Consider the following 72,089-nt stretch of genomic DNA (forward strand, 5'->3'; position numbering starts at 1 on the left):
TGGGGTATTTTTTCTACCTTGGGTGACCTAAGGAGAGAGAGGGATCATCAATCTGAGCTATGGTTCCTGCATCGAAAGGATTCAAATAACTTACCAGAATATGTACAGAGGCATCTTCTTTATCTCTCTATATGGGAAGAATTACGGTCAAGGACTTACCTTTTCTTTCTGAACTCATTCTTTTCTTCCCCAGTACTGTGCATTGGATCAATTAGAACAACAAATGTGCTTCATCTTTTGTAGGTTCTGGGATTGCTATTCTATTTGAAAGAGGATGGAACGTTGGACATACGAGTGCCCTTCGAGCGATGGAGGAACCGCCTACACATCCCCACCTTAATAGCTCAATTGCAAAAGGAAGAAAAAGAAATCAATCTGACTAACCTCTCTCTCAGCAACATATCAGCTTTCTAGCATGCATATTTGAGAGTTACATTGCAGGAGAAAAGATCAGCTATACTTTTGTTGTTTGAATAAAAAACAATTAGCCACACTTGTTTGAATCCTTTTGTATCAACCCATAATTTAGCATCAGGATCCATGACAGGCGGGCCGTATCATGGTTGTTATTCTTTAAATATACCAATAGCAAAACAGAAACCTATCATGCATTCAATCTTTCATCTTTATATTCTATATCTGCTTGTTTCGAGTCCTTCTTTTACTTTATCCTTCCTTTCTTTTTAGTCAAGATGTGCTGTAAGGATCAAGAGTGTACCTTATGTGTTTTCAATTCTGCTTCGCTTTCATCAGCCTTATTATGGGTTTGCCTGGGCGCTTCCTTATATTAGATTCTCTATACTCCCCTCCCTTTCTGATTATTCTATTTAATGCAAGAGTAAGGATAGACGTCTTATTCTTCAGTGTTGAGATAGAATGACTGTAGACCCTCTTCTCTCTTTTAGTTAGCCTTACTTATTTATTCCAATTCCTAATCTATATCATAAAGCAAAGCCCTTTTTGCGCCGCAAGGCTATCTCCTACGTATCAAATTATCACTTCTAGGAGTAATATGCCAGTAACTATAGAGGACTTTATTCTTAAGAGGACTTTATTCTTATTCTAAATAGGCATAGGTCCGGTGCAAGTGTCCTTATATACATGTATATGTCGGTTAAACACTGCCCAAATACAGGTCAAAGCAAAGTAGGTTTACAGCTAAGAGTTCACTTTTCTCAAGCATCTAACTAAGCTCCAGCAATTGCTATTGGAAGCCTCTTGTTCTCCAGCTCATGCATCCAGTAAATGCCCTGCTCATGTCGTGGGTTCAAATCCTATTGGACGCAATCTTTTTTCTATCTATTCTTTAAATAACTATACTAAAAACTAATTTTTTTTTGCATGATTCAAATGAAAAATCTTTCTCAACGATTCCTCTTCTACTAACACGAGTTATACTAATAAGAGTAGACATGCTATATTTATGTTTGTTCCTGAAGGGAAAACCGTTCAAGCTGTTCCTGAATAGCTTCCTTCAAAAGGGTTTCTGCTTGCTCGGTGAATGTCTTACTAGAAGATAGAATTCTTGGAATTGAGGTTTAGTATCTTTTAGGTGTTTACGTAACTCATCTAGAAATTTCTTTACCTGTTCAATTTCTAACGAATCAAGATATCCTCTCGTTCTGGTATAAATAGTAGCTACCTGCTCTTCCACTGGGAGAGGGTTTGATTGGGATTGTTTAAGCAATTCCCGTAATCGTCGACCCCTTGCCAATTGATTCTGACTTGTTTTATCCAGAGCAGAGGCGAATTGTGCAAAGGCTTGTAATTCTGCGAATTGAGCTAGTTCCAATTTTGATTTGCCAGCTACTTGTTTCATGGCTTTAATTTGAGCTGCGGATCCCACTCTGGAAACTGAAATACCCACATTAATAGCAGGTCGAATTCCGGCATTGAATAGATCCGCGGATAAGAATATTTGTCCATCTGTAATTGAGATTACATTAGTAGGAATATAGGCGGAAACGTCTCCAGATTGAGTCTCCACTATTGGTAAAGCGGTCATACTCCCTTCGCCTAAAAGAGAATTTAATTTAGCGGCTCTTTCTAAAAGGCGTGAATGCAAATAAAAAACATCCCCTGGATAAGCTTCGCGGCCGGGAGGTCTTCTTAATAGAAGGGACATTTGGCGATAAGCTTGTGCCTGTTTGGAGAGATCATCATAAATTATTAAAGTATGCCGTTCGCGGTACATAAAATACTCAGCCAGGGCTGCTCCCGTATAAGGAGCGAGATATTGTAATGTAGCGGGTGAATCCGCCATTTCAGCTACTACAATAGTGTATTCCATGGCCCCCTCTTCGTGGAAAGTAGTTACTACTTGAGCCACGGAGGATGCTCTTTGACCGATAGCTACATAAACACATATTACATCTTGCCCTTTTTGATTGAGAATTGTATCTGTGGCTACTGCTGTTTTGCCAGTCTGTCTGTCCCCAATAATTAACTCTCGCTGACCGCGCCCTATGGGGATCATCGAATCGATAGCAATAAGCCCTGTTTGAAGGGGTTCATATACGGAACGCCTAGAAATTATACCCGGAGCAGGAGATTCAATTAAGCGAGATTCTGAAGCGACAATTTCGCCTCTCCCATCAATAGGTTTAGCGAGAGCATTTATAACACGACCCAAGTAAGCCTCGCTCACGGGTATCTGAGCAATTCTTCCTGTTGCTTTTACAAAACTTCCCTCTTGTATCATCAACCCATCGCCCATTAATACAATCCCAACATTTTTGGATTCCAAATTCAGAGCAATACCTCTCGTCCCTTCTGCAAATTCGACTAATTCACCTGACATTATTTCACCAAGACCTATAATACGAGCAATCCCATCCCCCACTTGCACTACGCGACCGATATTCTCAATCCCTACTTTCCTATTATATTGTTAGTTTGCGGAGAATTTTATTAATTTCGTCGACTCGAAGGGTTGCCCTTTGCAGGTATGTCAAGAGGTGTCTTTGGGTCAGGTGGTAGAAGAGCAAGAAAGAGTCAGGTATGTATTTCAGGAGTGATCCGATTGTTCTCCGTAGGAAAGAGAAAGCTGGTTAGAAACCCTGAACTACAGATGCAAGGGGAAAGAAGGCAGATGGGGAGGATAGGAAAATCGTACCCACCTTTTCTTTTAATGGAAGGTGATGCTTGTCGAAGAGAACAAACAGTAAGTCGAACCTACTGTGATAAATGAAATCCCTAGCCCCGCAGGGCAGGACCATATTTTGTAGTAGTAGTTTTTCTCATTGGTAAAGCTAGATAGGTTAGAGGATGTGAGCTAGTAGCAGCAAGTTAAGTAAGGGATAAGATTGGTCCCTCTGTGTTCAGAAAGATACCTTTCTGATCGTGACTTCGGTTACGCACAAGAAGATGGGAGCTATTGGCAAAGGTAACCACCATCACTAGGCAACCAACATATGCTTTTCCAAAGCCAGAACTAGGATAGCGAGCTAGAAAGGAGAAGTGAACTGGTTGAGAGGAAGAATCAAGTAGAACCGCTAGAAGCTCTTGTTGCCTTATTTGAATATGGACCAATCAACAACCTTTTCTTTGAAAAAAGAGGAATCATGTTTCCGACCTTGCCACCGGACTATTTGATGGAGCAGGGAGCCTGTAACAACTAGAATAGACAAGAAGGCTTGCCAAGAATAGACGAAGGCCCTTAGCCGAGGAGCAAGAAAATGGATGTGCAAACAGAGAACCTCTTAAGGTCTCTTACAGAGAAGATTCTTGCCTGGGAAGAGAGGATCAGAACTCACACTCGATCCCTACTCTTTCCTCGTACTTCACAGGTTTTCGAGGCCGAGGGTGAACTGGACTTGCATTCACTTGCTGGGAAAAAGAGAGTGGATCAGGCTACGACTGAGGCTGAGGATAGGTCACAGGACGGATGAGGTAAAGTATTCCAAAACGGAGGATTCCAACCCGAGGAAGTAGGTCAACCACCTTGAATATGGTTTCGTGGAAGTAGTTAGGGGATAAGCCCAAGGAGGATAGGCCTATGGGATTTCCACAATGAGTCCTAGTACCAGGTAGGTTAAGGCGTAATAAGTCAAAGAGGTCTTAGCGGAACTCGATAGGCCAAAAAGGAGGGACTCATCAAAGGAAGTTGCCGACTTGGGTAGGTAAGCAAGAAAGTAGACTCCTTCATCGGCCAGGGTACTCCTGAAATCTATCTCAGAAGGGAAAAGAGGAGTTATGGTATAGAGAATTCTGACCTAAATGGATGCATTGATTAGGGTCTTTGTCCCTAAGAAATGCATCCTTACGAATACAAGAGTGGTTTTTTTGGTATAGCAGGACTTGAACCTGCGACCATTAGGTTAAAAGCCCAATGCTCTACCAACTGAGCTATACACCCGATTTTACAAGAAGGCTTGGTGCGGAAAAGAAAAGAGGGTGGCCTGACCCCTTTTCTTCTTATCATATCACAAGGGCGCGGCTTTGTATGGGGCTCGTACTGCGGAGCAAGTCTGGGAGTCCTTTCCACTCATTGAGGATTCTATCTAAAAAAGGTCAACGGGGGAGACTACAGTAGCTCAAACTCAGACTATCTACGAAAAAGCTAAAACTCCCTTGTCTTCAACTATGAACTTACATCTATTGATAACACGGGTCAATCGCATCCCTAGTTCTAACTGACCTAGCAAGGACCAACTTTATAAATTGATTCGATTTAACGAGAGGCTCAGAGATGGTATACGTAGAATAGGGGAAAGTAAAGACAAACTTCGGTCAATTTACGTTTTCAAAACTACAGCTATCTTGCCTAGAGTCCTAGAGCTTAACGGAACTCTTATTTACTATAAGAGCCCACCACTTTATAAGTGCTTTCCTCTCTCTTTCTTTCGAACCATAAACTCCGAAGCGGTTTCACTTTACCATACTGGAGAAGGGCTTCACTCGCGCCTTGGGGACAGAACTAGAGTACAAAACTAGCTTCCGCTGTACATATTGTTTTTGGGTAATAATACTATCATTGAGAAAGAATAGATAACGACTATCAGGCATATGACTGATTTCTATATGGGTGTAGGCTCATACTCTCATTTTATCCTTGCTCGCTGTTCCCGACAGGAATACGTCACTTAAAATAAGCTATTGACGTCTTAGTTCTGACCTTGTCTCCTTTCTTTCTTTTGTTCACCGGTGCAAGGCAAGGGCGGAGCTCTCTTATGTTCATCTTCCACGCCTGTCTGCATCCCAAGCACTAAATGAGACCAATCCCGGAAAAAGGCTTTCTTGCATCTTTAGCTTCCCCACCCGGCCTCTATTCTAGATTCACCGTCTTCGGATGCATCAATTTATTATGCTTATGCCTAATCTTAATACTGGCTAGTTACTTCAATTACCTTACCCCACAGCCCCTCCTTTTAAGGAGGTTTCAGAGCACCCAGTCATAGCTCGTCACAAGAAAGGATTGATGGTCGAGTCCCCATGCATGAAGTCAGTGGATTCGAGTGAACTTACCATACTACAAATCGGCATACTTGAGGAAGCTTCTTACTAAACCAAAGAAAGGGCAGCTCCAGTTGTGTTGTCGATTCCCTTCTCCCGAGAGCTTTCACACTCTGGGATGGGAGTCCCTTCCAAGACTTGACCAAAAGCTTATCTCTTTCATCTCAATTTAACATTTTCCGAAATGCGGCTAGACCGAGGCAGAGCAAGAGTGCAGCTTCAATCGATCCCCGGCGACATCTTTTAGGCCAATGTTGGGCGTATCAACTATCTCACCTAGAGAGTGAGGAAAGAAAACAGTCTCGATAGCGGATAAAGCTCTTCCGGTTTAATAAGTTTCTCTTGGACCGTGCGTTCCGCCAACAGACGAGACGTGAGGAGAAATGGAGACTTCTCCCCATATCTGGTCTAATCCATACTTTTATTTAAAGTCTCTAGTGGGTGCGAGCGGCTCCCGCACCGGGTTGGGTCTGTAGTCTGTCATTTTGACCAAAAGATGAAGTTTGGTTAAGTCCTCCAAATGAGTCCATTTGCCTCGTTCACATAGGTCCTTTCCACGAGGGCCAAAGTGAACCCAAAGTCTTGTGTAGGCTTTTTTGTTTATATCCATGTGGCCAAAACAAGATATTTAGCAGGGATACAGACGACGCGATTCCTGCTTTCATAGTTTGATCAAGTAGCTGAAGTCGTGGCGCTGATCGTGTGGTTTGCCTCCTCTCTCGCGGCCGTGTGTTGGTCAGCGTGGTATGGAGTAGCGGTTCCTCGGTAGTCTGACTGTTTCGATGCAACATCTCTATCTTTCATCCCGGGTAGGCCTTTTCTAAAAAGTCTTGTGCTTAGGTGCCCGTTTTAGAGTAGTTCGTGCGTTGGGTAAGGTTTCCGTTCGAGACCATGAAAATGAGATATTTTATTAGATAGAGCCGATGAATCAAAAGAAAAGCAAGCCTCTTTTTCCTGTACGTACTGGTACTATATCCTTTCTTCTTCCTTCTGCATATGATAAAAACTTCATCTATTGGAGTGCCCGGTGAATATGTCTAGTTGAAGTTTCCTTCCATAGACATGCCTTTTTTCCTAGGTTTTTTTTAGCTAGGCCCGCTTTTTGTCACTAGTAAAGCATATTCTCTTTCCAGTTTAGATGTTTCATCCCCTATTTGTAGTTTCTTTCCATGTGGGTGCAGGAGTTCAAAGGCAGCTATCAAAGTGATGTGTGGGCAAAAAATGTGTTGCATGGCAAGTAGGAGATGAGCCGTCAGAGGATGACTTTTGATCTTTTCCAGCTTTGACTGAGTCGAAATGAAGAGTCCTCGTAAGTGAAACTAGAGGAAAGGAGAATGGATGGGGCGATGGATTTTCTAAGTTCATAGTCAATTGCTTAACACGTTGTTCTCGCCAAATAAGCATTATAGAAAAGCCTTACTTCGTTCTATATGGTTATGGGAGGTTTATAGTTCTGTCTGCTTCGAGCGCTTGTAAAGCGGACTGACCAGTTATAAGAAATGTATGTGCTTGTTGATAGGCTCTGACTGCAGTCATCGTTCTAAGATCCAGTCTTTTCTTCTTTAAAAATCAAATAAATGCCTTCCCTCAGCTCTAGGGTACAAGGAAAGAGCCACTCCTACTATTCTTTGTTTCGTTGGTAGAACCAACACAAACCTCATGTTTTCTAGCCAGGAGTAGAAACCTCAAGAGCACACGAGCAAATGTTAGCTTAACACACCAGTGCCAAAGGAATCTTCCCCTATTGGCCCATCTTTTTGATGGAATTCGTAACCTAGTAGGAAATGGAATTCCTGCCCCATTCGGAAAGCCGGATGTTCGCTGATGAGAAAGTCAAGAAGACCCCCAAGTGTATGTTCTTTATCTCTTTGTCAAGACCAAATGGTGATGCAACCAAGGAAAAGAGCGCGTTACAACTTCTTTCAAAGACTTTCCGATGTAGTCGTGTAGCTATTGCTTCTGTTCCAGGAAAGCATACGGATGTTTCTTACTTCTATGTTCTGATTGAGCTAAATCCTGGGTTGTTATGGATCAATGCTAAAGCCATCCTTGAGAACACAATCCCTAGCAATCAATTCTACTTAGTTCAGTTATTCAGCTTTCCAAAGGGACTCACCTACATTCTATCCGCAACATACTGGTATCCATATCTTTTGTTGGGAATATCCGATTCGTACTGGTAACTGAAGAATATCCGAAGCAGCCTTATCCGATCCAAGTCTTATCCATATCTGCTTCGTACCCGCTCCATTTTGCAAAAGTCAGCCCAATAAATATCTATCATGATTTGTGCAATTCAGCCTCAACGTCCATAGAATAAAAGTGAAATAAAAAGCGTCCACGGAGCACCTCAGTGGAGCAATGTTTCCTCAATGAAATCCAATTTGTGCTTGAGATGTGCAATAATGTATCAAGAACGCTTCAATCGGCTTCAGCTGGTTCTAACCATCGATAGGTGGATAACTTCCACCAGAGTGTTGCTGCAACTCACACCGAGGGACAGGGGGTGTCGGTTCAGACTTCCTATTGCCAAAGGTACAATAAAAAATGTGCAAAACTAGTCCCCAGATCATGTGGTTGATGGTGCATGTGGTAGCCCTGGGCAAGCTTGTTGTATAAAAAAGAATCTTGAGAAAGGTAACAACTGTTGTAAAGTAAATACGTTAGTTGGGTTGGTTTAGCTGGTTTATTGGGCTGAGTGGTAAAAGGCTATTCAATTTGGTCGGGTAAAGGATGGTTGACTCCCAACTGTCAAAGCGGTATGTCTTCACAAGAACGAAGGCCCCGAACTTGGGATTCCATGTGAGAGTAGCGACTTAAAAGATCGAGTTGTTGAAGCGAAATCTACGAACTAGTTTCTGAGCAGTCGTGAGTCAAGTGGAATAGGCCTAAAATGCGGATTAGGATGAAAGACATCTTGCTTCAAGACTTCCATAATATAAGTAATCTCATATGTTTGAACTGAGAGAGCTTCATTTTCCAATAGTGCCAGGACCTGTGTTCCATATCCATTATCTTTTCCTTGTCCTTCTTGTCGAATAGAAAGCAAATATATGTTCTACGATAAAGCGTATGTCCTATATTTATGCCTTTCATTCATCTTACCATACTTCTTATTTCCTTTGACTGTAACCTGAACCAGCCAGAGTTCAAATTCTGATCAGAAAAGTGAAACGTATCTTCCTTAGTGAAGTAGAGTGTTTCAAAAATTCCGTGCATCGCCGACTCTCACCAGTCCCGATGCAGGTAGAGTAGGACATGTGCGTTACCAAGCATGGCTTAAAAGGCTTTTCTTGGTGCGTTCACTACTCGAATCGGGTCCTTCCTCTATCGAATATCCCTAACTAGCTTTCCAAGCCAGAGGTGTTATTTCCAAGTTTCCTTGGGTAAGTGAAGAGATGAAGTCCTCTTCTTCACAGTGAAAGTAGCTCAAGAGGAAAGCAAGCAACTACACAGGATCACCAAAACGTTGTTTTTGTGCCTATGTTCACACTTCGTTCCTGCTCAACTGTGCTTTTTAGTTAAAACAAGCAAATTCGTTTGGTGTAGTTGAAATAACGGAATTGGAACTTGTTTGGTCAAGTAACAGGAAACTCAATCAAACTCATAATTGTGTCAATGGAATCTTTTCCTTTTTGTTTGAATATTCACTTAAGACCATTCCAAGGCTCCTTTTCGCCATGCATAAACTAAACCAACAACTAGGATAAGCACAAAAATGAAAGCTTCGATAAAAACGGATACACCCAATACGTTGAAACTCATTGCCCAAGGGTAGAGAAAGACAGTTTCCACATCAAAAACAACAAAAACTAGTGCTAACATGTAATAGCGTATTCGGAATTGTAACCAAGCCCCCCCATGGGTTCTATACCCGATTCATAACTAGAAAGCTTCTCTGGTCCTTCACTAACCGGAGCTAAAAGTCCTGAAATCCAAAATACCAAAATAGGAATAAGGCTTGCTATTATTAGAAATGTCCAAAAAATATCATATTCGTGAAGCAGAAACATAAATGTACTCCCATTAATGTGGAATAGGCGAAACTGAATTAGTCAATTCAAGTTGACATTGTCAATTTATCCAGAACTTCTCTCTTTTCCTCGGTGAAACAAGAATCTGTTTTGCTCAAACCAAAGGCAAGGAGCGCTTACTTTGGCCTTTGTTTCTTTTGTGATATGTCTTCCTTAAGGATTCATCCAATGTAATCCCCACTTCCCTTCTTTTTGATTTCCCTTCTATTTAGATATGATATAGACCTAATTCTTATATAAAGAAAACTCTTTCGCTTCACTTTGTCTCACTTTCTCTAGAATCTCTAGAAAAAAGAATTGCTCTACCCTTTATATTTAATGATAGTCAGAGACTATTAAATAAAAAAGAAAAAACTTACTACTAATTAGATTAGAACCTAATTAAAGTCGGATGATTAATATATACATCCTAATGAGGAGTAATACTAAAAAAAGAACTCTATTTCAGAATTCTGAAACAGAATATCCTGTTTTATTATTTACTCTTTCTTTTTTTTCTTTCGATTTTTTCTATTTTATTTAAAGTGGATCGATTTAGATAATGTATATTTAGATAATGTATATGATAGTAATATACTTAAAACAAAAATAGGAATCCGCAAAATGGAGAAAATCGTTGCAGTCATTATAGGAAAGTATAGGGAGACTTAGAGCATATCCTATTTGAAGGAGCATGAAATTCAAATCAGGTAAGGGATCCTTCCTTCTATTGATTTGATCAAAATTCTTTTTTCTTTTCCTGTCTCTCTGATTTTCGATGAATGAGCCTATGGTAATGCTTTTATCTCTATTCTATGGCGCAATCGACCGTCGAGTCTATAAACAAGTACTAAATAAGGAAAAGAAAACTATACTAAAGGAAACATAAGATATCCATCCTAAAATGGAAAAAGACGTATATATTAGGGCTATACGGATTCGAACCGTAGACCTTCTCGGTAAAACAGATCAAATGGATTATTATCGAAATGATTCGAACTGTTTCAAAGACCCAACATGCATTTTTCTGCATTGGGCTCTTTCATCAACTGATGTAAAGATCAGTTAATTCGCCATAGTTTTTCTTTAGGGAAAGATAATAAGATGGCTCCCTGTGCTCTGATTGATTATTTGTCTTATGATCTATCTAGGAACAATACCAAAGTGTTTCAAAGGAGGATTACCTTGACTTAGGTCTGCCTACGGCCTAAATTAAATCAACCTAAGTGAAATGGAGTCTCTATCGTTCCGCTGCAAGAGTTTACTATGAGACTTCATACACCTTAAAGTTCATAGAACGAAAAGAAGTTTTTTGGAGGCCCTTATCCTCATTACACCTAGCATTGAGTGGGCTGGATATTTACCTTATCAACTAGCAAATCAATAGGGGTTCTATTTGAGTAAGCACCTGAATTGGCACCTGAATCGGACTGAACTGGCTGTTTGTCATTGTCAGGCTACTGTTCTTCTATTCTTTCGAATCCATGAAGTAAGACATTGATTTTGCAACAAGGTCAATTATGTTCATTGCATAATAAGTTCCCTTGAAAAGCATTGGCGCACGTGTAAACGAGTTGCTCTACCGAACTGAGCTATAGCCCTTGTCAGAGATATCTTAACATATAGATAATTTCTTGTCAAGATGAATATTCTCTAATGCCAGAGGATATCCCTTTGATCCGTTTACTATATAACATAAACATACCAATAACGGAGCGGTATTGCTTATAAAAAGGATTCGATCTATAATAGATTCTTTGACAGGCTTTGGTCGAGCAACCGATAAAGAGACATTTCTTTCACGGCTACTGCCTACATAACTAGTCTTCCTCTTTTCCAGGAAGAAAGTCTCAGACCATATGTAGTTCTCGTTTCGGCCCCTTTTGTTAGACCAGTTCCTTTCGGTGCTGAGTTACTTACTGCCCCGAAACTGAAGTGGCTTCTTCACTCCAGCACAGAAGTATTCTGGAAAAAGGGGCGCATCCAGTAGGAAGTGGAAAGTGGTGGTTTCCACTTCCTGTTTTAGGTTCTTTTATTTTATAGTTTGAAGTTCTCCTTGAGTTTCTTTTATAGTAGGAAGTTCTCCAAAAGTATGAAAGGCTTGAGGGCTTTGTACCAACCATTCTAGTGTGGTTGGATTCTGCTCAACAGCCCAAGGACTTTCCGCACATCTTTTGTTCTTTCCACTGCTTGAAGTGATTGCGACAACTACGAAGAAACGACGAATCCCAACTACGGATATATAAGAACCGAAACTGCTCAGAGCATTCCATCTGGCGTAAGCATCTGGATAATCTGGAATGCGACGTGGCATACCCGAAAGCCCTAAGAAATGCATGGGAAAGAAGGTCAGATTAACCCCAAAAAAAGTGATCCAAAAATGTATTTGGCCTAAAGTTTCAGGATATGTCCGACCAAAGATTTTACCCACCCAGTAGTAAAATCCAGCAAATAAAGCAAAAACGGCTCCCATAGAAAGTACATAATGGAAATGTGCAACCACATAATAAGTATCATGTAGAGCAATGTCTAGCCCAGAGTTTGCTAGAACTATTCCAGTGAGCCCTCCTATGGTGAACAAAAAGATGAACCCTACAGCAAATAACATGGGTGTTTTGTATTGTATCGAACCTCCCCACATGGTAGCGATCCAACTAAAGATTTTGATTCCAGTGGGCACAGCTATGATGATGGTAGCTGCGGTGAAGTAGGCACGCGTATCAATGTCTAAGCCCACAGTAAACATATGATGAGCCCAAACTAGAAATCCAAGAACACCTATACTTATCATGGCATAAACCATGCCTAGATACCCGAAGACCGGTTTTCTTGAAAAGGTCGATATGATATGACTAATAATACCGAATCCAGGCAGAATGAGAATATACACCTCTGGATGACCGAAGAACCAAAAGAGATGCTGGTATAATATTGGGTCTCCCCCTCCTGCTGGATCAAAAAAGGTTGTATTAAAGTTTCAATCGGTTAATAACATTGTAATTGCCCCTGCCAGTACCGGAAGTGATAATAAAAGTAGGAATGCTGTCACTAAAACTGACCACACAAAAAGTGGTAATCTATGCATAGTCATTCCAGGTCCACGCATGTTGAAGATAGTAGTTATAAAATTGATAGAACCTAAAATTGATGAAACACCTGATAGATGAAGACTAAAAATTGCTAAATCAACTGCTCCTCCGGAATGGCTGGTAATACCACTTAAGGGCGGATAGATCATCCACCCAGTGCCGCTGCCCACTTCTACTAAGGCTGAGCTTAATAGGAGCAAGAGACTTGGTGGCAACAACCAGAATGATATATTATTTAATCGTGGAAATGCCATGTCAGGTGCACCTATCAGAATCGGAACAAACCAATTCCCAAATCCACCTATCATCGCTGGCATAACCATAAAAAAGATCATTAAAAAAGCGTGAGCCATTATTAAAACATTATAAAGTTGATGATTCCCACCAAGAATTTGATCGCCGGGTCGGGCTAATTCCATACGAATCAGTACGGAGAAGCATGTGCCCATCACTCCTGCAACGTCACCGAAGATGAAATATAGAGTACCGATATCCTTGTGGTTAGTGGAGAAGAGCCATCAGGCCAGATTTGTCATTTTTTTTTGCGTTTTGATTTCAAACCTTATCAGAGAGGGGCCACTAAGGCTGGATGGAAAGAGAGGAGTTAGAGAGGAAAAGCATTTTCCAGGAAAAGAACCGCTTTACAGCACCAAATAGGGGCACCCCTGCTTACCGCTTAATGTCAGACATCTTACTTTACCCGTTTGGTACACAAGACCGAGATCAAAAGGGCGTTAGCAAGAGCGAAGAGAGCCCCCCCCCCCCCTATAAACACTGGATCCATGTGAAAGCCACAGTGCAGCCTAACGGACTCCCCTCCCTATAGAGCATCAAGCTGAACGCTAACCTCTTGGGGCCTTACCAGCAGTAACGGGGTTACTATAGAAAAGTAGCTGGGTCGGTTCCACGAAAAGCGATAGGCACATGTACTCGCTGGGAAGGAGTCTCGTTAGAACTATGTATTTGCCGTATCAAAAGTGAAGTGCTAGAAACAAAAGCTGAGCATAACCCCGGTGCAGATGACAGAAGACGAAAGCAATTGATGGAAAGACGAATAACCTAAGTTGAAATAAATACACACCATGGCAGGAAACGACTGAGTTCAACAGGGAAAAGGTGACGAAAACGCGCTCTAGCCAAAAACGAGTTGCTTCGAAGGCTGGGCTCGGAAGCGTATCAACACGCCAAGCAGAAACGAGAACCCCGTGAACAACTATATATGAGATTAGTGGCCGTTATCATACGACCTTTAGCCAAGTAAACTCTTCTCTTTCCTATTCAATATGTATTGGGAGAAGCCAATCCCTTGGGTCATTTCGCTTTTCGTGCTGACCCAGAGGAGCATGCACGGGAGTCGACCGGACCAGAACCGCTTTCTTTCCGGCCGAAGTACCGCTTTAAGAATACAGTAGTGGAAGCCCTGTGAAGACTTCTTCTCGATCAAAACTCGTAGAGAAATCAGAACAGTTGAAGGAAGGGACACCCCTTATAATTGAATTCACTTTATTTTCTTCCGAAAAAATCCCGGGGTGAGAAATTGAGAATCAACTCTTATCTTGCCCGAAGGGTTTTTCCACCCACTTTCCCGGTTGACTGAGCAATAAGGAAACGTTTCACTGGACAGCACCTAGACCCGCAACTAGTAGCGAGCTTCCATTCGTATCTGGTGGTAGCCTGCGCGCAAGTCAAGCTTACAGAATTCCTGCCGGGGCGCCTTCTTTCTTATGCCAGCCAAGTAGCAATCTGAAACCAATCAATCTTCCTTACACTACGACAATTCACTTGAACTACCAACATCATGAGTGACCCAGGCCGGCCGTATATGCTGCCATTTCTCCTCATCCTTGTCTCTACTTGTTAATTGCTCGCAGCCCGTAGTGGGCCTTGAGTAGGATTTAAGTAGGATTTAAGCACGGGTTTCGTCTACTTTTCCTTATCCTTATGGGAATTTAAGAGAGAGATCACTCCACTGAGTAACCGAGAGAGAAGATTAAGGCAACTCGGCGATTGAAGAAAGTGACTACTTTAGCTCATAGCTAGATAGAACTAGTATGAAAAGATACCTAAAAAAGAGCCTTTCCCAAGCTAAATGCTATTTTCTCTTTTTTCTTTCTGCTAAAGGTATCAGTAGTTTTAGATCACAGGAGGCGAGCTAAAATACAACTATGCGATTCAGGATTCAGGCAAGTATGCCGTACCCTATTAAAAGTAGAGGAAACGAACCACCAATCCATTACGAAGCCAGCAAAGAAAACCAACGCTTAAGATGCTATTGGAGACTCGCATAGCTATTATTCGAAGCTTATTAATTTCTTTACTGCGTTCAAGGCATGACCGCGTGATAGGTGTCCTTTTCCCCCTACTCAAGAAGTAGAGTTACATGTGAGTTCCGATCGTGATATGACAAACAAATCTGACTTTTTCTTTCCCAAGCTGGCGCCTCTGGACCGATAGGAAGATCGATGACCCGCATCCTACAACTTCAAAGAAGTATTTGTATCACACCCGAGCAATGGACCGGGGAAGGAGTTTCATTCATTTACGGAGTTTGGAAGCGAGGACGATCCAGGATCGACTGCTATCTGAAGAAGTGGAGTGGAATGGATCTGATTACCCATTGGCGTCTGCATTGACGCTTCTGACTAGCCCTACTCTGTGTCTTTTGCGTTTCCTTATTCATGTACTCATGTCTATTTCTATTTGTATGATACTGATATTGCAATCGATCTATCCCTTGGTCCTGCCAATCGAATTGTTAAGTATGTTTTTCCCTTTCGAGAAATCAGTACCAAATGCCGAATTAGCGGCTGTACCAAATGGTCAATGCCTCTGGGGTCCCCCTTCTCTTCAGCTCTCTCCGGTTTCACCGATGTGTTGTGGCATGAAAGGCAGTGACGTCAGAAACCTATTTTCAAAGGTTACCAGACTTGGGGTTAGCTACACTCCCTTGGCCTTTCTTACCCTTCGTTCGGTCATTTAGCACGAACTTCACTGCCGGTACAGGAATGCTTTATATTTGGGTAATGAAGACAATGCACGCAGGGATCTTTTTAGCCAAATGATAGACCTCTATAAGGATCAAGTGGCTTCAGGAGCTCTAGTGAATTCCCAGCAAGTTATCCCGGATAAAAGAATCATTAACATTGGCTGGGCCATCTTTCCAAGTTGTCAAACTTAAGTTAGATGCTTACTCTTCGCCCTGTGCCTCTAGAGCTGCTGCCGGTGGTATAGTCAGAGATTGCCGTGGAGATCAAAGGATCTATGTATAACCTTGGTTCAAGGTCTGCCTTATGTGCTGAATTATGGGCAGGGACTGAAACAGCTTTGGGAGCTAGGCTACCAAGAAAAGAAGTGTTTCAACTTTCATACTTGAAATTTGGTTTGATTGCTGCAATGCAAGACAAACAATTGCTTTGGACCTTTCTTCCATTCTTTGTATTTCCTTATTAAGTCTTACATAGAAAAGGAAAGGGGTAGTGAGCGGTCTATAACAATAAAGCGTCGGAAAAGGGGGTGTGACCATGAAGAGGTTGGGCTGGTTTTAAGCTATTCTCTGAGCTTGGCTTTGTTCCCAATGCTATCAGCAGGAAATGAAGAGGGTGGCGGCGAGAGAAACCACTACATATACGAGTTGGTGGTATATGCTGGCGCTGGCGGCGGCCAAGGACTGGCGGTTCATCACCTCGACGTCAAGTCGGCGTTCCTGAACGGCGACCTGGAGGAGACTGTCTTCGTCAAGCAGGCTCCAGGCTTCACGGTGAAGGGAGCAGAGCACAAGGTGCTCCGGCTCCAGAAGGCACTCTACGGGCTGCGTTAGGCTCCAAGAGCGTGGAACGCCAAGCTCGACGCCACCATGGCGGAGCTTGGGTTCGCACGCTGCGCCACGGAGCACGCCCTGTACACGCGACGACGGGGGAAGGAAGAGCTCATCGTCGGCGTGTACGTCGATGACTTGATTGTCACGGGGGCGCGGGCGCGGGACATCGACGTGTTCAAGGAGGAAATGGCGGCCCGGTTCAAGATGAGTGACCTGGCGCGCTCTCCTACTACCTCGGCATTGAGGTGAAGCAGGGGAAGGAGGCAGTGACGCTGGGGCAGCGCGCCTACGCGCTGAAGCTGCTTGAGCGGGGCGGAATGGCGGACTGCAAGCCGATGGCGACACCAATGGAGGAGCGGATCAAGCTGTCCAAGGACAGCACGGCGGCGAAGGTGGACGCGACGCTCTACCCGGAGCATCGTCGGCGGGTTTGAGGTGGCTCACGCATACTCTGCCGGACATCGCGTTCGCGGTTGGGTATGGTGGAGCCGCTTCATGGAGGATCCGCGGGAGGACCATTGGACGGCGGTGAAGCGGGCTGCTGGGCTACATCAAGGGCTCCATCGATCAGGGGCTTGTCTTCCCAAGAACGGCGGGCTTGCAGCTGACGGCGTTCAGCGAGGCGCAAGCCCAAATCCAAAGATGGTGAGCCAGGGCTCACGGGCTTCAGTGATGCAGACATGGCCGGCGACGTTGATGGGCGGCGGAGCAACCTCTGGTGTGCTCGTCTTCCTCGGTTCGGCGCCAATCGCCTGGCAGTCGCTGAAGCAGAAGATGGTGGCGCTGTCGACCTGCGAAGCGGAATACGTTGCAAGCGGCCACTGCGGCGTGCCAAGTTGTGTGGCTGCGCCGGCTGCTGGGTGAGCTCACCGGCGTTGAGGCTCGCCCACCAGCGCTGATGGTGGACAACAAACCAGCCATCGCGCTGGCGAAGAACCCCGTCCTCCACGACAGGAGCAAGCACATCGACGTGAAGTTCCATTCCTCAGGGATTGCGTCGATGGAGGACAGCTTGTCATCGAGTTCGTCGAGACCGCCGGCAGCTCGCTGACATCCTCACCAAAGTCGCTTCGGACGCCTTAGGTTCATGGAGCTGAGGGGCATGATCGGCATGGTGGAAATCAAGGGTGGACAAGCCGGATTAGGGGAAGAATTGTAAGACATAATCTGCTGTCAACCCTCCTAATCTCTCCAGCAGTGGATTAAGGAGTGGCCGGTGGTCAGCGATGGCTTGTCCATGTCCTTGCCACTGTTGTAGTACGGCAATAGGCCATAGTTGGTAGAAGTACAATCAGCAAGTAGTGGGCTGATCTAAGGCATGTACTAGGAGTAGTTGAGGCTGTACTCAGCCATACCTCATGTACCATATAGTTGGTATGAGGCTTGTATAAATGTGTATGCATTTCAATAGAAAAAAGGCAGTTCATTTTGCCAACTTCAGGCTCTCAGCAGCTTCTCAGCCAACGCTGGAAGCAGAGAGGGGAAGTGGGGAGGCAGAGAGCTCAAGGCTCTTCTTCTACCTTGGGTCAGGGTGAGAGGGAGAGAGAAGGAGAGCAGGTTGCTCACCTGGTTCTTGATTGTAGGGGCCAACACCCCGATGATGAGAAGTATCCAAAAGAACCACGGCAAGTCTTGATTTCTGACAACTTATCAGGTCATTTGGAATGTAGAGTTGCATTGTTGCATGTTTCCTTACAATATATTCCCTGCAGGATTACCTCTTTTGAAGAGGGTGCTGTTCTATGCAACTTTCTTCCACTTCTACGCGAGTACTTGCCATCAACTGCAGAGGAAATTGAGGCGGATATAATTTCATTGGCACAATCAGAAGGTATTGAAGCTTCTTGCCTGCTTTCTTGCCTTGAGATGCTCTCAACAGTATTGGGAAGGTTCTTGGTGGTGCTTTCTTTATTAACTCTAACAGAAAGTGATTTCAAACTCTAGTAGTAGTATTAACACCCAAGTAGTAAAGTTTAGATCCGCCACTAGTTTGACAAGTCTAAATTTGCTGTTTGGCAGATTCTGAGTTTATGATATCTATACTGTCAAGGAGGTGGATGATACAAACATGGAGGCCACGTCAGCAGCTTCATATCCAAGGTGAATAACTAAATAGAAATCACATGTGTTTTATTCAATTCAGCTCATGTGAGAGTGTCTTCTTAATGAGTGGTCTTGTTACATAAGGTTACAAGTGGATGATGGAGGAAGGATGAATGCTACAAAGATTGTCCGTATGACACAGATGATTCAAATGGTAATCATAACCATCATTATGTTTCTCTAACTACTCAGTGAGATCTATAGCTACTTGGATTAGCTGAAGCTCTTTTCAACAACAACAACAACAATAAGCCTTTAAGTCCCAAACAAGTTGGGGGTAGGCTAGAGTTGAAACCCATCAGAAGCAATCAAGGTTCAGGCACGTGAATAACTGTTTTCCAAGCACTCCTATCTAAGGCTAAGTCTTTGGGTATATTCCATCCTTTCAAGTCTCCTTTTATTGCCTCTACCCAAGTCAACTTCGGTTTTCCTCTGCCTCTCTTCACGTTACTATCCTGACTTAGGATTCCGCTACGCACCGGTGCATCTAGAGGTCTCCGTTTCACATGTCTAAACCATCTCAACCGGTGTTGGACAAGCTTTTCTTCAATTGGCGCTACCCCTAATCTCTCATGTATATCATCGTTACGAACTCGATCCCTTCTTGTATGACCGCAAATCCAACGCAACATACGCATTTCCGCGACACTTAGCTGTTGAACATGTCGTCTTTTCGTAGGTCAACATTCTGCACCATACAACATAGCAGGTCTAATCGTCGTCCTATAAAACTTGCCTTTTAGCTTCTGTGGACTTTTGTCACATAGGACACCAGACGCTTGTCGCCACTTTATCCACTCTGCTTTGATTCTATGGCTAACATCTTCATCAATATCCCCGTCCCTCTGTAGCATTGATCCTAAATATCAAAAGGTATCCTTCCTAGGCACTACTTGACCTTCTAACTAACATCTTCCTCCTCCCGAGTAGCTGAAGCTCTTTTCATATTGAATATATGCAGCCGAAGACAATCCGCTTTTCGATTATCCTGATGAATTTTCCGAGGACGAGGATGATGGTAGCAACGACGAGGATCTTTTGGAGACGAGAAGGTTCTGACACCGACTACGAGAAGGAAGAAGTAGAGGTGGAAGAGGATGAGTAATGTTGAATGGAAGTTGTGATGAAATGTGCGGTTGTAGATGTAGGAGCTGTGAGCTCTGTAAGTAATGTTTGACGATCAGATAGGTTTAGAGCTGGCTGATGAATGTTTGTGTTGCTCATGCTGACTAAGAAGTGGGTTTGTCTCGACGTTGTGTACCAGTTATATTGCACAGCATGTGCATTACCCCGGAGGAAGAATTGAAAAAATATTTGGAAATGGCAGCTAGACACAAGCAAATCTTATGTGTTGTTGCTTTTGTTATATATGTACGTATATGGAGAGAAAATAATGTTTTCGTATCTGCAGCTGGCAGATTCTTGTAGGGTGTTTTTACCTAAAAATATCGATTTACATAAATTTATTTCGAAAGGGTTACCTTTTTTTATTTCGAAAGGACTACTTACATCCCTGGCGTAGGCCTGAGAAGCCGACAAGTTCCTTTATGATTTTTGTATAACGACTTCTAAATTTACAATTATTAATTAAAAAAAGGTATTATTTTAAAAAAATCCCCTTCCTGCCTCCGATGAAGAAGAGGGTTTACCGGGCCGGGTGCAGCAAGCGAGTTTAGTCACGGCACAAGGCCCATCAACTACTGGGCCACCGGCCCACTTCCCACCAGCATTCGGGCCCTAGTGATCGACGCCGGCGAAGGAAGAACAGTCAGAACAAGGAACGGAAAAATCAACAGAAACGGGTAAGAAAAACGGAAAAAATAGAGTGGCTCGGTCGGCGGCGGGTTCAGACTCTGCGACGCGGCCGCGGGAAGGAGAGGACTTGCCTCTACGCAATCCCGCTATCCTGGCGACGTCCACGACTCCGATTCTCCGGTAAATTGATATCATCTCTTGTTCTTATCGCTGTCCCCTTCACGTTCTGGTCGAGATTGTTCGATCCCATCTCCTGATGTGATTCGGTTCCACGATTGCCATCTCGCGTCAGTTGTTCGGCTGCTTCGGTTCGGGCAAGAATTCGCACCTTCCTTTATCCAGAGAAACCTATTAATCTTAGGCTTGGGCTTGGCAGTACGGGCTTATCCCTGGAGAGAGAGTTGGCTATTTGCAATGGCAAATGACCAATTATTTCATCCCTGGAGGGTTTTTTTTTTTTCTGTATATCTTGTAGCAAGAAAGAAAAAAGAAATTAGCTTCTGATGTCATGTAAGTCATCTGCTGGAAATGTCTATCCCTTTGGAGATTCGAGTCTGGAGATGCTTTGATGCCTATCCTTCTTGATGATAAGAGTAACCACCTTTTTGTTGCTTGTGCAGTTGTGCTTCCTTTGCTCTAAAAGGACCTCATGTCTCATGACTTGCTCTTCAGTTGTCTCTCTTTCTCAGTTCTATATACCATATCCAGATAGCCTTGCCTTCTAGCCTTATTTTCCTGCTACTTTACTTGTGGGGATTCATTCCTATATTGTCCTGTTACTTTACTTAAGGGATTCATTCCTAGTTCATTGCACATTGGTTATCCTGACAAATGGGAGCGTTGCTAGCAGACTCTCTTCTCTGGATAACCACACCAATCATGAGGGAATCGCCTCCAACACAGGGGGAGCCATCTACATCTTCTGCGGTGTGTGCACTTTCTGAATTTTACCTTTTTTTTTATCCTTTGCACTGAATTGTGATAACTTTGTTTGACTTGCATTAATTTGTATTTACTATATATCATAGTCATTTTCATGTCATGTTATGACGAACCAATCAACCATGACCCTCTTTTCTCAGTATACTCGACTATTGCATCACGTAGACATTAGTACATGGACTATGTCTACTAGTTGTCCTTGGCACCGCTGTCCTATGAATACCAAATTTTGGAAGTTGAATTTTTGAAGGCTTTGTTGGTATGATTGTTACAATACCGCGCACCACTTATATTAGTGATTTCTTTGATGCTTGAAACATGTACATAATCAGGTAACAAGAACAGCGTAACTAAATCTCATTGAATGATTTTGTATGTAAAGGTATAATATAGGCAAAAAAATTGTAGCTGTACTTTATAGTCTCTTTGGCTAATCTATTTATTATCTTTAACTGTTGTTTGATTAAACCAGGTTGATGATAGTAACTCAGCTGACAGGGTTGAAGATTCACAACTATTCCGCTCCGTGCCAACTTTAAACCAAGCTGCATCTTATCTTGCTCAGACAGCTTCATTCCTCACCCAGTGCCTCCCTGTACCTGGTTATGTGGGTTAGTTCGTTTAATTACTCTGGGAAAATAATTCCCTCATCTCAATTGTGTAAGAGATGTCAACTCTTATGATAATTCCATTTTAACTGCTAGGTCATGTTTACCATCTTAATGCAGGCCTATCTGAGGAGGACCAAGAATTATTAACACTGCCACTTGCATCAGCCTCAGGCAGGCTTTCTGTTCAGACTTCTTCAGTAGAGCCTGCTGGCACCAATTCATCCCTTGGTCAGGCAGATAGTGGTGGAAGCCCCTCTCAAGAAAACACAGGACAAATGGTGCCTTCACAAGTTTTTCAGAATGGAGCTTCACTGTTCCAAGGGTACAAGATTGCTCTGGCATCTTTATGTTTTTATCCTATCATGCAAATCCTACTAGAATTGGACACAGTGTCTCTCAGTGCAGCACCTTTCTTAAAATTTGATACACAGTGGGTCTATCTTTCCCCTACTAAAAAGTAAAACTGTATGTTGTGAGTTGAAATTGTATGCCATTCTGATGCAATTATATTTTTTTTATATCAAATTTGGATGCTAAATCAAACTATAGTGGATATCATAGCGTCCCCTAAGATGTCCCTGATATCTTGTGCAGCCTTGTTGAGCGTGCTCGGAAAACAGTCCGTGGTTCAGCAGATGATATTGGCTGGCTCCAGCGGGATCAAAGCTTACCTACAACTGAGGATGGGACAGCCAGATTCTTGGAGATTTTGGACTCTGTAAGGTCAGCTGAAGTACCAAACTCGAACTTGATGCTGATGATATCTAAACATGCTTTTAGTGATAGATTTAATATGAGCTCTATCTCATATGGACCATTTCATTTCTCTTCAGAAAAAATGAGCACAAGCTACCTGATTCAGTGGTTTACTTGCTGGTTCCAGGTTAGTCAGCTACCTCTCCTATTATGAGCTCTCAGTTTCCAACTTTTTATGATAACATTATATTTCTGGCTGTTTATAGGTCTGTTTAGTAACCATGGACCGCTTTACTTTGTCAAGACAAAGGCATATTTCTCCAAGATGGGTTTAGCTTGCCATATTGCCAAAATTCATAGTGAGGTAATTAACGTGAACTTTGCTCCTAATACTTAATTTCACAAAGCAGTACATTAAAAAAACACACTTTGCAGTCTTCAGTGAGTAAAAATGCACGAGAGATAAAGGAATACATAGAAGAAATATACTGGGGATCAAGGAAACGTGTGCTACTTCTTGGTCACAGCAAGGGCGGTGTTGATGCGGCTGCAGCCCTCTCCCTCTACTGGCCACAACTCAAAGACAAAGTCGCAGGTTTAGCATTAGCCCAAAGTCCATATGGAGGAAGCCCGGTTGCTTCAGATATCCTACGGGAGGGGCAGCTTGGTGACTACGTCAGGCTGCGTAAGATCATGGAGATCTTAGTATCCAAGGTTCTTAAGGTATTTGCCTTGATCATTCCAGCCACTGATAACCAGCTTGCCTATTGAATGACAGCGTTCTTGACTCTATTTGTTGCCTTGTCTTCAGGGTGATCTGCAGGCTCTAGAAGATCTGACTTACGAAAGGCGGAAAGAATTCCTGCGACAGCACCCGTTGCCTCAGGATGTTCCAATCGTTTCATTCCACACAGAGGCAAGCATCACTCCCAGTGTGCTCACAGCGCTCTCTCACGTTGCACACCTGGAGCTCCCGATTGCTGCCGACGGCAATTCCACCAGGATCCCAGTTGTAATGCCGCTTTCAGCCGCGATGGCAGCATGCTCGCAACTGCTGGTGGCAAGGTATGGCGAGAAGAGCGACGGTCTCGTGACGCGGAAGGACGCCGAGGTTCCTGGGTCAGTGGCAGTCCGGCCGGAGCGTAAGCTAGACCACGCGTGGATGGTGTATTGGTCGCTGAAAGAAGAGCCCGGGGATCAGGCGGACACGTCGCAGGTATGCGAAGCCCTGCTGACTCTGCTTGTCGAGGTTGCACAGAAGAGAAGGCATGAGATGGCCATGAAAGACGAGTGAAAGTAGCTGTTGGTAGTTTCTGAGTGCTGGCCGGAGATACTGAGACGAGATGCGTGTCCTCCCTGTAATCGTAGACCGGTTGCTGCCGGCTGTACAGAGTTGTTCTGCTCAAAGTGTTTTGGGACGTGTATTTGTCTGGTTGACAGAAGTTTGTGAATAATGATCTCTTGCATATATCATGTGAAGTTCTGAGTTGTTCCTGGAATGTGGCAGGATGTTTCCTTGGGTCAGATTGTAGATCTTTCTGAGCTTATTCTTTGAATAATATAGGTCAGATTGTTATATATCATACTGCAATAGCATGCAAAACTTTTGAACGGGAACAGTACAGGTACAGATAAATTTGTGCAGAAAGTATATTGCACGTATTGCTGAAAGTTCCTGTCCAGAGAGAGCGTGTATGGACGTATGGTGCTGCGCCTTTGTCTGAGATCTGGGCTCAGGTTGATCGATTTTGAGAGGGGATGAATCCGAATCCCTGATGTTTGTCTTCTGTTTGTTATTAATGACTAGGTGATTGTTCGCGCATTGCAACGAGAGCACACAAAAAGTCACTGAGGTGTTTGACAGTCGAACCAAAGCCGTGACCCCGTTTAAGAATTTTTTAAATAATATTTTTTAATGATTAATTGCAAATGTAGCATTTGTTATATAAAAAAAAAATTGTAGTTCAGCGGCCGACAAGTCCCTTCCACGTAGGGCCTTTCGGCCCTATCGTGCCGACGGATTCTCGGTTCCCAACAGGTATGCTGTATCTTAATTTTTTATATAACAGTAGCTAGATTTGCAATTAATTATTAAAAAATATCATTTATAAAAAAATTCTTGTTGTACCACGACAATGATAAAATGTATGACTGTGTATGAACTAACACACGAACCGAACTCCATCCCTTTCTTAAAGTTTGACTTGTAAATCTAGAATTATAATTTATTTTTATTTTATATGGAGGGGGGGGGGGGGGGGGGGGGGGGGGGGGGTGGGGGTACAAAATCGAACCGAACTCCAGCCCTTGCTTAAAAAGATTATTACACATTGGAGCTGCCCTAGTCAAACTATTTGTTGGGTTAGTCCTATCCACTAGGGAGAGGATTCAATTCAAGGCAGGCAGAGATGAAGAGACCGATTCGATTCCGCCTTAAGGCGGGCCCGAGATTATATTCCACATTCCACAGGAGGGGAGGAAGGGATACTACTGCCGTGATTGTATTCCATGGAGCCGCAGCCGGACAGCCGTCGGCGGCGAGCGCAGACCACCCGTAAGCCGCCGACTTCCCTTCCTCTGCTTTGCTTTTTCTTCTTGTTATAATCTGGTTGATGAAAACTTTTTCTCCACCCATCTGTACTAGTTCCGATGTGAATCTGTTTGCAGAAACAAAAATTGTGAGCATAGGAGATTCTCTTTGTTAAAATATTGCTACTACATACAGTAGTGCATCCAATTGAATTCGTTACTTTTCTTTTATACATGTATAAGTAAAGATTGGAGATGAGAGCCTGATACTGAACGCAGTGGCTGACGACGGCCTGCACTGTATTGCTCATTTGGCTTCCACCAGATTGACAAAACCAGAGGAGAGGCTACTATACCATGACCATGCACGCTCTGGGGAAAAGAAAAAAAGAAAAAAAAAAACCCCTGCATGCTCTGTTTTGACAAGCTGTTGTGTTACTGTTATTATCGAACAAAAGTTTGACAAGAGTACAAAAAGGATTCATCTTAGTGCATTGGTTGTTTTGCGCCGGGCAAATTTCTGAATTATTCATAACCATGTTTGCTGTGCTGCAGATGGGTTGGTTGCTTCATCACGAGATAATAAGAAGGGCTCACCCTGCCAGCAAGATGCTGATTCTCAGGGAGTTGAAATACAGATACCGAGCCTTCCAGAGGTACGCCATTGTTAATGATAGGCTTAGTGCTACTGAAATGTCAGTAAACCATGTGTCACAATGGCTCCCAAACCCTTGCGTTTTTCCAACTGTGCATAATTAGCTTTTAAGAACAGCTAGTGTTTTGCTCCTAAGCATGCTGAAACCTTCTTCTGGCCTCCAATGTGTAAAACCTGGAATTTCTTGGACTTGGAGCCTCTCAACCTACCATCAACAGATTTTAAATTCCTTAGAATCTACTCCATCCGTTCCGAACTACAAGACGTTTTGGCTTTTTTAGATAAAGCTATGTATCTATCTAGAAAAGCTAAAATGTCTTAGAATTTGGAATGGTGGGAGTATGATCTAATAAAATGATTGCCTTTCTTGACATGTCTCTGAAGGCAGCTTCATTTAGTACCGTTTCCTTGATGTGTACCATTACAGGCAATTACTTGTGATTTAGACCTGCATAGTGCATACCCTTGTAGGATAGCATTCTTTTATCTGTCCTGTTCAGTATATTATCCTATCACTTCAGTGACTAAGGTTTATATCATATCTCTTGCACTGCGGCTGACGAAGTTGATCGATACAACACAATTGCATGGTCCTCCTGTTGTTTTAAATTCAGATGCTCTATTTGTAGTTTGATGATACATACGCTGTCCATAATTCCATACATGCATGTTTGTTGTGTCCAATCTGCCCTGATTTTGAAGCATGTATGGACCTCACTGTCCATACATGCATGCATATTTTTGTAAGTAAAGAGGTATGAATAGATTTCGAAGTATCTAATCACCTCTGGCCGCTGATTTTGTTTTTTAAGCATCTACTGAAACCCCATTGTGCAACAATGCGCGTAGCACCTGGGTTACAGTGTCATAGTTTTCTTCAGTTCTTTTCCCCTCCATCTAGAGGAACCATTTGCATTTATGTTTCTAATGCTGAATTTTCTATTCCATGCTTTTGTAACATGCGTCCAGGACATCTGGTGTTATATACATTCCCTAATGCCAATGCGATCTGCTGCTCGAGCTGCCTGTGTGTCTCGAGCTTTTCTACGTTCCTGGAGATGCCATCCCAACCTTACTTTCAGTCCCAGGACGCTGAGATTGAATAAGAAGAGATATTTCTGTAGCAAAGTTGACCAGATTCTGAAAAGGCACTCAGGCATTGGTGTCAAGAAACTCAACATTCAGATGTGTGAAGGTTACAATGGTTATCTCGACAGTTGGCTCCAGGTTGCTGTTAAATCAGGAATCGAAGAACTTTCACTTTTAATGCCAATGATAGCAAAATACAGTTTCCCATGCTCGCTCTTATCTAATGGGAGTGGAGACTCAATCCGATACCTAAAATTTACTGGTTGCTCCTTCCGTCCCACATCTGAGCTTGGTTGTTTAAGCCTGACAAAACTGCATCTTTATCATTTCAGTTTTACTGGGGATGAGTTAGGGTGCCTTCTCTCCAATTCTTTTGCCTTGGAGGCAGGTGTTGGGAATCCGGTATTGTGATGGGATAGGTCGCTTGAAGATCCCTTGCACGCTGCAGCGCCTAAGGTACCTAGAGGTTTTAGGTTGTTGGAAGCTGGAAATGATAGAAAGCAAAGCTCCAAATATTTTCAGCTTTGACTACGAAGGATACCGCACTCAACTGTCACTCGGAGAAGCATTGCAAATGAAGGAGCTAAGTTTGTCCTTCTCTGGCGCAGTTCGTTACGTTTGTGTTGAACTTCCCTCCAGCATGCCAAACCTTAAAGCTGCCACTATATCTTCGAGAAGAGAGGTATACTCGTCTTGGCTGGACCAGCAATATTCATATTTTGATTCCATATATTTACAGCAGTCATATGCCTTGGAGTATAACTAGCCTGTTCATCTTTTTTGCAGATCATCAATAGACCATTGCTGCATAGCAAATATCTCCACCTCAAAAGCCTTATTATTTTACTTTTCGCTGCAACCTTTCCTCCGGCCTACGATTATTTCTCTCTTGTTTCCTTTTTTGATGGTTGCCCTTCCTTGGAAACTTTGGTCTTGGATGTAAGTTGCCGTTCATATTTCTATGGTAACAAGTAGCTAACACTGCAGAACCATGACTATAACTTTTTTTTTCCTTTTTCATCTTATCTGTTATAGGTATCCCAGTATGAAATGGAACACGTCTCCATATTCGCAGATCCCTCAGAGCTGAGGAAGATGCAAGGACAGCAGCACCACAAAATGAAGACAGTGAAGCTCCAAGGATTCTCGTCAGCAAAGAGTCTTGTTGAGCTAACATGCCATATTGTTGAGAGCATGACATCACTTGAATGCTTACATTGGAGACCCATCAGAGTTCTACTAAGTGCTTCGAGCCTGCTGATAAAACTAACAAGTGCGCCCCATTGCCCATTCATGTTCTCATGGAAGCTCAACGAGGGCTGTTGGCCATCAGGACGTACATTGAACCTAAAGTTCCCTGTACGGTAAAGCTAAGTGTTGTCGAGACTTGCCGACGATGCCATGCTGTTGAACTTTAGATGCTGGGTCTAAGTTTCTGCCCTTCATAATTATGGATAATATCCATTGTGTAGCTCTAGTACTTGAGCGCTTGTGCTGCAGTCTGTGTTTTACTGGGTTTATGAGTAGTGTTTGCGTTCGGATGTGCTGAAGAACCTCTTATTAGTTAATAATAACTTCGGTATGCCATTAGTTATTTTGAAACTGTTTGTGTGTCCACTGCATACATACATTTCTTCAATCAAGCTACCAAATATGCTTCTGACGTTGGTTATGTTTTGATTTATTTTAAAACATACTCTCTCCGTCCCTAAATATTTGTCACCACGATTTACGTACCGATAACTTTGACTTCATTTATAGAAAATATGTGTAACATTTCTATCTCCAAATAATTTTGTTAAAAAACTAGATTCAAATATCTATCAAATGATACTAATCGTGTATCATACATATTAATAATTTTTAATATATATTTAGTCAAAGTTGTTCCTTGGGAAACGAAATCGACAGGGACCAAGGGAGTAGTTTTTAATATACATTTAAATATACATGAGGCTAAAAGTAGAGCAGGGGCCTTTTGTCACACCCAATTTTAAGGATAAAATTGAATGCACAAAACTCGTGTGTGTCCAGGGATCAATCACACACACAAGCTGACAAATTACATAAAGTATCATCACGGTGTCCTTACATCAGATCCATAATATAACTTAGTCTTACATTACACAGCGGAATATAAAAAGGTAACTCTCTCGTGGGGCTTCATCACAAGGAAGGTCAACTGGTTGACCACAAGCCTAAAAATCCTCTGGGAATTCCTCATACCCGTTGTCATCTGTTACCCATCTGGGATTTTTATCCAAATAAAGAAAATAAACAAGCGTAAGTACATCCCGTACTTAACAAGTTAATATGGGGTTATGAAGCTCAAAAAGGTTGACTCTGGTTTACTGCAGTTAGCATTTTTAGTAAGTCAAGCTTTTATTCTCAGGTATTATCAAATTATGCTTAAGCTCCCGTTTAATCCCATATGAACAGATATCAGGGTCAAGTGTATCATATATTATTATAGAACAACTTAAATGATCAACAACAAGTAGCCAGTTATTCTGTGAGTTTTTCGGGCCGCTCGTGACCATGAGCACGGCTGTTATAACAGTTTATTACCCTCTGCAGAGGTGGTGCACATTCACCGCGAGTCGTGATTCACATATGCCCGGGTTAATTACTCCCATGTCACTGCTAAGGTGAGCGGGCAGGGTACACTATGAAGCTATTTCATAGGTTTCTCTAACAAGTTAGGGCCGCTAGGTTTCCTTGGCAGGCAGATGTAGGAACCCCCTTTCTTATGTCACATATCCATCGCGGCTATACTCATAGGAACAGAGGCAGCCCTATACCCAACGTGGCAAGCCCCATTTGCGCCAAAAAGGTAACCTCTAACTAGCTAGAAAAAGTCCTATTACTGAGCTAAAGTCAGAGCCATATGACTCTCCCGGTTGCACTGTCAGCCCCAGCTTTTGCCGACAGATAAGTCCTTATGGAGGGCCGGGAGCATCATGATCGGGGTGGCTATTTTGAAGACAAAAATAAAACTAAGGGGTTATATGTAAAATACATGCCATGTCAGCCAAAATTGCCACGCATGGGCATGCGGTGTACCTCTTAACAAATTGATGGGGGTCCAAAAATGTGTTTTTCAAGTTCATGTACTTATGCGACATAGGCTTAAGTTTGATTCGATGGCACCTAGTGTATTTAACTCTTGAATTTATTTTTACATAATAAACTTATTTGGAGATATAAATGATGATCATATTTCTACAAATCTAGTCATTTTTTTTTAGAAAAAAATTGATCGGCACGAATACCATAGCGATACTTGTAGTTGACCCGCTCGATGCAGCGAAGATAGGTCGCAGTGACGATCGGCACTGTCAATAGGAAGAAGGCGATGAAGCCGAGAAGAAGCGAGTAGTGGTGCCAAAAGACGACACTCCCCAAAAACGTGATTGCCGCCCTTCACCGTGTAGATGAACTCAGAGCACAGCGAGATTATGTGGTGGAACCGAGAGATTCTGTGACTGACGAGAGTCCTTGGTTTATATGTGTCACCGTGGAGAGGAAGGGTTTCGGGGGGAGAGCAAGAGGCAGCAGACAGAGGAGGACGGAGGCGGTAACAGGAGAGGATTGGCCATGGCTAATGGGGTGGGTGCGGGGCGGGCTAGGGGAGGGAGGAGCGTGAGGGGAAATGCGGTGGCGGACTGGAGGAGGGAGGAGGGGGGATGCAGTGACGGGCTGGAGGAGCTCATCGAGGGTTTGCCTAGGTCCAAGTCATTTGACACTATCCTTGTAGTCATCGACAAACTCACCAAATATGCCCATTTCTTATGTTTGGCTCATCCTTACACAGCCTTAACCGTAGCTCAAACCTTCCTTAACACAATATTTATAGGCTACACGGCCTGTGGTTCCATTATCATCTCACATAGGGATCGTATCTTTACCAGCGCCTTATGGTGGGAACTTTTCAAACTAACTGATACTACCCTGAATATGAGCTCTGCCTACCACCCACAAACTGATGGCCAAACAAAACGCCTCAACCAATGCCTAGAGACATACTTGCGATGCATGGTTCACGCTTGTCCCACTAAATGGGCACAATGGATTCCGGAAACCCAGATTTGGTATAACACCTCATATCACTCCTCTCACGGTCATACACCATTTGAGACACTCTACGGTCATCCACCTAAATATATCCCTCCAGACCGTACTTTGTTCCACACCTCCTGAGACAACAGATGAGATGGCTACGCCAACCCGGCATCCTTCTCCGTGACATTCGTCTTCTCCATTCAGGGGCCGCCGCCGTGCACCGACGACGGCCCCCATGGTCTCGCGTTCGTGCTCTACTCCTATTCCAGCGACGACAAAACCAATCTGGCAGAATGCTAGCCTTCTTCTCGACCCCTACTCGAATCGTTGTGGTGACAAGACAGCGGACCATCGCTTCCCCGTCGTGCTCAACACCGTCTGGAGGGACATCCCTGACCGCAGGCTTCTACACCTCTGACGACGACGGTGTGTTCCATATAGCTTCAGCTTCCCCAGTGGACAGCCGACGCAGTGGATGGACTTTGACAGCAGGCAAGCCATGGTCGCTGTCAGGGTAGCGCCTCGCTGCCCGGCGACCAAACCGGCCAGCCAGCATATTGTTTGACTTCTGGGTCTGCCCTTTCAGGATTTTATTGCAAGTTTTGGTCAACTTTCATGCTTTTCTGATGATTATTACTCGGGGACATCTAAGAGCTAGCTGCTTCCAATCAGTCTAGTTGTCGATGTTTTGTTTACCATTAAAGCTTTCTAAATGCTATCAACATGTTTTCTGTTCAGACTTGCCACTCTGCTTAGAGGATGATCTCTGCATTAGCATTTGACTAGACCCTTACCAATTGCAGTAACATGTCTCTGTCTTCCGCTTACTGAATTCAAATGATCAATTAGGACCTAATCATGGATGGTAGCATGCATGAGTAGCCAGGATCTTTTTACAACAATGGATGAGGGCGTTGCAGTCCCTAGATGAACCTCCACCGGACCTGCCACTCTGCTGAAAGACTCATATAACATGTACTGATTCACATTTGGTCTATGTCAAATTCATCAGGAAAAACTGAAATCTATTTCATAAATATTGAAACAAACTATTACTATACTATAGCCAGATACAGGACTTTTCTGCTTCCTCAACATCAACGGAGGGACTGGGTGCCTCACTGAACTGCAGTCGGAAGTCACAGCTGCCATCATAGTACATTGAAGCATCCAACTGTCTCAACGGGTCCATCCATCTGTCTACACTCTGGAGTAACAACAGTACATAGCCGACAAAATTGGTTTCTATTCTACCTCCAACAGAGTGGATAATATATACATAACGAGCAGATACTATGATCAAAGCCCAGGTTGCAGGTCACGTCTCAGAGTGTCAGTGACAGCCCAGAAGGATGAAGTCACAAATTTCAGGCAGGACTACCAAATCTGGAAGAGCATTGGTCTGGACCGCCGTTTTGGTTCCAATAGGAAAGTGTCTGTTCATCTGCTCTGGGATCCATCATCAATATAATGCAGTCACCGCGATTCTGAAAATGGCCATGAGGCTTTTTTTTATTAGCAATATGTTGCCCATGGCCTTCCACATCGAAATGTCACCGCGATTGGTGGGGAAAACCCAAGCATTCTATCATTCAGTTAAAAACACCAGTCTAGCAAAGTTGGGTAACCGGCCAGAGCTGCAGTGAAGTAAAGAAAGCTTGACCGGGCACCGGTCTCCGGCCGGCCCCATACATAATTCAATTGTGTGGATTTTTGTGGATACGACATACAGTATTAGCTTTCCATCATTATCCCTGCTTTAGTTTATAGCTATATGCTCACCAGGTCAAGCTTTATTTGCTTCCAGAGACTATCCATCGATATTGCGGAGAAGAGAACGAAGCAGCTTTGGTTTGCCTCTCCTGTCGAGCTGAATATGCATCGTCCTTGGTTGCTGCACCTGCAGTATCTCCTCATTCCAGTCCCCTACCCAAACCGAAGCAGTGCAAATTACTGTTGAGCCTCTATGAATTTTTAGGTATAGCATTAAGTTCTTGGCTGCAGCTTCAAGCTCAAAGGACAAACCGCAGCACTTAACTACTCCGCCTTATCTGTCAAGACTATCCAAGAACTCACGCAGCAAGTTCATGCTCGCCCACATAGCTTCAAGACAATACTGCCAATTGTTGCAATTTCCATACTTGTTTCTGCTGCTCTTGCTAAGGTCTACATGAAGAGGAGCAAGGAAAACTGAATTAGAATGGCAGAGAGAGTATGGGCCTCCGTCTTTCACATACAAAGATCTCTTGGCTGCCACCAATGGATTTAAGGATAAGATGCTTCTTGCCAAAGGAGGCTTTGGGGGTGTCTACAAAGGAGTGCTGCCCGTCTCCAAGCAGACAGTTGCTATTAAGTGGGTGTCGCCAGATTCAAAGCATGGAATGAAGGAGTTCATGGCTGAGATCTTCATCCTTAGTCATATTCGCCACCGCAATCTTGTGCAGCTGATTGGGTACTATCGCCATGAGCAACAACTCCTTTTGGTCTACGGCTACATGCCTAATGGAAGCCTTGATTGCTACTTACACACTCAAGATCACAACACCACCAATCTATGCTGGCTCAAAGTTTCCACATCATCAAAGGTATGGCATCTGGTCTTTTCTACCTCCATGAGGATTGGGAGCAGGTTGTTATCCACCGAGACATCAAAACCAGCAATGTCCTCCTTGATGGTGAGATGAATGCGAGGCTAGGTGATTTTGGACTCGCAAGGTCGCATGATCATGGAGCTGATGCTCACACCACACGTATTGCAGGCACATGGGGTTACATTGCCCCTGAGCTGGCCCGGCTTGGTAAGGCAACCAAAGCAACTGATGTATTTGCCCTTGGTGTGCTGATGATGGAGGTCGCTTGTGGAAAACGACAAATCTGGGTGAACATCCATGATCCATGGAAAGCCCCTTGCACTGGGCGACTGGGTGCTTGAGGGTGGCGAAGTGGTTCCATTACCCATGCCGTCGATCCAAGACTAGATGATTATGTGGAGGAGAAGCTGAAGCTTGGCTTGCTCTGTTCACACCCCTCACCAAATGTGAGGCCTTGCATGCGCTTGTCATGCTGTACCTGCAAAGGGATGCACATCTCCCATCAGACTTGGAGCCCAATAGTTTGCTGCACATTGGTTCCGTCCAGGATGAAATGCACGATCAGCATATCATGTCATGTCCAGCAACTGTTATAACCGATCTTTCAAAAGGGAGGTGACACTGCTGTGCCAGTGGGTGATAATCATCTCCCATTCCTTTACTCTTCTTAATATAATGATACACAGCTCTCCTGCATGTTCGATAAAAATGATGTGCTGCTCTTTGGTGAAGTTTCAATTTCCCGACCAAGAGAGAACACAGGGTCAAGCCGACGCCGCCCTTCCTCACCTGCCAGAATGGAATGAATATCTCCTTCGTCTAGTCGAGAAGGGAAAAAGCCCAGCGGGGAACTGGACCGTGACTCTTCTAAACCATTACATGACGGAGAAGTCCATTCTCGTCATGATCGATCCACGTCCTACCATAGTGCCCGGAGAACCAGGCTTGCTTAGCTTACCAAGCTAGCTTACTAAGCTAAGCGCGAAGGAATTTTTCTAAGATGGCAGAGCTAGCCAGAAGGTAGCCTAGCTTGCTTCTAGAAGATTCTATAGTGATCCACAGGAATCGGTCTCGGGTGACGCCTCCCTAGTCGTCGAAAGATTTCATCCCTCGGTCGTTAAGGAGCAAGAGGATGCGCGTTAGCGCAACGGCTTTCGCGCTTGTTGCTCAATCCGTTGCTTGTTTGGTTCGAGGTTGAGCTCACCCGCCGCCCTACGTCAGTAGTCTTCCTTACTTCTATTCCCTTTTTTTGCTCTAAGGTAAGGTCCTTCAAGAACAGCATTGCGGTCGCAACGGGGCTCTGGGTGAATATTGTCCGCTCGTATGAGCCGGGCTGTGAATATTTATAGGTCGGGGTCTTTACTGAAAAACCACAATACTACACTACAACAATTTTAAGAAATCCACAAGTGACTATAATTTGAATTCACTAGTCATGTTGAGTTGAGGCTTATTTCAATATAACAAATCTGCCAATCCCGATATTCCCACATTTCATTCTGGTCCAGTGTCCATTCCTGAATGAAAGAAATGAGCTTTTTTGCCCCTTCACTCACTTCTGAATGACTCCTTTAGCACTCCCTTTTTTATATAAAAAAATAGATACAGTTTACCTTTACCATACCTTCCAACCAAGCAAGAGTGTTTTTTGCAAGCTTTTTATAGCCACTCTTCCTAGGGCAGGGCAGCAAGTCTCTTATCCATATTGAAAGCATAAGTTTGAAAGTTTTGATAACAGGTTCTATGAAAAGCTAGCAATCCTGTGAGTTTTCCAAAAGTGAGGCTAACAATAGCTATTAAGTCTACTCTTATGGAGATGATTGAGTGGAAGTTGGATAAGGATTGGAGTCGGATAGGGTGGGAGTAGGTCCAGCCGAGAGGGCCATAGGAGTGGTCCGGACGAGCTTACTCTTAGCCATTGGAAGTAGTTGCTGATGGAAAAGTAAGAGTTGCTTAGGTTTAGTGTTAACTATTATGTTTTACTCTAAGTTGAAATTCAATCTTTAGAAATCAAAACTAGAGGGTTAGTACTTGGATCGAACTCTCGGCTTTGGGGTATTTTTTCTACCTTGGGTGACCTAAGGAGAGAGAGGGATCATCAATCTGAGCTATGGTTCCTGCATCGAAAGGATTCAAATAACTTACCAGAATATGTACAGAGGCATCTTCTTTATCTCTCTATATGGGAAGAATTACGGTCAAGGACTTACCTTTTCTTTCTGAACTCATTCTTTTCTTCCCCAGTACTGTGCATTGGATCAATTAGAACAACAAATGTGCTTCATCTTTTGTAGGTTCTGGGATTGCTATTCTATTTGAAAGAGGATGGAACGTTGGACATACGAGTGCCCTTCGAGCGATGGAGGAACCGCCTACACATCCCCACCTTAATAGCTCAATTGCAAAAGGAAGAAAAAGAAATCAATCTGACTAACCTCTCTCTCAGCAACATATCAGCTTTCTAGCATGCATATTTGAGAGTTACATTGCAGGAGAAAAGATCAGCTATACTTTTGTTGTTTGAATAAAAAACAATTAGCCACACTTGTTTGAATCCTTTTGTATCAACCCATAATTTAGCATTAGGATCCATGACAGGCGGGCCGTATCATGGTTGTTATTCTTTAAATATACCAATAGCAAAACAGAAACCTATCATGCATTCAATCTTTCATCTTTATATTCTATATCTGCTTGTTTCGAGTCCTTCTTTTACTTTATCCTTCCTTTCTTTTTAGTCAAGATGTGCTGTAAGGATCAAGAGTGTACCTTATGTGTTTTCAATTCTGCTTCGCTTTCATCAGCCTTATTATGGGTTTGCCTGGGCGCTTCCTTATATTATATTCTCTATACTCCCCTCCCTTTTTGATTATTCTATTTAATGCAAGAGTAAGGATAGACGTCTTATTCTTCAGTGTTGAGATAGAATGACTGTAGATCCTCTTCTCTCTTTTAGTTAGCCTTACTTATTTATTCCAATTCCTAATCTATATCATAAAGCAAAGCCCTTTTTGCGCCGCAAGGCTATCTCCTACGTATCAAATTATCACTTCTAGGAGTAATATGCCAGTAACTATAGAGGACTTTATTCTTAAGAGGACTTTATTCTTATTCTAAATAGGCATAGGTCCGGTGCAAGTGTCCTTATATACATGTATATGTCGGTTAAACACTGCCCAAATACAGGTCAAAGCAAAGTAGGTTTACAGCTAAGAGTTCACTTTTCTCAAGCATCTAACTAAGCTCCAGCAATTGCTATTGGAAGCCTCTTGTTCTCCAGCTCATGCATCCAGTAAATGCCCTGCTCATGTCGTGGGTTCAAATCCTATTGGACGCAATCTTTTTTCTATCTATTCTTTAAATAACTATACTAAAAACTAATTTTTTTTGCATGATTCAAATGAAAAATCTTTCTCAACGATTCCTCTTCTACTAACACGAGTTATACTAATAAGAGTAGACATGCTATATTTATGTTTGTTCCTGAAGGGAAAACCGTTCAAGCTGTTCCTGAATAGCTTCCTTCAAAAGGGTTTCTGCTTGCTCGGTGAATGTCTTACTAGAAGATAGAATTCTTGGAATTGAGGTTTAGTATCTTTTAGGTGTTTACGTAACTCATCTAGAAATTTCTTTACCTGTTCAATTTCTAACGAATCAAGATATCCTCTCGTTCTGGTATAAATAGTAGCTACCTGCTCTTCCACTGGGAGAGGGTTTGATTGGGATTGTTTAAGCAATTCCCGTAATCGTCGACCCCTTGCCAATTGATTCTGACTTGTTTTATCCAGAGTAGAGGCGAATTGTGCAAAGGCTTGTAATTCTGCGAATTGAGCTAGTTCCAATTTTGATTTGCCAGCTACTTGTTTCATGGCTTTAATTTGAGCTGCGGATCCCACTCTAGAAACTGAAATACCCACATTAATAGCAGGTCGAATTCCGACATTGAATAGATCCGCGGATAAGAATATTTGTCCATCTGTAATTGAGATTACATTAGTAGGAATATAGGCGGAAACGTCTCCAGGTTGAGTCTCCACTATTGGTAAAGCGGTCATACTCCCTTCGCCTAAAAGAGAATTTAATTTAGCGGCTCTTTCTAAAAGGCGTGAATGCAAATAAAAAACATCCATTGGATAAGCTTCACGGCCGGGAGGTCTTCTTAATAGAAGGGACATTTGGCGATAAGCTTGTGCCTGTTTGGAGAGATCATCATAAATTATTAAAGTATGTCGTTCGCGGTACATAAAATACTCAGCCAGGGCTGCTCCCGTATAAGGAGCGAGATATTGTAATGTAGCGGGTGAATCCGCCATTTCAGCTACTACAATAGTGTATTCCATGGCCCCCTCTTCGTGGAAAGTAGTTACTACTTGAGCCACGGAGGATGCTCTTTGACCGATAGCTACATAAACACATATTACATCTTGCCCTTTTTTATTGAGAATTGTATCTGTGGCTACTGCTATTTTGCCAGTCTGTCTGTCCCCAATAATTAACTCTCGCTGACCGCGCCCTATGGGGATCATCGAATCGATAGCAATAAGCCCTGTTTGAAGGGGTTCATATATGGAACGCCTAGAAATTATACCCGGAACAGGAGATTCAATTAAGCGAGATTCTGAAGCGACAATTTCGCCTCTCCCATCAATAGGTTTAGCGAGAGCATTTATAACACGACCCAAGTAAGCCTCGCTCACGGGTATCTGAGCAATTCTTCCTGTTGCTTTTACAAAACTTCCCTCTTGTATCATCAACCCATCGCCCATTAATACAATCCCAACATTTTTGGATTCCAAATTCAGAGCAATACCTCTCATCTCTTCTGCAAATTCGACTAATTCACCTGACATTATTTCACCAAGACCTATAATACGAGCAATTCCATCCCCCACTTGCACTACGCGACCGATATTCTCAATCCCTACTTTCCTATTATATTGTTAGTTTGCGGAGAATTTTATTAATTTCGTCGACTCGAAGGGTTGCCCTTTGCAGGTATGTCAAGAGGTGTCTTTGGGTCAGGTGGTAGAAGAGCAAGAAAGAGTCAGGTATGTATTTCAGGAGTGATCCGATTGTTCTCCGTAGGAAAGAGAAAGCTGGTTAGAAACCCTGAACTACAGATGCAAGGGGAAAGAAGGCAGATGGGGAGGATAGGAAAATCGTACCCACCTTTTCTTTTAATGGAAGGTGATGCTTGTCGAAGAGAACAAACAGTAAGTCGAACCTACTGTGATAAATGAAATCCCTAGCCCCGCAGGGCAGGACCATATTTTGTAGTAGTAGTTTTTCTCATTGGTAAAGCTAGATAGGTTAGAGGATGTGAGCTAGTAGCAGCAAGTTAAGTAAGGGATAAGATTGGTCCCTCTGTGTTCAGAAAGATACCTTTCTGATCGTGACTTCGGTTACGCACAAGAAGATGGGAGCTATTGGCAAAGGTAACCACCATCACTAGGCAACCAACATATGCTTTTCCAAAGCCAGAACTAGGATAGCGAGCTAGAAAGGAGAAGTGAACTGGTTGAGAGGAAGAATCAAGTAGAACCGCTAGAAGCTCTTGTTGCCTTATTTGAATATGGACCAATCAACAACCTTTTCTTTGAAAAAAGAGGAATCATGTTTCCGACCTTGCCACCGGACTATTTGATGGAGCAGGGAGCCTGTAACAACTAGAATAGACAAGAAGGCTTGCCAAGAATAGACGAAGGCCCTTAGCCGAGGAGCAAGAAAATGGATGTGCAAACAGAGAACCTCTTAAGGTCTCTTACAGAGAAGATTCTTGCCTGGGAAGAGAGGATCAGAACTCACACTCGATCCCTACTCTTTCCTCGTACTTCACAGGTTTTCGAGGCCGAGGGTGAACTGGACTTGCATTCACTTGCTGGGAAAAAGAGAGTGGATCAGGCTACGACTGAGGCTGAGGATAGGTCACAGGACGGATGAGGTAAAGTATTCCAAAACGGAGGATTCCAACCCGAGGAAGTAGGTCAACCACCTTGAATATGGTTTCGTGGAAGTAGTTAGGGGATAAGCCCAAGGAGGATAGGCCTATGGGATTTCCACAATGAGTCCTAGTACCAGGTAGGTTAAGGCGTAATAAGTCAAAGAGGTCTTAGCGGAACTCGATAGGCCAAAAAGGAGGGACTCATCAAAGGAAGTTGCCGACTTGGGTAGGTAAGCAAGAAAGTAGACTCCTTCATCGGCCAGGGTACTCCTGAAATCTATCTCAGAAGGGAAAAGAGGAGTTATGGTATAGAGAATTCTGACCTAAATGGATGCATTGATTAGGGTCTTTGTCCCTAAGAAATGCATCCTTACGAATACAAGAGTGGTTTTTTTGGTATAGCAGGACTTGAACCTGCGACCATTAGGTTAAAAGCCCAATGCTCTACCAACTGAGCTATACACCCGATTTTACAAGAAGGCTTGGTGCGGAAAAGAAAAGAGGGTGGCCTGACCCCTTTTCTTCTTATCATATCACAAGGGCGCGGCTTTGTATGGGGCTCGTACTGCGGAGCAAGTCTGGGAGTCCTTTCCACTCATTGAGGATTCTATCTAAAAAAGGTCAACGGGGGAGACTACAGTAGCTCAAACTCAGACTATCTACGAAAAAGCTAAAACTCCCTTGTCTTCAACTATGAACTTACATCTATTGATAACACGGGTCAATCGCATCCCTAGTTCTAACTGACCTAGCAAGGACCAACTTTATAAATTGATTCGATTTAACGAGAGGCTCAGAGATGGTATACGTAGAATAGGGGAAAGTAAAGACAAACTTCGGTCAATTTACGTTTTCAAAACTACAGCTATCTTGCCTAGAGTCCTAGAGCTTAACGGAACTCTTATTTACTATAAGAGCCCACCACTTTATAAGTGCTTTCCTCTCTCTTTCTTTCGAACCATAAACTCCGAAGCGGTTTCACTTTACCATACTGGAGAAGGGCTTCACTCGCGCCTTGGGGACAGAACTAGAGTACAAAACTAGCTTCCGCTGTACATATTGTTTTTGGGTAATAATACTATCATTGAGAAAGAATAGATAACGACTATCAGGCATATGACTGATTTCTATATGGGTGTAGGCTCATACTCTCATTTTATCCTTGCTCGCTGTTCCCGACAGGAATACGTCACTTAAAATAAGCTATTGACGTCTTAGTTCTGACCTTGTCTCCTTTCTTTCTTTTGTTCACCGGTGCAAGGCAAGGGCGGAGCTCTCTTATGTTCATCTTCCACGCCTGTCTGCATCCCAAGCACTAAATGAGACCAATCCCGGAAAAAGGCTTTCTTGCATCTTTAGCTTCCCCACCCGGCCTCTATTCTAGATTCACCGTCTTCGGATGCATCAATTTATTATGCTTATGCCTAATCTTAATACTGGCTAGTTACTTCAATTACCTTACCCCACAGCCCCTCCTTTTAAGGAGGTTTCAGAGCACCCAGTCATAGCTCGTCACAAGAAAGGATTGATGGTCGAGTCCCCATGCATGAAGTCAGTGGATTCGAGTGAACTTACCATACTACAAATCGGCATACTTGAGGAAGCTTCTTACTAAACCAAAGAAAGGGCAGCTCCAGTTGTGTTGTCGATTCCCTTCTCCCGAGAGCTTTCACACTCTGGGATGGGAGTCCCTTCCAAGACTTGACCAAAAGCTTATCTCTTTCATCTCAATTTAACATTTTCCGAAATGCGGCTAGACCGAGGCAGAGCAAGAGTGCAGCTTCAATCGATCCCCGGCGACATCTTTTAGGCCAATGTTGGGCGTATCAACTATCTCACCTAGAGAGTGAGGAAAGAAAACAGTCTCGATAGCGGATAAAGCTCTTCCGGTTTAATAAGTTTCTCTTGGACCGTGCGTTCCGCCAACAGACGAGACGTGAGGAGAAATGGAGACTTCTCCCCATATCTGGTCTAATCCATACTTTTATTTAAAGTCTCTAGTGGGTGCGAGCGGCTCCCGCACCGGGTTGGGTCTGTAGTCTGTCATTTTGACCAAAAGATGAAGTTTGGTTAAGTCCTCCAAATGAGTCCATTTGCCTCGTTCACATAGGTCCTTTCCACGAGGGCCAAAGTGAACCCAAAGTCTTGTGTAGGCTTTTTTGTTTATATCCATGTGGCCAAAACAAGATATTTAGCAGGGATACAGACGACGCGATTCCTGCTTTCATAGTTTGATCAAGTAGCTGAAGTCGTGGCGCTGATCGTGTGGTTTGCCTCCTCTCTCGCGGCCGTGTGTTGGTCAGCGTGGTATGGAGTAGCGGTTCCTCGGTAGTCTGACTGTTTCGATGCAACATCTCTATCTTTCATCCCGGGTAGGCCTTTTCTAAAAAGTCTTGTGCTTAGGTGCCCGTTTTAGAGTAGTTCGTGCGTTGGGTAAGGTTTCCGTTCGAGACCATGAAAATGAGATATTTTATTAGATAGAGCCGATGAATCAAAAGAAAAGCAAGCCTCTTTTTCCTGTACGTACTGGTACTATATCCTTTCTTCTTCCTTCTGCATATGATAAAAACTTCATCTATTGGAGTGCCCGGTGAATATGTCTAGTTGAAGTTTCCTTCCATAGACATGCCTTTTTTCCTAGGTTTTTTTTAGCTAGGCCCGCTTTTTGTCACTAGTAAAGCATATTCTCTTTCCAGTTTAGATGTTTCATCCCCTATTTGTAGTTTCTTTCCATGTGGGTGCAGGAGTTCAAAGGCAGCTATCAAAGTGATGTGTGGGCAAAAAATGTGTTGCATGGCAAGTAGGAGATGAGCCGTCAGAGGATGACTTTTGATCTTTTCCAGCTTTGACTGAGTCGAAATGAAGAGTCCTCGTAAGTGAAACTAGAGGAAAGGAGAATGGATGGGGCGATGGATTTTCTAAGTTCATAGTCAATTGCTTAACACGTTGTTCTCGCCAAATAAGCATTATAGAAAAGCCTTACTTCGTTCTATATGGTTATGGGAGGTTTATAGTTCTGTCTGCTTCGAGCGCTTGTAAAGCGGACTGACCAGTTATAAGAAATGTATGTGCTTGTTGATAGGCTCTGACTGCAGTCATCGTTCTAAGATCCAGTCTTTTCTTCTTTAAAAATCAAATAAATGCCTTCCCTCAGCTCTGGGTACAAGGAAAGAGCCACTCCTACTATTCTTTGTTTCGTTGGTAGAACCAACACAAACCTCATGTTTTCTAGCCAGGAGTAGAAACCTCAAGAGCACACGAGCAAATGTTAGCTTAACACACCAGTGCCAAAGGAATCTTCCCCTATTGGCCCATCTTTTTGATGGAATTCGTAACCTAGTAGGAAATGGAATTCCTGCCCCATTCGGAAAGCCGGATGTTCGCTGATGAGAAAGTCAAAGAAGACCCCCAAGTGTATGTTCTTTATCTCTTTGTCAAGACCAAATGGTGATGCAACCAAGGAAAAGAGCGCGTTACAACTTCTTTCAAAGACTTTCCGATGTAGTCGTGTAGCTATTGCTTCTGTTCCAGGAAAGCATACGGATGTTTCTTACTTCTATGTTCTGATTGAGCTAAATCCTGGGTTGTTATGGATCAATGCTAAAGCCATCCTTGAGAACACAATCCCTAGCAATCAATTCTACTTAGTTCAGTTATTCAGCTTTCCAAAGGGACTCACCTACATTCTATCCGCAACATACTGGTATCCATATCTTTTGTTGGGAATATCCGATTCGTACTGGTAACTGAAGAATATCCGAAGCAGCCTTATCCGATCCAAGTCTTATCCATATCTGCTTCGTACCCGCTCCATTTTGCAAAAGTCAGCCCAATAAATATCTATCATGATTTGTGCAATTCAGCCTCAACGTCCATAGAATAAAAGTGAAATAAAAAGCGTCCACGGAGCACCTCAGTGGAGCAATGTTTCCTCAATGAAATCCAATTTGTGCTTGAGATGTGCAATAATGTATCAAGAACGCTTCAATCGGCTTCAGCTGGTTCTAACCATCGATAGGTGGATAACTTCCACCAGAGTGTTGCTGCAACTCACACCGAGGGACAGGGGGTGTCGGTTCAGACTTCCTATTGCCAAAGGTACAATAAAAAATGTGCAAAACTAGTCCCCAGATCATGTGGTTGATGGTGCATGTGGTAGCCCTGGGCAAGCTTGTTGTATAAAAAAGAATCTTGAGAAAGGTAACAACTGTTGTAAAGTAAATACGTTAGTTGGGTTGGTTTAGCTGGTTTATTGGGCTGAGTGGTAAAAGGCTATTCAATTTGGTCGGGTAAAGGATGGTTGACTCCCAACTGTCAAAGCGGTATGTCTTCACAAGAACGAAGGCCCCGAACTTGGGATTCCATGTGAGAGTAGCGACTTAAAAGATCGAGTTGTTGAAGCGAAATCTACGAACTAGTTTCTGAGCAGTCGTGAGTCAAGTGGAATAGGCCTAAAATGCGGATTAGGATGAAAGACATCTTGCTTCAAGACTTCCATAATATAAGTAATCTCATATGTTTGAACTGAGAGAGCTTCATTTTCCAATAGTGCCAGGACCTGTGTTCCATATCCATTATCTTTTCCTTGTCCTTCTTGTCGAATAGAAAGCAAATATATGTTCTACGATAAAGCGTATGTCCTATATTTATGCCTTTCATTCATCTTACCATACTTCTTATTTCCTTTGACTGTAACCTGAACCAGCCAGAGTTCAAATTCTGATCAGAAAAGTGAAACGTATCTTCCTTAGTGAAGTAGAGTGTTTCAAAAATTCCGTGCATCGCCGACTCTCACCAGTCCCGATGCAGGTAGAGTAGGACATGTGCGTTACCAAGCATGGCTTAAAAGGCTTTTCTTGGTGCGTTCACTACTCGAATCGGGTCCTTCCTCTATCGAATATCCCTAACTAGCTTTCCAAGCCAGAGGTGTTATTTCCAAGTTTCCTTGGGTAAGTGAAGAGATGAAGTCCTCTTCTTCACAGTGAAAGTAGCTCAAGAGGAAAGCAAGCAACTACACAGGATCACCAAAACGTTGTTTTTGTGCCTATGTTCACACTTCGTTCCTGCTCAACTGTGCTTTTTAGTTAAAACAAGCAAATTCGTTTGGTGTAGTTGAAATAACGGAATTGGAACTTGTTTGGTCAAGTAACAGAAACTCAATCAAACTCATAATTGTGTCAATGGAATCTTTTCCTTTTTGTTTGAATATTCACTTAAGACCATTCCAAGGCTCCTTTTCGCCATGCATAAACTAAACCAACAACTAGGATAAGCACAAAAATGAAAGCTTCGATAAAAACGGATACACCCAATACGTTGAAACTCATTGCCCAAGGGTAGAGAAAGACAGTTTCCACATAAAAAACAACAAAAACTAGTGCTAACATGTAATAGCGTATTCGGAATTGTAACCAAGCCCCCCCATGGGTTCTATACCCGATTCATAACTAGAAAGCTTCTCTGGTCCTTCACTAACCGGAGCTAAAAGTCCTGAAATCCAAAATACCAAAATAGGAATAAGGCTTGCTATTATTAGAAATGTCCAAAAAATATCATATTCGTGAAGCAGAAACATAAATGTACTCCCATTAATGTGGAATAGGCAAAACTGAATTAGTCAATTCAAGTTGACATTGTCAATTTATCCAGAACTTCTCTCTTTTCCTCGGTGAAACAAGAATCTGTTTTGCTCAAACCAAAGCAAGGAGCGCTTACTTTGGCCTTTGTTTCTTTTGTGATATGTCTTCCTTAAGGATTCATCCAATGTAATCCCCACTTCCCTTCTTTTTGATTTCCCTTCTATTTAGATATGATATAGACCTAATTCTTATATAAAGAAAACTCTTTCGCTTCACTTTGTCTCACTTTCTCTAGAATCTCTAGAAAAAAGAATTGCTCTACCCTTTATATTTAATGATAGTCAGAGACTATTAAATAAAAAAGAAAAAACTTACTACTAATTAGATTAGAACCTAATTAAAGTCGGATGATTAATATATACATCCTAATGAGGAGTAATACTAAAAAAAGAACTCTATTTCAGAATTCTGAAACAGAATATCCTGTTTTATTATTTACTCTTTTTTTTCTTTCGATTTTTTCTATTTTATTTAAAGTGGATCGATTTAGATAATGTATATAATGTATATTTAGATAATGTATATGATAGTAATATACTTAAAACAAAATAGGAATTCACAAAATGGAGAAAATCGTTGCAGTCATTATAGGAAAGTATAGGGAGACTTAGAGCATATCCTATTTGAAGGAGCATGAAATTCAAATCAGGTAAGGGATCCTTCCTTCTATTGATTTGATCAAAATTCTTTTTTCTTTTCCTGTCTCTCTGATTTTTGATGAATGAGCCTATGGTAATGCTTTTATCTCTATTCTATGGCGCAATCGACCGTCGAGTCTATAAACAAGTAGTAAATAAGGAAAAGAAAACTATACTAAAGGAAACATAAGATATCCATCCTAAAATGGAAAAAACGTATATATTAGGGCTATACGGATTCGAACCGTAGACCTTCTCGGTAAAACAGATCAAACGGATTATTATCGAAATGATTCGAACTGTTTCAAAGACCCAACATGCATTTTTCTGCATTGGGCTCTTTCATCAACTGATGTAAAGATCAGTTAATTCGCCATAGTTTTTCTTTAGGGAAAGATAATAAGATGGCTCCCTGTGCTCTGATTGATTATTTGTCTTATGATCTATCTAGGAACAATACCAAAGTGTTTCAAAGGAGGATTACCTTGACTCAGGTCTGCCTACGGCCTAAATTAAATCAACCTAAGTGAAATGGAGTCTCTATCGTTCCGCTGCAAGAGTTTACTATGAGACTTCATACACCTTAAAGTTCATAGAACGAAAAGAAGTTTTTGGAGGCCCTTATCCTCATTACGCCTAGCATTGAGTGGGCTGGATATTTACCTTATCAACTAGCAAATCAATAGGGGTTCTATTTGAGTAAGCACCTGAATTGGCACCTGAATCGGACTGAACCGGCTGTTTGTCATTGTCAGGCTACTGTTCTTCTATTCTTTCGAATCCATGAAGTAAGACATTGATTTTGCAACAAGGTCAATTATGTTCATTGCATAATAAGTTCCCTTGAAAAGCATTGGCACACGTGTAAACGAGTTGCTCTACCGAACTGAGCTATAGCCCTTGTCAGAGATATCTTAACATATAGATAATTTCTTGTCAAGATGAATATTCTCTAATGCCAGAGGATATCCCTTTGATCTGTTTACTATATAACATAAACATACCAATAACAGAGCGGTATTGCTTATAAAAAGGATTCGATCTATAATAGATTCTTTGACAGGCTTTGGTCGAGCAACCGATAAAGAGACATTTCTTTCACGGCTACTGCCTACATAACTAGTCTTCCTCTTTTCTAGGAAGAAAGTCTCAGACCATATGTAGTTCTCGTTTCGGACCCTTTTGTTAGACCAGTTCCTTTCGGTGCTGAGTTCCTTACTGCCCCGAAACTGAAGTGGCTTCTTCACTCCAGCACAGAAGTATTCTGGAAAAAGGGGCGCATCCAGTAGGAAGTGGAAAGTGGTGGTTTCCACTTCCTGTTTTAGGTTCTTTTATTTTATAGTTTGAAGTTCTCCTTGAGTTTCTTTTATAGTAGGAAGTTCTCCAAAAGTATGAAAGGATTGAGGGCTTTGTACCAACCATTCTAGTGTGGTTGGATTCTGCTCAATAGCCCAAGGACTTTCCGCACATCTTTTGTTCTTTCCACTGCTTGAAGTGATTGCGACAACTACAAAGAAACGACGAATCCCAACTACGGATATATAAGAACCGAAACTGCTCAGAGCATTCCATCCGGCATAAGCATCTGGATAATCTGGAATGCGACGTGGCATACCCGAAAGCCCTAAGAAATGCATGGGAAAGAAGGTCAGATTAACCCCGAAAAAAGTGATCCAAAAATGTATTTGGCCTAAAGTTTCAGGATATGTCCGACCAAAGATTTTACCCACCCAATAGTAAAATCCAGCAAATAAAGCAAAAACGGCTCCCATAGAAAGTACATAATGGAAATGTGCAACCACATAATAAGTATCATGTAGAGCAATGTCTAGCCCAGAGTTTGCTAGAACTATTCCAGTGAGCCCTCCTATGGTGAACAAAAAGATGAACCCTACAACAAATAACATGGGTGTTTTGTATTGTATCGAACCTCCCCACATGGTAGCGATCCAACTAAAGATTTTGATTCCAGTGGGCACAGCTATGATCATGGTAGCTGCGGTGAAGTAGGCACGCGTATCAACGTCTAAGCCCATAGTAAACATATGATGAGCCCAAACTAGAAATCTAAGAACACCTATACTTATCATGGCATAAACCATGCCTAGATACCCGAAGACCGGTTTTCTTGAAAAGGTCGATACGATATGACTAATAATACCGAATCTAGGCAGAATGAGAATATACACCTCTGGATGACCGAAGAACCAAAAGAGATGCTGGTATAATATTGGGTCTCCCCCTCCTACTGGATCAAAAAAGGTTGTATTAAAGTTTCGATCGGTTAATAACATTGTAATTGCCCCTGCCAGTACCGGAAGTGATAATAAAAGTAGGAATGCTGTCACTAAAACTGACCACACAAAAAGTGGTAATCTATGCATAGTCATTCCAGGTCCACGCATGTTGAAGCTAGTAGTTATAAAATTGATAGAACCTAAAATTGATGAAACACCTGATAGATGAAGACTAAAAATTGCTAAATCAACTGCTCCTCCAGAATGGCTGGTAATACCACTTAAGGGCGGATAGACCGTCCACCCAGTGCCGCTGCCCACTTCTACTAAGGTTGAGCTTAATAGGAGCAAGAGACTTGGTGGCAACAACCAGAATGATATATTATTTAATCGTGGAAATGCCATGTCAGGTGCACCTATCAGAATCAGAACAAACCAATTCCCAAATCCACCTATCATCGCCGGCATAACCATAAAAAAGATCATTAAAAAAGCGTGAGCCGTTATTAAAACATTATAAAGTTGATGATTCCCACCAAGAATTTGATCGCCGGGTCGGGCTAATTCCATACGAATCAGTACGGAGAAGCATGTGCCCATCACTCCTGCAACGGCACCAAAGATGAAATATAGAGTACCGATATCCTTGTGGTTAGTGGAGAAGAGCCATCAGACCAGATTTGTCATTTTTTTTTGCGTTTTGATTTCAAACCTTATCAGAGAGGGGCCACTAAGGCTGGATGGAAAGAGAGGAGTTAGAGAGGAAAAGCATTTTCCAGGAAAAGAACCACTTTACAGCACCAAATAGGGGCACCCCGCTTACCGCTTAATGTCAGACGTCTTACTTTACCCGTTTGGTACACAAGACCGAGATCAAAAGGGCGTTAGCAAGAGCGAAGAGAGCCCCCCCCCCCCCCCTATAAACACTGGATCCATGTGAAAGCCATAGTGCAGCCTAACGGACTCCCCTCCCTATAGAGCATCAGGCTGAACACTAACCTCTTGGGGCCTTACCAGCAGTAACGGGGTTACTATAGAAAAGTAGCTGGGTCGGTTCCACGAAAAGCGATAGGCACGTGTACTCGCTGGGAAGGAGTCTCATTAGAACTATGTATTTGCTGTATCAAAAGTGAAGTGCTAGAAACAAAAGCTGAGCATAACCCCAGTGCAGATGACAGAAGACGAAAGCAATTGATGGAAAGATGAATAACCTAAGTTGAAATAAATACACGCCACGGCAGGAAATGACTGAGTTCAACAGGGAAAAGGTGACGAAAACGCGCTCTAGCCAAAAAAGAGTTGCTTCGAAGGCTGGGCTCGGAAGCGTATCAACACGCCAAGCAGAAACGAGAACCCCGTGAACAACTATATATGAGATTAGTGGCCGTTATCATACGACCTTTAGCCAAGTAAACTCTTCTCTTTCCTATTCAATATGTATTGGGAGAAGCCAATCCCTTGGGTCATTTCGTTTTTCGTGCTGACCCAGAGGAGCATGCACGGGAGTCGACCAGACCAGAACCGCTTTCTTTCCGGCCGAAGTACCGCTTTAAGAATACAGTAGTGGAAGCCCTGTGAAGACTTCTTCTCGATCAAAACTCGTAGAGAAATCAGAACAGTTGAAGGAAGGGACACCCCTTATAATTGAATTCACTTTATTTTCTTCCGAAAAAATCCCGGGGTGAGAAATTGAGAATCAACTCTTATCTTGCCCAAAGGGTTTTTCCACCCACTTTCCCGGTTGACTGAGCAATAAGGAAACGTTTCACTGGACAGCACCTAGACCCGCAACTAGTAGCGAGCTTCCATTCGTATCTGGTGCTAGCCTACGCGCAAGTCAAGCTTACAGAATTCCTGCCGGGGCGCCTTCTTTCTTATGCCAGCCAAGTAGCAATCTGAAAACCAATCAATCTTCCTTACACTACGACAATTCACTTGAACTACCAACATCATGAGTGACCCAGGCCGGCCGTATATGCGCCATTTCTCCTCATCCTTGTCTCTACTTGTTAATTGCTCGCAGCCCGTAGTGGGCCTTGAGTAGGATTTAAGTAGGATTTAAGCACGGGTTTCGTCTACTTTTCCTTATCCTTATGGGAATTTAAGAGAGAGATCACTCCACTGAGTAACTGAGAGAGAAGATTAAGGCAACTCGGCGATTGAAGAAAGTGACTACTTTCGCTCATAGCTGGATAGAACTAGTACGAAAAGATACCTAAAAAAAGAGCCTTTCCCAAGCTAAATGCTATTTTCTCTTTTTTCTTTCTGCTAAAGGTATCAGTAGTTTTAGATCACAGGAGGCGAGCTAAAATACAACTATGTGATTCAGGATTCAGGCAAGTATGCCGTACCCTATTAAAAATAGAGGAAACGAACCACCAATCCATTACGATGCCAGCAAAGAAAACCAACGCTTAAGACGCTATTGGAGACTCGCGTAGCTATTATTCGAAGCTTATTAATATTTTTACTGCGTTCAAGGCATGACCGCGTGATAGGTGTCCTTTTCCCCCTACTCAAGAAGTAGAGTTACATGTGAGTTCCGATCGTGATATGACAAACAAATCTGACTTTTTCTTTCCCAAGCTGGCGCCTCTGGACCGATAGGAAGATCGATGACCCGCATCCTACAACTTCAAAGAAGTATTTGTATCACACCCGAGCAATGGACTGGGGAAGGAGTTTCATTCATTTACGGAGTTTGGAAGCGAGGACGATCCAGGATCGACTGCTATCTGAAGAAGTGGAGTGGAATGGATCTGATTACCCATTGGCGTCTGCATTGACGCTTCTGACTAGCCCTACTCTGTGTCTTTTGAGTTTCCTTATTCATGTACTCATGTCTATTTCTATTTGTATGATACTGATATTGCAATCGATCTATCCCTTGGTCCTGCCAATCGAATTGTTAAGTATGTTTTTCCCTTTCGAGAAATCAGTAATGCCGAATTAGCGGCTGTACCAAATGGTCAATGCCTCTGGGGTTCCCCTTCTCTTCAGCTCTCTCCGGTTTCACCGATGTGTTGTGGCATGAAAGGCAGTGACGTCAGAAACCTATTTTCAAAGGTTACCAGACTTGGGGTTAGCTACACTCCCTTGGCCTTTCTTACCCTTCGTTCGGTCATTTAGCACGAACTTCACTGCCGGTACAGGAATGCTTTATATTTGGGTAATGAAGACAATGCACGCAGGGATCTTTTTAGCCAAATGATAGACCTCTATAAGGATCAAGTGGCTTCAGGAGCTCTAGTGAATTCCCAGCAAGTTATCCCGGATAAAAGAATCATTAACATTGGCTGGGCCATCTTTCCAAGTTGTCAAACTTAAGTTAGATGCTTACTCTTCGCCCTGTGCCTCTAGAGCTGCTGCCGGTGGTATAGTCAGAGATTGCCGTGGAGATCAAAGGATCTATGTATAACCTTGGTTCAAGGTCTGCCTTATGTGCTGAATTATGGGCAGGGACTGAAACAGCTTTTGGGAGCTAGGCTACCAAGAAAAGAAGTGTTTCAACTTTCATACTTGAAATTTGGTTTGATTGCTGCAATGCAAGACAAACAATTGCTTTGGACCTTTCTTCCATTCTTTGTATTTCCTTATTAAGTCTTACATAGAAAAGGAAAGGGGTAGTGAGCGGTCTATAACAATAAAGCGTCGGAAAAGGGGGTGTGACCATGAAGAGGTTGGGCTGGTTTTAAGCTATTCTCTGAGCTTGGCTTTGTTCCCAATGCTATCAGCAGGAAATGAAGAGGGTGGCGGCGAGAGAAACCACTACATATACGAGTTGGTGGTATACAACTAGAAAATCCGAAAGATAGTACTTGCTCTTCCCTCCCTCGCTCAAGCGTTAGTCGTAGAAAGATATTCGCTCTAGCTCATGATACATGTTTTATACGCGTAAAAGCACCCCCGGAGGGAGTAAACAAACATAGCGTACTAGTCCTTCCCAAAGCTTTAATTGAAATGGCGCAAGGGATAGGGGATTCAAATTCGTATTGGTTTGCTCGAGGAAGGTATAATTGCAGGAATGAGGATTCGTCTTCCTAGTTCAAAGGCCGGGTGGACATTCCCGGTCTAGGGGTTGCCGTTGAAAACCTTACTATGTACCGGGTGCATAAAAAAGAATATTATTGATTCTCAAATGGTTAACCTGTGATAGTGGATCCCCGAGCGGCAGAAGAATAACAAGGGGTTATGGTGCTCGCTTCTTTCCTCCTTCACTGCCTTGGTGACATGAAACAGCCTCACTCACATACCTTCATTTCAGCCATCCATCCCTGACTTGCATCTGTATCTATTGTCCATCTCTCTGGAATGTTCACTTCCAATAAGGCACGCACTGGTGATCTAATTCATAAACTAGCTTCACTAAGACTAAGTCGATATTCTATATCCCATTCATTGTCTTCTTCTCAACCTCTCTGACTACCGGAAAATAAGCACTGCTAGTCCCGTAGAAGCTGTTAATGGCATAGACCTTGCAACAAGAGTAAGCACTGCCAGATTGATCGGACTTTGCCAGGCCTGGAGTTGCGGTTGCCAGCAAGCAAGCCATTATCCCGAGACAATAGCAGTACCCAAGATGCTGTAGTAGTGGAAGAAAGCTTCGAAAACGAACTTACACATTGAAATGACTATGGGTGCCGAGTTCCTATCTTCAAGCGTTGAATGAATGAACTGCTTACTTACCAGCAAAGGAAGTTTTTTCCAATAGGCATTATGTGCAAGTATAAAGAATATTCCTGAGAGTATCCATTTCTGACGAAGTAGGTCTATTCGCACTACTACCAGAAGCTTGACCTAGTAGCACTTGAAACAAAGCATGCCTTTCTCTTTCCGCTTTGTGACTCTCACTTCATTTCTGAGGCAGCTTGGAATTTAACCTATCCCTACTAACAAGCGATACTGAGCTAGCGAAGGCTGCCAGTGAGTTATGAAAGAAATAACGTAGATAGAAAAAGAACATGTGCCAGGCAAGGAAAGTGAAAGCATTGAAATGTGTAAGCGTTAACATTGGTGGGGTAGTAGTGTAAAGCTTATCCTCCGTTCCAGTCCACGAGAAAAGCCCATTCTTATGAAAAACGTTCTAGAGTTTTGATTTCCGACTCACTCGATGATTGACTGAACAAAAGCAATAGGCAAGGTACTTTACTAGTCTGCATTTCTATGTGTTGTGAAAGATCTCGCTCTTCTGCGAAGTCTAACTCATCCAAAGTGGAAGGAGCCTCTGTCGGTGTCCGTCCCTCTCAAAGAAGGCGTGTTCCTTAGGTTGTAAGCACATCCCTCACGTCTTTTTCTTTCGTTTTTTACTATGCTCACAAGGGCAGTGGTGAATTTGAGTGAGGTACCAAGTAACTTGAATAGCTCTCTCCAGAATTTACTTGTGCAAATCTTATCTCTATCAGTGACTATGCTCTCGGGCAGCCCGTGTAGCTTATGGATATTGTCTAGGAACACCTTGGCAACTTGCATTGGGGTGCTGTGTAGGGGTGGCTTAACGGAATGAAGTGGGCATATTTAGTCAGTCTATCTACTATTACCATTACCACACTCTTTCCTTCTGATCTCGGTAATCCTTCTATAAAGTCCATTGTAATGTGGCTCCAAATGCTTACTGGCAGGGGTAAAGGTTGAAGCAAACCTGGATATTTCACATTTTCACCTTTGTTGATTTGACAGACTTCGCAATGCTTGACCCATTTGTACACATCTTGTTTCATCCCAGAACAAACTTCTTTTTAGTCGTTGGTACGTAGCCAAAATGCCAGAATGTCCCCCAGCTCCCATGCACTTCCCGGACAATTTGACCCCTAAGTTCATTTCCAATTCCCACATACAGTCTAGTTCCTTTCATGAGTAGTCCATCTTTTTTCTTGCCATTCAGTCGGCTTGTCCCTTCACTTTCTCAAGCTCCTCTTTATTTCACTTTCAAGGCCATTTCGTAGCTATTTATAACCTCCTGAACCCACTCGGGCACCACTATGCTTATGGCCGCGCATGTATCCACTTCTTTAGGCCTAACCTTTCTCGATAAAGAATCTGCCACTTTGGTCAAACGATCTACAATTACCCAAATCGAGTCATGTCCCTTCTGAGTGCGGGGAAGGAACTAGAGCTGAAAGTACTAAAGCTTCAAACTCCTTGCTAACAGCCCTACCGATAAAAGGAATAATGTTTCAAGGTCTCACAGGTCCTGCTTAAGCGAAAATGTAGTTGTGGAAGTAGTCTTGCCCACTTTGCCTTACGCTCATAGAGATCTATAAGTATCCCTCTTGTCTAAGTAGGTAAGTACGCTCTGCCCAGTACTTTGGCATTAAATCCTGAGTCCTTTGACCTTCTTTCTTGAATGTTCTAGAAGAAGGGAATCCCAAAGTTAGAATTGAATGCCATGCCCTAAAGAAAGAAAGTGAATTCCAATCTACGTGAATCACGAAAGAAGCAAAGCCGTAACTCGCTTCCGCCGGCAAGTAGGCATGAAAAGTAAACAATTGTGACCCCTCTTGCATCTCCTCCTTCAAAAGCCTACCCTCGATCAATGGTATTGGAATTTTAGCCCAGACAAAGCTTTTCTCCTCAGGAATTTCATTAATGAATTTTATTATCTTGATAGACCGATGAGCTATAATGTCTCTAGGTTAGGGGGGCCCGCCTGGATCTATGATCGTCAATATTGGGGTGCTATCATAAGGTGGTTAGATCTCAACCAAGTAAAGGGCGCCCCTGAGGACGTAGACTTAAACTAGGGGGGCTAAGATTGTCTACTGAGAAGCTCTGGAATGATAGAGAAGGCAAAGGATGCTAGTACTGGACGAGTAGTAAGAAAAAATAGTTCCTGCTGTCCAACTACCTGATTCTTTAAAGTAGCACTGGTAAATGCGTAGATAGCCGGGTTTGCGTAGATAACTGTCCAACTAGTCTATTCGAGAAAGTCAATAGCAACGGAGACATACTACTAGCATAGGTCGCGGGAAGGAAACCCGGGGGAGGAGGATGAGATAGCTTGGTGGGTTTGTTTGTAACAACTAGCAATTCTCATTCGGTTTCAAAAGTAGAGCTATAAGACTGGGTAAGCAATAGGAAAGAAATGTAGTTGTAGTATAGTACTGTACAACTAGCACAGGAAAACTATTCGAATCGCTTGTAACAGCAAGCCCGGAGCTAGCCTAAAAGAATTCCATATCTGAGCGTTCTAGTCATTCCTGCGAAACTAGAAGCTACTACTCGTTCCAAGGGTGGAGGATAAGTATCCGTCTTGTTCTTACGCCGACGATGTCTGGTTTATATTTCATAATAGAAGGGGTGGATTGGATAGTTTATATCATGGAGAAATGTGCCTATCTCTCGATCAAATAGTAATCGGATTGTAAGAAAGAAGTTATGGTAGTTTTGACTTAGGGGCCTACTGCCTATTAAGAACCTGGAGTGAACCTTATTTATTTTTCAGAGGGGGGGGGGGAGAAATGACTCTTGTGAATTGTAGAAGCAATAGCATGTACAAAGCTAGGTTGATCTACAAAGATAAAGAAGAAATAGACCTACCTTTCCAACTATCTTTTGAAAACACTAAGCAGGGATCAAAGCACTATTAATAGATCCTCCTGAAGTAATCCTTAACAGTTTTGAAATAATGTCTTTTCTAACCAATAGTTCTATTATTTCAGCCAGTAATCCAACCAACAACTGAAGTTTTTCCCAAGTCTAAAGATAGAGATGAACCCTCTGCTGTTCAAGATTGGCTTAGTGTTAAATCATCCACTGCTCTCTTTCCTCTTGTTTTTGGTGAATTATCAGTGTGCAGATGAATTTCATCCACAGCTATTGAAGAAGCTTTTAGAGGGATATCTTGTCTTGTCGGACTAAGAGCTCTTATCTCTTTCTTTTCCCACGGTAACTAGAGATTGAATAATAGAAGCTAGATTCAATATCATAAGAAAATAGAGATTGTAGCGTAGAGTCAGGCTATCCCATGTTTGCAATAACAGCTTTGGGATCTTTCCTGTTAATGATGAATAGCTTGCCTCAGCAGATAATCAGAATTCTTTCTATTCGCGGTATAACAACCGGAAAACAAATCGATCTAGATGCCCCACTCTTGCCATCTTTGAAGGAATTGAATCATCAACTGACTTACTTGAGGAATAAATCAATCTAGCTACTCTCTTCTCTGTCTCCTTCAAACTCGATCAAACGAATCTCTTTCTCTGGAAATTTAAGATTATTCCAATCATACAAGGCCATGGTGAGCAGTTCCATGCTGGAGGCTCGCGAGAAGTGACTAGGCCATGGGTGGTGGCCATTTTGGCTTTTCAGAGAGAGGGAAGTGAAAATACTTCAATTCATTCCCGGTGGTTGGTAGAATGATTTCTTTCCCATACGATGGGATGCCGATCTAAACTTTACTACCAAAACATCTACACTAGAGACAATAACATAGAAGAGATGATAGTAGAGGGTGTGCTTCTTTTCTTCCTTCAAGGCAAGCTTCTCTTTCTTTTGCCAATGAAGTTCATATAAGTGTATATAAACCATTCTTTTCACAACCATGCACAAACCAAAGTGCTGCTGAAACGTGAAATTCATGCACCAACAAGTTCCTGTTCATAAGCAATGAAAAAGAAGATTATATGGGAGGATAGTGGCTAAACTGTTCACTTGAGGAGAGTGGGAAGTGACTAGTCCGATAGGTGAAGAGCAGAAGTGCGATCTTTCGATCCAATCTACGTCGACTAAAATCCATGTCTCATGGCACGAGGGCTATAGGCTTGTGGAGACAAGATACAGAGTTTGCAAAAGAATAGTTTAGAGAAGGAAAGCTAGTAGAGTATCCCTTGGTTTAAGAGAGGAGGCATCTGGATAGCTAGGGATAGGGGATTCCGGTCAGTTGGTAAAGAAGGGTGGATAGCCGACATAGGGATGTAAGGGAGTTGTAGGATGCCAGAGAAAGCATTGAATAAGTGAAGAAGCATGAGGCAGACCTTTCTTCAGAGTTAGAAATGGTAGTTCGGATAGCAAAGCACCAGCAAGCGGATAAGGCTAGGCATGTCAGTAATAGGTAGGAAAATAAAGGAATAACAAGAAAGTCATGATGCACGCGACTTGGTTGAAGAAAGATTTGGAAGATCTTCACTTCAATTCTTTTCTCTATGTTCAGAATTCTTGTACATTCTTCCTGTCGAGGATGGATGGAGAAATCTAGAACTTCCCAGCTCTGGTTCTGGGTTTGATAGACCTGTTTATCCACGGTAGTCGTCGTAAAGACCAAATGTAATTATAAGCCATTCCCTTATGATAGGAGGGTGGGTATTCCGAGCGCGGTGGTAGAAGCTCTTTATAGTTGTTCAATATTGCTATTCAAGGTGAATGCGAGGAAAGGATGCTGAACAGACACTTTATTAGCTTCATTGCTATATTAGGCATTACTAGAAGTACGGTGAAATAGATCGACTTTTTTCAAGTATCAGGTATCGCTGGTTGGAATTTAAGCAAATTAACGTTAGGGTTATGAGTGCACACTGCTATTAGTGTATAGCGTGGTGTACACTACGATAAGGTGGCAGCTTACCTTCAACCCGCTCAAAAAAGATATCATTAAGGACAATGCAGACCAGGAAGAGAATAACAGCTATTCCAAGCTAGCAGAAAGGCAAGGCAAAAGCTATGCACTCTGCTAATGAGTAGTATGATGTACAACTGTTGAGCAAGTGTGCTCACCATGTGAGGATGCTACCATGGATGGTACTGTCATTAAGTGATGTTTAGTAAGGTGAGATAGACTACTTAACAACCTCAGCTGCTGGCTGCATTGGCATCTGAACCGATAGAGGAACCTTCTAGAGGTGTAGACGTCCAGTTCGACACCCCATATCCTGTGGAACCCGAGGCATAGCCATAGGCGTTGCTGGAGGTTGGCATGCTCAGTCTGAGAGCCATATGGGAGGGGGTGAAGTGAAGGCTGAAGGGTCGAGATGGCGACTAGAGGGGGGGTGAATAGTCTTTTCTAAAACTTAATCGCGTCGGCTAACCGATACAAATGCGGAATTAAAACTATCGGTCTAGCCAAGACTATACCCCACTATATATGTTCACTAGCACCTTTCAAAGATAACAATTATGCAACAAAGGTGCCGGGCTAGCTAGAGCTCTCTTAACCAATGCTAGGAGCAAGGTCACACAAACCTATGCCTCTAGTACTTTTAAGCAACAAGGGAGCTCCTACACATGCTAGTAAGTAAAAGCACAAAGCCAACTAAGCTCACTAGCAATGCTCAATAACAAGGCAACCAATGCCAAATTAGAGAGCACAAATACTTAGCTACACAAACTAAGCAATGTGACTAACAAGGTTACACAAACCAAATTAGCCACGCACGGGAGCTACTTCTATGCTACACAAGCAAGAAGGTAACTAGTAAGCTACACAAGCTATCTAATTACAAGAGCAACTACACAAGCTTAATATGTATAAAAGTAATTGCAAGCTTGTGTAATAGGGATGCAAACCAATGGGAAGAACAAGGTTGACACGATGATTTTTCTCCCGAGGTTCACGTGTTTGCCAACACTCTAGTCCCCGTTGTGTCGACCGCTCACTTGGTGGTTCGGTGGCTAATTAGCATCACCCGCTAAGCCCGCACATCGGGCGCCGCAAGAACCTACCCCTTGAGTGAGGTTAGCTCAATGACACGCTTTACTAAAGTTGCTCTTCGCGACTCCCGCGGGGCGAGCACAAGTGCCCCTCACAAGCACTTCTCCGGAGCGCCGCACAAGCTTCTTGCGCGCTTCGACGGAGACCACCACCAAGCCGTCTAGGAGGTGGCAACCTCCAAGAGTAACAAGCACCACCGGCTTGCAACTCAATCATCTAGTGCCACTCGATGCAACCTCATGATGCAATCGCACTAGAATCGCTCACTCACACAATCGGATGATCGCTATCAAGTATGTGTGAGATGGAGGGCTCCTAAGCACTCTCAAGCATGGACACAAAGTCCCCCAAGGTGCTCAGCACCAGCCATGGCCAAAGGCCACTTCTATTTATAGCCCCAAGGGCTAAACTAGCCATTACCCCTTCACTGGGCAAAAGTCGGGCCGACCGGATGCTCCGGTCGTGTTGACCGGACGCTGGACCTCAGCGTCTGGTCGCCCGCAGACGACCACGTGTCCCGATTCCAACGGTCACTTGACCTGACCGGACATAGCAGCTTCAACTGACCGGACGCTGAACCCCCAGCGTCCGGTCGTTTCCAGTAAGGTACCGACCTCGACCGGACGCATCCGGTCACAATTGATCGAACGCAGCCCAGCGTCCGGTCACACTCCAGCTTCTGCGTCACCATACGTCAGCCTGACCGGACACAGCCAGCCAGCGTCCAGTGCTTTCAGACCCAATGTCCGGTCAGTTGACCGACGCCAGCGTCTTCGCGATCAACTCGTTTTCACTTCTAACTTCTTCACCCTTGCTCCAATGTGCTAACCACAAGAACTTGCATTCGGCGCAATAGAAAATAGGCATTCCATTTTTTCGAAAGCGCCGAATCCTGTCTCGCAAGCTCGGCAGGAGGGAGAGAGGGACCCAAACCCATCTCAACCCTGCAAACACCACCTCCTTTGTAAATGTGCCAACACCACCAAGTGTACACCACCATGTGTATGTGTGTTAGCATTTTCACAATCATTTCCCAAAGGATGTTAGCCACTCAACTTGCCACGCCACTCGATCCTAGCGACAATGCAAAGTTAGATCACTCGAGTGGCACTAGATGACCAATATGCAAACAAGTTTGCCCCTCTTGATAGTACGGCCATCTATCCTAAACTTGGTCATAAACTTCTCTACACACCTATGACCGGTGAAATGAAATGCCCTAGGTTATACCTTTGCCTTGCGCATTCTATTCCATCTCCTTCAATGTCGATGCAACACATGCACCAACACGATCAACAATGATATGATCCACTTCATATCATCACATGATCATATTGGTTCATTGATCTTGACTTCACTTGCTCTTCACCATTGCCATCGTCCATCGGCACCAAGTCTTGCTCAAGCTTCACCGCCACGCGGTCCATCACTCCAAAGCCTTTGACTTGCCCTTCACGCTTGCAACCGGTCCATCAAGCCAAGTCTTGTCTTGATCTTCTCCACCTTGATCACATGACTCAATGTCATGTCTCATGTGCAATAAGCTCCTTCAACATCACATGTGTGAGCTTTGCAACATCTCCAAGCCATTTTCACCTTCATGGCATATGTTGCTCACACACATGTACCTGTGGACTAATCACCTGTGTATCTCACATAAACACAATTAGTCCACCTAGGTTGTCACTCAATTACCAAAACCAAACAAGGACCTTTCAAAGGCCCTCTTTGGTGTATAAGGAATTATGCTTATGAATTGGGCGTGAAGCATCGTTCAAACGGTTTTCCATCCCCCTCCAACAGAAACAGATGAGGAATCATATTCAACGCATCGGACTTCTCAACACATAAAATGTAGGATTTTACACACTGCTCACCATAATAGGGATTACCCATTGATTCTCTGCTTTAATAAGCGTTCACGCCTAACGAGCGCTTCCATGAATTCTAAGAATCTAGTTCTACATTTCGTATCATGAATACGCTCTTGCGCTGTCAGCCATCCTTATGGATGAAGGAGCTACAGACGTAACGATCTCAACCAAAAAGCACAAATCGCCATGTTCTCACTGTCTTAAATAGTACTGCTGCATAGGGCTGAAACCAACACCTAGTCTTGCTCCCTAACCAATATGAACCAAAGCAATCTATCTCTGGATCCGGGCTCGCCTCCTCTATCGTTCCGGGTTGATGAAAGCTCCAACTCCCTATCCTATTTCACCTCGCTTCGGGTTTGCTTTCTAGGCTCGCCTCTCACCCATCGGGAGTAGATCAAGCAGTTCGGGAAGTCGTTTTTTATAGTATAGGAAATGGAAAAATATCGTAGAATGGTGAGAAGTTGAGTGAGGAAAATTGTCTTTTTCGGGGAATAGGCTGATTATTCAGCACCGGACAGGAGAAAGGGCAATTAAAGGGAAGGAAAGTTGGGACTTTCAAGCTCACATTAACCATTGGATCAATGGAATGCGAAACATAATTTCCAGTATTTTACAAAGCGGGCGGGTTTCGTTTCAATCGATTCGATTATTATTGGGATGGCTGTGGTTACATGAAGTAGGAGCTCTAGCTTCTTCTCTACATCAGAAAGCTAAAGCTTTCCTCCTTGGAATTGGAAAGATTGTGGTTACTATACATGGATATGCCATCAGGACCGGATTAGAATATCTCCATTCTGAAAATAGAACATGATCAAATATGATGATTACTGGGTTTCATTATGACCAAGGCGTGCAGCGAGGAATAGAATGGCTTGTTAGCACGAAGGTTTTCAGAACTTGAATCAGAAGCATGGAATGCAAGCTCTTCGCTTCGCGCCTGATTGTCCAGGAGCTCACAAGTTTTCCATTTCAGCTGAAGAATAGCTTACGCGGAACAATGTTTAGGAAAGGCCAGTTTGGCAACTTGGGGTGTCGACTGAGTCCCATCTCTTAAGGAAAAGGTAACATGCATAGAGATCTAAGTGAACGAGTTCACCCCGACTCCAGAAAGATAGGTCAAACTGTGGACTGAGGTTCAGTCAGGAATTTGCGTATAGAAAGGAGCAAGAAAACGTATGCGCTTTAGCAACAAAGCGCTCATCCCTTGTTCTTTCGCTTGGAAGCTCAATCCCCTCGCTTCTTCTTTCGCTTCTACGCTCGTGCTTTCAGCAAGTTCGTACCAGTCGTCAGTCAAGGAGGGAGCTCCAACCTCCGCGCCTAGCCGCAACCTAAATGCTGGTTCTATCCCGGCCAAGCAAGCAAGGGGAACCCGGTGGGAAGAGGGAAAGAAAGATCAGGGGAAGAAGCGGGGTAGAGGAATTGGTCGACTCATCAGGCTCATGACCTGAAGACTGCAGGTTCGAATCCTGTCCCCGCCTAATCACGTCAGATACTTGTACGAGTCCTGATCACCTGGGTCAAAGTACTGGACAAGCTCTAGGGGAATAATCTCTTTCTTATACGAGAATACAAATCGAAACATGAACATCAAGGAAGGAACATTTAGTATTGGTTCAGCTGGAAATGCTTTTATTTTCCAATGTTTGAAGAAATCTCTTGCAAGAGCTGCAAAAGAGATAAAAATACGTGTAAGTACGGAATTTATTAAATATATGATAGGTGGATTTGGGAATTGGTTTGTTCCAATTCTGATAGGTGCACCTGACATGGCATTTCGGCCCTGGGTCGTATTAGCTGTGCCTGTAGGCCCGGGGGAGGACCCCAATGAAGCTGCGGGAGACCTTCCAGACCCAAATCCAATTCAGGTACTTCCAGAAAACGAGGAGGCTATCATTTTTTATTTAACCCAAAGTGTGGAACACGAGTTCCAAAGTCAGGGTAGAACATTGGAGGGAGAGCAGTCTATCCGTGATTTTGTTGATGATGTGCTTTGGCACAGGGGGGATCTTTTCAGGCTTCAACAAATCTGGATCGACTTCCAGGAAAGGAGACAAGACAGTGAGTTTTGGCTTTCGGTAAACAACCTCCAGAGAAAGTACGAGCATGCGGATCGGGACGAACCAGATACGCCGGACCCTGATGCACCAGTCGAGGCTGATTCCCCTCCAGTAAAAGAAGGCACAGAGGGTGGGCCTTCAAATAAACGAAAAAGAGGGGGAGGGCTCTTCCGAGGAGGAAGATTCGGGGGCGGGGGGTGACCCCTTAGTACCTAGGGAATCTCCTGATCCTAGGGGATTCCCTTCTTCTTCTTTTTTACGACTTCGACTTCTGATAGTTTTTATTCTATCCGAAGGAAGAAGGAAGGGGTTATCCCATGATTAACTCTGCGATTTTTCACGCTCGAACATTGTCTGGTTTTTTTTTAGTTTTTAGTATAGTTATTTAAAGAATAGATAGAAAAAAGATTGCGTCCAATAGGATTTGAACCTATACCAAAGGTTTAGAAGACCTATGTCCTATCCATTAGACAATGGACGCTTCTCTTTCGTATTTCATTCTTTCTTTTCTTATTTCTCGGAACAAGAGAAATAAGAAAAAACTGTTAGACCAAAACTCTTTTAGGAAAGAAAAACAAATCCATATACCATATACAAATGGATGATACATATATCATAAAGAAGGAATATGGAGCAGGTAGTCAGTATCGAACCCGTAACCCTAAGCTTATGAGCTTTGTGAGCTACCAAACTGCTCTACCTTCTTAGCGGGGAACTGGTGGATAAAAGGGGGTTGGATAGGCCACTCTACCATATCTATACAAATAGAATAGTCCACTTATACAGAATGGTAAAGAGGGCTCTTCTACGATCATCAATTCGAGAAAACCATACAAATATGAAAGAAAGGTATTTTATCCTTACCAACTGGATCTTGTTGCACCCGGTAACAAACATGCATAAACCATTTCTCGAAGTATGTGTACGGATAGCCCAAAGTCTCGATAGTTAGCTCTAGGTCTTCCGGTTAAAAAACAACGTCGATGAAGGCGTGTAGGTGCACTATTACGTGGTAGGGATTGCAATTTTTCTTGCATTTTTGTTTTTTCGCTCAAACTCAAAGGGGAAACTTTGCTTCTTATCTTTTTTTTTGAGGATCGACGAATCAAATGATATTTTTGTTCTAATTTCTGCCGCTTCTTCTCCCTCTGAATCAAACTTTTTTTTGCCATAATGTGCCGTTCCTATTATTACCAAGTATATGGTTCTAATCCTAGATAGAAAAATAAATAGAAAAAATCTAAAAAGGCGGATCCTCCCTCTCCATCAAGAGTAATGAACTGGGTTTTGATACAGTACCAAAAAAATAACTAAATTAACCAAACTTGCCTGATGTTGAGGCAATCAAGAAAGCTGCATAAGTGAATATATAACCCACGGAAAAGTGGGCTAATCCGACCAATCTTGCTTGCACAATGGAAAGAGCCACGGGCTTATCTCTCCAGCGAATTAAATTAGCCAAAGGTGTGCGTTCATGAGCCCATGCTAAAGTCTCAATTAATTCCTGCCAATATCCACGCCAGGAAATTAAGAACATAAATCCTGTAGCCCAAACAAGATGTCCAAATAAGAACATCCAAGCCCATACTGATAAACTATTCATCCCAAAAGGATTATATCCATTAATAAGTTGTGAAGAGTTTAACCATAGGTAATCTCTTAACCATCCCATCAAATAAGTGGAGGATTCATTAAATTGTGAAACGTTGCCCTGCCATAATGTAATGTGTTTCCAATGCCAATAAAAAGTAACCCATCCAATGGTATTTAACATCCAGAAAACTGCCAAATAAAATGCGTCCCAAGCAAAAATATCACAAGTATCGTCACGCCCTAGGCCGTCGCAAGGAAAACTATACCCGAAATCCTTTTTATCCGGCATTAATTTGGAACCGCGTGCATCTAAAGCACCCTTTACTAAAATCAATGTAGTTGTATGCAAACCTAGAGCAATAGCATGATGAACCAAGAAATCCCCCGGTCCTATTGTTAAGAAAAGCGAATTACTATTCTCATTAACAGCATTCAACCATCTGGGCAACCATATGTTTCGACCTGCATTGAAAGCGGGGCCATTCGTTGAAGATAAGAGTATATCGAACCCATATGTCGTCTTGCCATGAGAAGATTGTATCCATTGGGCAAATATAGGTTTGATCAAGATTTGCTTTTCTAGAGTACCTAAAGCAAGCATAACGTCGTTATGAACATAAAGGCCCAAGGTATGGAATCCTAGGAAGAGGCTAGCCCAACTTAAATGAGATATGATAGCTTCCTTATGGTCTAACATTATTGCCAATACATTATCTTCATTCTGTTCCGGATTGTAATCCCTAATGAAAAAAATAGCTCCATGAGCAAAAGCCCATGTCATGATGAACCCTGCAATGTATTGGTGATGAGTATATAAAGCAGCTTGAGTAGTAAAGTCTTGTGCTATGAATGCATAAGCAGGTAAAGAGTACATATGTTGAGCTACTAAGGAAGTAATAACCCCTAAGGAAGCTAGAGCAAGGCCCAATTGAAAATGAATCGAATTATTGATTGTATCATAAAGGCCTTTATGCCCACATCCTAATCGACCCCCCGAAGGAGTATGTGCTTCTAAAAGATCTTTGATACTGTGCCCAATTCCGAAGTTAGTTCGATACATATGACCGGCAATGAGAAAAATAAATGCAATAGCTAAATGATGATGAGCAATATCGGTTAGCCACAAACTTTGTGTTTGTGGATGGAATCCCCCAAGAAGGGTCAGAATGGCAGTTCCCGCTCCTTGAGTGGTACCAAATAAATGATTACTCAAATTAGGATTTTGGGCATAAAGATTCCACTGACCCGTCAGAAGGGGACCCAACCCCTTGGGATAGGGTAATACATCTAAGAAATTATTCCATCGAACGTACTCCCCCTAGATCCGAGAATAGCAACATGAACTAAATGTCCTGTCCAAGCCAAAGAACTTACTCCGAAAAGTCCTGACAAATGATGATTCAGACGAGATTCGGCGTTTTTGAACCACGAAAGGCTTGGCTTCCATTTGGGTTGTAGATGTAACCAACCCCCTATTAAGGATAGCGTAGAAAGAAATAATAGAAAAAGAGCTCCAGTATAAAGATCTTCATTGGTGCGCAATCCAATTGTATACCACCACTGATAAACCCCAGAATAAGCGATATTCACTGGACCGGCAGCACCTCCTCGAGTAAAGGCTTCCACGGCGGGTTGCCCAAAATGAGGATCCCAAATGGCATGACCAATAGGTCTTACGTGTAAAGGATCCTGTATCCATGATTCAAAATTTCCTTGCCAAGCTACATGAAATAGATTTCCGGACGTCCATAGAAAGATTATTGCTAACTGCCCAAAGTGAGAAGCAAAAATGTTCTGATAAAGACGTTCCTCAGTAATATCATCATGACTTTCGAAATCATGTGCGGTAGCAATACCAAACCAAATACGATGAGTAGTGGGGTCCTGAGCTAAGCCTTGGCTAAACCTGGGAAATCTTAATTCCATAATGCCTTTCAAATCCTCCTAGCCACTATCCTACTGCAATAATTCTCGCTAAGAAGAATGCCCATGTTGTGGCAATTCCACCCAGAAGGTAATGGGTTACTCCTATAGCACGTCCTTGTATAATGCTCAAGGCTCTAGGCTGAGTAGCAAGAGCAACTTTGAATTTGTTATGAGCCCAAATGATAGATTCAATGAGTTCTTGCCAATAACCACGGCCGCTGAATAAAAACATTAAACTGAAAGCCCAGACAAAATGAGCGCCTAAGAAAAAAACACCATATGCAGATAATGAAGAACCATAAGACTGAATTACTTGGGATGCCTGTGCCCACAAGAAATCTCGAAGCCAACCATTAATCATAATGGAACTCTGTGCAAAGTTTCCCCCTGTGATATGAGTTACTATCCCTTGATCACTTATAGTACCCCAAACATCCGACTGCATTTTCCAACTGAAATGGAAAATGACTACTGAAATAGAATTGTACATCCAGAATAGACCTAAGAAAACATGATCCCAGGCGGATACTTGACATGTTCCCCCTCGCCCAGGTCCATCACAAGGGAAGCAAAAGCCAAGATTTGCTTTATCAGGTATCAGACGGGAACTGCGAGCAAATAAAACACCTTTCAAAAGTATTAATACAGTCACATGGATGGTAAATGCGTGAATGTAATGGACTAAAAAATCTGCAGTTTCTAATGGAATAGGTAACAAAGCTACTTTGCCGCCTACAGCTACTAATTCGTCGCCTCCCCACGTTAAGCTGGTACTTATTGTTGCACCAGGAGCTGTTACGCCAGGCGCGCCAGCATGGATATTTTGTATCCATTGAGCAAAGATGGGTTGTAATTGTATGGCGGTATCCAAAAACATATCTTGGGGACGGCCTAAAGCACTCATGGTACCATTATGAATGTACAAGCCAAAACTGTGAAAACCCAGAAATATACATACCCAGTTAAGGTGGGATATGATTGCATCGTGGTGCCTAAGGACGCGATCTAATAGATCGTTGTATCGAGTAGTTGGATCATAGTCTCTTACCATAAAAATGGCTGCATGTGCAGCAGCACCAACTATTAGAAATCCGCCAATCCACATGTGGTGTGTGAACAAGGAAAGTTGCACTAGTAGAGAACAGACCTTTGATCCTCGGCCAAAATGGGCTCTAGTCCCGGAATTTTTTGCCCCCGGGACTAGAAATACCTTTAGTCCCGGTTGGTGGCTCCAACCGGGACTAAAGGTTCCTGCCCAACGGCTACTGCGCCAGACAGAGGTGGCAGGGACCTTTAGTCCCGGTTGGAGCCACCAACCGGGACTAAAGGTATACTTTTACTCCCGGTTGGTGGCTCCAACCGGGAGTAAAGGTCTACTCCCGGGCCGTGGCTGCACCCGGGGTTGGAAAGTTACCTTTAGTCCCGATTGGATCTATCAACCGGAACTAAATGTTCTCCCTTTATAAATCGGCCGTCTCCTCCTTCCTCCCCGAGCCCGAGCTCAGCACATTTTGAAGCTCACTGCAGTAGTGTTCTTGCTTCCTCCCTCCCTCCATTGTTCCTCCATCCATTCTTCGATTCCTCCGTCGATTCTTCAGTTGTAAAGGTTACCAATCTCATACTCTCATTTTTTACCATTTTCTTATACCATTTTATTCACTATATATATTTATGGTTCTTTATTGTGGTTTTTTTTCATTTGTAAGCAATTTGAGCTCAAAATCACTTTAAGCTTGCATATTTACATGAAAGAAGGTTAAAGTATATATAAATATAAAGTTAGAAAATAGTTAGAAAATTATAGCAAATCCTTACTAGTTGAACTTGCGGACCGTGTTCAGGTCGGCGAGGATGTTCTCTGCCGAGCGGTAACGGACGTCAAGGAGGAGCTTTGATTCTACGAGGGAGAGCGATAACGGTCGTGGAAGACCGTGTTCCCTTCCTCGTAGAATCGGAGCTCTTCCTTGACCAAGTACAGTGCCGTCCGGTGGAGAAATCCTCGCCGAGCTGATCACGTAAGCAAGGTCAACTAGTACGGATGGTTATTTATTCACATGTCCCGATATCGTCGTAGTAGTCTGTCAATCACCGTACCTAAACGTAGTATATATAAATAAAAACTTAGAAAATAGTTAGAAAATTATAGAAAATCCGTACTAGTTGAACTTGCGGACCGTGTTCAGCTCGGCAAGCATGTTCTCTGTCGAGCGGTAACGGACATCAAGGAGGAGCTTTGATTCTACGAGGGAGAGCGACAACGGTCGTGGGAGACCGTGTTCCCTTCCTCATAGAATCGGAGCTCTTCCTTGACCAAGTACGGTGCTGTCCGGTGGAGAAATGCTCGCCGAGATGATCACGTAAGCAAGGTCAACTAGTACGGATGGTTATTTATTCACACGTCCCGATATCGTCGTAGTAGTCTGTTATGTGTGTACATTCCCATTCTTCTGTTAATTTGCGGAAATATCATATGAATTACTTACCTGCCGCAGTAAAAGACGAGAACACAATGACCATTAAAAATATCATTGTTTAGAGATCTAGATAATTTTATAGTTTGTTAATTTTATTTGTTTATAAAAGAAGAAATTTATAGTGTATTAAAAAATGAGTATAGAGAGTAGATGGCAACTGCTTCCGGGTCCTCGGCCTCTCATGGGTTTCCAAAGCGACTTAGGCCGGGCCTTCCTCTCATTCCATGCGGCAAGTGTCGTGATGAGATGAAGATTGTGATGGAGTACCGAGTGAAGAAGGAGGGTCCCAACAAGGATCGTATCTTCTACAAGTGTCCGGATCGCAATGTGAGTTATTTTATCGTATTTAATGATTATGGTTAGTTTATACCTATTTTCATGATGGTTGTGATTAAAGTTCTAGTTTTTTGTTTTAATTTCAGTGGGATGGCAGTGGACGATGTTCAGGCTTCTACTGGGAGGAAGAGTATGTTGAACTCGTGCAAAAATATCTTGCACAACAGGCAGATACGGCGGCTAATGAGGCAGTGATCCAGTCGAAGAAGCCCAAAGATGTTGCACAATCGGGGGATCTGTCTGTTTTAGTTGAGATTGGTCGCGAAATCCTTGTGCTCCTGAAATGTATTTTAGCTTTAGTTCTTTTAGTGGTAGTTGGGATTGTCTACATTGTAGCGATGCTTTCATAAATTTGTATCTTTTGTGGTGGCACGCATGTTGTATAAATAATTAATTATGATCTAGGTTTTAATATGATATTTATGTCATGTAATGCAGATGAGCCGTCATTGGATGTATAATGCTGATCGCCGCTCACAAGAGTTCATTGACGGCGTGCATTCTTTATTACGTGCGGCCGAGACAAACAAACGCGACGGTTTCATGTGCTGCCCATGTGCCATATGTAAGAATACGGTGGAATATCCTTGCTCAAGGACTCTTCATTCACACTTGTTCAAGTCGGGTTTCATGCCAAACTATATTTGTTGGACAAAGCACGGAGAAACTGGTGTTGTAATGGAAGAAGATGAAGAAGAACAATGGGACGACAATGATATTATTCCTGATGGTGCGTGCTTCAATGATACTGCAATGGGAGAAGCTGAAGAAGAGGTAGCCGCAGAAGATGAGCCGGCTGATGATCTTTGTCAGGTCATTCGTGATGCACAAAGAGAATGTGAAAGTGAAAAGGAGAAGATCAAGTTCGAGCGGATGCTAGAAGATCACAAGAAATTGTTGTACCCAACTTGTGATGCAGGGCAGAAAAAGTTGGGAACCACACTAGAATTGCTGCAATGGAAGGCAAAGAATGGTGTATCTGACAAGGGATTTGGAGAGTTACTAAAAATCCAAAAGAAGATGCTTCCGAAGTACAATGAATTGCCCGCCACTACCTACGAAGCAAAACAAGTTGTCTGTCCTATGGGGCTAGAAATAGAGAAGATACATGCATGTCCTAATGACTGCATCCTATACCGTGGCAAAGAGTACGAGAAATTGGATGCATGCCCGGTATGCCATGCGTCGTGGTATAAGATCAGGCGAGATGACCCTGGTGATGTTGAGGGCGAACGTCCACGTAAGAAAATCCCTGCCAAGGTTATGTGGTATGCTCCTATAATACCACGCTTGAAACGTCTGTTCAGAAACAAAGAACATGCAAAATTGTTACGATGGCACAAAGAAGACCGTAAGGTAGACAATATGTTGAGACACCCTGCTGATGGGTCCCAGTGGAGAGCAATCGATAGAGAATTCCCGGAGTTTGCAAATGACGCAAGAAACTTAAGGTTTGCTTTAAGTACAGATGGTATCAATCCTTTTGGAGAGCAGAACAGTAGTCATAGCACTTGGCCTGTTACTCTAAGTATCTACAACATTCCTCCTTGGTTATGCATGAAGCGGAAGTTCATTATGATGCCTGTGCTCATCCAAGGCCCGAAGCAACCTGGCAATGACATCGATGTGTACCTGAGACCACTTATTGATGAACTTCTCATTTTGTGGAATAAAGAAGGTGTACGTGTGTGGGATGAGTACAAATAGGAACACTTTGATCTGCGAGCATTGTTGTTCGTAACAATCAATGATTGGCCTGCTCTAAGTAATCTTTCAGGACAGTCAAACAAGGGATATAATGCATGCACACACTGCTTCGGTGATATTAGAGGTGTATTCTTGAAAAAATGTCGAAAGGTCGTGTACCTTGGCCATCGTCGATTTCTTCCTGCAAATCACCCCGTAAGAAAGAAAGGTAAGCATTTTAAAGGGAAAGCAGACCACCTGACCAAGCCTCGCAACCGAACCGGTGAGGATGTACTCGATATGGTCAATGATGTGAAAGTCGTCTTTGGAAAAGGACATGGAAGCCAACCTATTCCGAAAGACGCTAACGGTCACGCACCCATGTGGAAGAAAAAGTCCATATTTTGGGACCTACCCTATTGGCAAGTCCTGGAGGTCCGTAGCTCGATCGACGTGATGCACCTGACGAAGAATCTTTGTGTGAACCTGCTAGGCTTTATGGGTGTGTATGGAAAGCCTAAGGACACATTTGAAGCACGACAGGACCTGTGTTGTTTGAGAGAAAGAGACAACCTGCATCCAGAGAAGACAGATGATGGACGCCATTACTTACGTCCTGCTAGCTACACTCTAAGCAAAGAGGAGAAGGAAATCATGTTTGAATGCTTAAACAACATCAAGGTACCATCTGGATTCTCCTCGAATATAAAGGGTATTATAAATGTGACAGAGAAGAAATTCTGTAACTTAAAGTCCCATGACTGTCACGTTCTCATGACGCAATTACTTCCAGTTGCATTAAGAGGAATTCTACCTCCAAATGTACGTCTAGCCACCGTAAAGCTATGTGCATTCCTCAATGCAATTTCTCAGAAGGCAATTGATCCAACTGATCTAGCTAAACTACAGAATGATGTGGTTCAATGTCTCGTCAGCTTTGAGTTAGTGTTCCCTCCTTCCTTCTTTGATATTATGACACACCTCCTAGTTCACCTAGTCAAGGAGATTTTCACTCTCGGTCCTGTGTTCCTACACAACATGTTCCCCTTAGAGAGATTCATGGGAGTCCTAAAGAAATATGTTCACAACCGTGCTCGCCCAGAAGGAAGCATCGCCAAGGGCTATGGAACAGAAGAGGTCATTGAGTTCTGTGTTGACTTTATTCCCGACCTTGACTCGATTGGTGTTCCTGAATCGAGACATGAGGGGAGACTAAGCGGAAAGGGGACACTAGGGAGGAAAACATATATTGGTACGGATGATGATTATTTCAATAAAGCGCACTACACAGTTCTACAGAACTCCTCTTTGGTAGATCCGTATATTGAGACACACAAGGATCTCTTACGATCCGAGTTTCCAGGCAAGACTGAAGCTTGGATTACGCATAAGCACATGGAAACTTTCGGCGGTTGGTTGCGAAAAAAATGTCAAGGTGATGAGAGCATCCATGAGCAACTGTATTTATTGGCTATGCAACCATCATGGCATATCGTCACATACAAAGGGTACGAGATAAATGGGAACATATTCTACACAGTAGCCCAAGATAAAAGGAGTACCAACCAAAACAGTGGTGTCCGCATAGATGCCACAGACCCGAATGGGAATAAGCAGACATATTATGGACGCATAGA

General features: G+C 43.0%; 1 protein-coding gene, 2 non-coding genes and 2 pseudogenes across 5 annotated transcripts; 3 read left to right on the forward strand and 2 right to left on the reverse strand.

Annotated features, from left to right (window-relative positions):
- Window positions 1–4,284: 4,284 nt before the first annotated feature.
- Window positions 4,285–4,357, reverse strand: TRNAK-UUU (transfer RNA lysine (anticodon UUU)). The gene has a single exon. It is a non-coding gene; the product is annotated as a tRNA-Lys (tRNA).
- Window positions 4,358–20,264: 15,907 nt separating this feature from the next.
- On the forward strand, window positions 20,265–23,928 carry LOC136545941 (uncharacterized). Of its 3 annotated transcripts, none has more exons than XM_066537903.1 (9): window positions 20,265–20,411; window positions 20,852–21,158; window positions 21,646–21,784; window positions 21,902–22,106; window positions 22,379–22,507; window positions 22,618–22,667; window positions 22,747–22,844; window positions 22,916–23,203; window positions 23,292–23,928. In XM_066537903.1, the coding sequence occupies exons 2-9, from the start codon at window positions 21,063–21,065 to the stop codon at window positions 23,772–23,774; spliced, it is 1,488 nt and encodes a 495-aa protein (XP_066394000.1). In that variant the 5' UTR covers window positions 20,265–20,411; window positions 20,852–21,062; the 3' UTR covers window positions 23,775–23,928. The 3 variants fall into 3 exon arrangements, with proteins under 3 accessions (XP_066394000.1, XP_066394002.1, XP_066394001.1); XM_066537905.1 differs by having other exon boundaries at window positions 21,079–21,158; XM_066537904.1 differs by having other exon boundaries at window positions 21,082–21,158.
- Window positions 23,929–24,867: 939 nt separating this feature from the next.
- Window positions 24,868–28,301, forward strand: LOC136545942 (F-box/LRR-repeat protein At3g03360-like; annotated as a pseudogene).
- Window positions 28,302–30,350: 2,049 nt separating this feature from the next.
- Window positions 30,351–34,025, forward strand: LOC136543879 (L-type lectin-domain containing receptor kinase SIT2-like; annotated as a pseudogene).
- Window positions 34,026–39,740: 5,715 nt separating this feature from the next.
- Window positions 39,741–39,813, reverse strand: TRNAK-UUU (transfer RNA lysine (anticodon UUU)). The gene has a single exon. It is a non-coding gene; the product is annotated as a tRNA-Lys (tRNA).
- Between the last annotated feature and the right edge of the window lie 32,276 nt (window positions 39,814–72,089).

This window comes from Miscanthus floridulus, chromosome 3, assembly GCF_019320115.1.
Source record: "Miscanthus floridulus cultivar M001 chromosome 3, ASM1932011v1, whole genome shotgun sequence".
NCBI lineage: Eukaryota > Viridiplantae > Streptophyta > Magnoliopsida > Poales > Poaceae > Miscanthus > Miscanthus floridulus.

Coding starts and splice junctions, on each gene's coding strand:
- LOC136545941 (XM_066537903.1), top strand. CDS start 21,063: ATGGGAGCGTTGCTAGCAGACTCTCTTCTCTGGATAACCACACCAATC. Junction 21,159..21,645: donor AGCCATCTACATCTTCTGCG/GTGTGTGCACTT, acceptor TGATTAAACCAG/GTTGATGATAGTAACTCAGC. Junction 22,508..22,617: donor GAGATTTTGGACTCTGTAAG/GTCAGCTGAAGT, acceptor ATTTCTCTTCAG/AAAAAATGAGCACAAGCTAC.